This window comes from Lactuca sativa, chromosome 1 (assembly GCF_002870075.4).
Source record: "Lactuca sativa cultivar Salinas chromosome 1, Lsat_Salinas_v11, whole genome shotgun sequence".
Classification (NCBI taxonomy): Eukaryota; Viridiplantae; Streptophyta; class Magnoliopsida; order Asterales; family Asteraceae; genus Lactuca; species Lactuca sativa.
In genome coordinates this window covers 32,536,197-32,608,285 of record NC_056623.2, presented here as the reverse complement: position 1 = coordinate 32,608,285, position 72,089 = coordinate 32,536,197, and the positions used below count along the sequence as shown (strand labels likewise).

Sequence of the window (72,089 nt, the reverse complement as noted above, 5' to 3'; positions counted from 1 at the left end):
AGCGGACTTTCTCGTGTAACCACATGATTTGCATTCTTTCTCTGTTAATCCTAAAAAATAAATCAAATCCATGGATTCGGGCCAAATAGACACGAAAAAATGGTGTAAAATGCCAAAACTATATTAAATATGAAGAAATAAAGGAAGATAATATATATGAATATACAAGCATGAAGCCACATAAACACACATATATACAAAAAAAAAACACACATAAGTATATAGCATAAAAACAAGAATAGAAACATAGTGACACACATTCATTCTGAATCCATGGGATTACTTGAATATGTGAACAGAAGAACACAAGCCTAATAACTATTGTTATCAATTTTCTAGACAACAACTCGATCTCCGTTATCTCTATCGGTAGTAACATATGTATACCTAAATTTTCCATGACACAATAATTTTCCAATCAAAGATATATTGTAACATCCCAAAAATCATAGTAAAATTTTCATTTTTCCAAAAAAAACCTCAAGTCAATAATTATTTACAAAAACGTTGTTTCACAAGTATAGTTCGTAAAACAAAATATCCCAAAATCCTATAACATAAAATCCGAAGGATGTGCACGATCACGCATTTACTTTTCCCGATCATCTGAAGTACCTGAAACCATAACAAACAACTGTAAGCACAAAGCTTAGTGGGTTCTCCTAAAGTACCACCACACAAACAAATAACATATACACCAAGCATGCATACATGGTTTTTTACTCCTTGACCTCAACCCAAACATATAGGGTTTGTTGGTTTAAAACACATAGAAATAAGACATCAACCCAACCGTCTAGGGTTTGTTGGAACATGGCCTTAACCCAACAATCTAGGTTTGTTACTAAGTGGCCTCAACCTTATACCGTGTTTGTTGACCTCCAGTCTCAACCCAACCATACAGGGTTTGCTAGCACGTGGCGTCAACCCAACAATCCAGGTTTGTTGGAATATGGCCTAACCTTACCATACCGGGTTTGTTGACTGGCATCACAAAGTAGTACAGTCTCAACCTAACTACACTATGTCGACATCTCCAACATATAAACATATAGCCAATAAACAGATAAACATACAAATCACTACCGTATAGCAACATCCTAAATACTAGGATACATATCTAACATATAACTACAACATAGCAACATCCTATATACAATAATACATAACCTAGTGGGCCGACATTGGTGCCTTCAACTCACGAGTACAGTGAGGAAAACTCACCCGAATTGAAGAACCTTGCAGCGACAGACTTTGAGGACGAAGTCTGATTTAAGTTAGGGAGAATTGTAACATCCACATTTCAGGTATTCGTCTTTTCCCTCAAACTTTAAACTTTTTGCATTTTTGTAACATCCAGACTCTCAGGTATAATATTTATATATTAATTTTTGGGATTGAATGAGTGACTCGATGAGTTGTATGCCCGACTCGTCAAGTAGAGTCGGATTGGTCACGTGGGTTTAATGACCAACTCAACCAGTCAGAGAGCCGACTCGCCGATTTGGCGTTGTGTGAATCTTCGGGTTTGTGTCCTATTTAAAGGGCCTTAAGCCCTCATTTCCGCCTCACCAGCCACCCAACTCCCCTGTGTGAAACCTTAATCGCCTAGAGTGGGCTAAGAGAGAAAAGAGAGTTAATCTTGGGCATTTTTGTGATCTTTTGGAGGAGAAGTGAAGAGCATCAAGATTAGATCAAGAGGATGCTTTTAGACCTAGATATTTCTTAGTGTTTTGGTTCATTTGGAGGTTAAAAGATGCTAACTTGATTATTTCCTTATGAGATCTTGGTTTAGGGAGTTTTTAGGGTTTTCTCCCATCCATCTTGTGTCATTAAGTCATTTCAGCATGGCTTGAGGTTGAAACCTCAAATTTGGACTGTAGGGAGCTTTCTGAGTCCAAAGACTCAAGCTTTATTGAGTTGGAGGCAAGCTCTTGTGCATATAACCCTTGTTGGAGATTGTATTAGCATTTTGAGCCTAATATGCCATGCATGCACGTAAAGCTTGCAATTTACGTGATATTCGAGCCTTATGAAGATAGATCCAGAGTGTGGGGTATTAGTTTTTCCTTAAAACGTCTGAATGAGGATTCGACTTAGGGGGTGGCGAGTCGATGAGCTGACTTAACGAGTCGGTTGGAGTTTGTCCCGATGAGTCTGAACACGTTGTAACTCGACGAGTTGAGTTGGACTTTCATGAGGGTTATGAGGAACTGAAGGGACTCGACGAGTCACATAGATGCACTCGACGAGTTGGGTCAACATGGACTGTTGACTCGAGTGTTGACTTTAGGGTTTGATCAAACTTGAGGGATAGAGGTCATGAAGGGGTAAAATGGTCTTTTACCCATCCTAAGAGTTAAAGAAGGACTATCATGAGCTTATTTAGAGTTTTTATCTTTAAGAGTTAATTAGAGATGCTTATTACATGTAGGCGGATATTAGACCGTTCGAGTGGTATTCAGTTTCCTTGCTTGCTTACGAGGTGAGTCCTCTCACTATACTAACCTAGATTGGTAATCTTCGTGTGACCGGAGGGTCTTATGTGCTTATATTGAGTATAGTGATATCCCGCATTGTGTCTTTGTGATTTATGTTGTGTATTATTCTGAGCTTACTGAGTTAGGACCGGAGGGTCCACCCGAGTTGTAGGACCGGAGGGTTCCACTGAGACACATTGACCGGAGGGTCCTATTTGAGTATAGCCCTGAGAGGCTAATGAGTTATGTGTGGTATTTTGGGGAACTCACTAAGCTTCGTGTTTACCGTGTTATGTGTGATGTGTTTTAGGTACTTCTCAGGATCACGAGAAGGCGTCGTCTTGATTGTACACACGAGGCAGAGCTACAATTTGAGGATCCTAGATTGTGTTTAAAACATTTTATGAATATGTGTTTTAAAAACATTGTCATTTGGGGTTTTGTGAACTATGTTATGAGAATTACGTGATTTTTAAAAATGAAAAATTTGTTTGTAAATTTACGGTGTTACAATTTAGGTCCCTGACCAGTACGTTGGGTGTATGCTAGGAGTACGCCGAGCGTACTGGGTCGAAATTTTGTCGTGGAGGCATCCACATATGCTAGCCATATAGCTTCCTGGCACAAAGCCTAATTTTTAGGGTTTGAGTCCTATTTAAACATCTTAAGTTGCTCTTGGACCTTTATATGACCCGCCTCCACTTCTCCAAACCTTGAGATCGAAACCCTCATTTCCATTTGAGTGTTTTGAGCTTGGAAGTAACCTTTGAGTGTATTTTTGGTGATCTTGAAGGAAGAAGAGCTCTTCGAAGTTGCATTGGTGTAGTTGAAGCTTGTGGATCCAGAGCCATCATCAACTTGGAAAGCTTTCTGAGGTATAAAGCTTCCACCTTGATAAGTCCATTTGCTAGATCTAGTTTAGGGCTATGTTTTGGTATATGTTGGCCCCATGAGTCCTCCTTATGAGTTTGAGCCACTCCAGGAGCTAGGAATGCTAGATCTTAGCCTCCCTGATGTTCCTTATGCATAAAAATGCTATTATGATGTGTTATATTGGACCATGCATGAGTTAGGGCTCTTATTATGGGTCTTAATGGTCAAAAACGAGTATTGGGTCCCATTAAGTCATGCAAAACTGTAAAGTTGCCAATTTTACATTTTAAGACCTTAAAATGATGTGGATATGAAGTTTGGATGTTAAGAACTTAAGTGGTTAAGTCAAAAATTAAGGAATGGCCCTCTGGCTAGTACGTTGGGCGTACCAGGTCAAACTTCTGTTTTTCGAGTCAATGCTTGTACGCTACGCGTACGAGGAGTATGTAGGGCATACGTTGTGAAGTAGGATTTTATTGTTTTGGGCCCTTTTTGAACGTGGACTTCTTGTGGGATTTGGGCCTTAGCTGGATTTTGGGCCTTGTATCTGTTGGGCTATTGTTGGACCTTAGCTTTATGGGTTGGGCTATTTTTGGGCCTTGGGCCACTATAGAGTTATTAGGCCAAGCTAGTTGGGCCCAAAAAGGAAAAAGGTAAAATAGTCTTTTACCCTAGAGGTTGAAGATGATGAGTTAGGACCTCGATTATGGTTTATGACCTAATTATTAATTAGGGTATTATTTGATGATATTTAGTGCGGAGATTTCCCAGATCAGTAGTTCGAGCATTTATCTGGTTTTTTCAGCAGTTTGAGGTGAGTCTTCTCCCAATGTTAAGCAGGTCAAAGGCACCGATGTCGACCCATGGATTATGGTTAGTTGTATGCCAGCTATCAGTGTGACCCTCCATGTATGTATGTATTGTATGTATGTCGGGCGGGGTATGTTGGGTGTGTTGGGCGAGGCCCATCACATGATATAGACAGATCTGTTCCGAGCGGGGCTTGGAGCCAACATGGTCCTAATGCCAGGCAGTGCCTAATGGTTTTTTGCTATGTCCCATTGTATGTTTAATATGTATGGTATGAGGTATTTTGGGGAACTCAGTAAGCTTCATGCTTCCAATTTTCAGTTTATGTTTCAGGTACTTCCGGATTGATGGGGAAGAGCTCGGGGTGATCACATCACACACACCATGATTTCCGACTTATTTGACTTTAATGTATTGAGATGATTGATTGACATACTCTGATTTTCCTTTATGGTTTTTTGAACACGTTTGGTTGATGGTTTTATCATTATGAAAACAAAAATTTTTGGTTTTAAATTTTAGGATGTTACAAGCTTTCTCATGCTATCATACTCAGTACACATACACTCCTCATGACAATATCTAATGAACCCACGCCAACACGCACCCTCAAGTTAACCCATAACCAACGTTGGATCTACCACATTCCTTCTTCCTCAGAACCTTACCCAAAGGATGAAGTACCAGTAGATTTTGGACACATGGCATGTTTTGAGCGAGGGTGATGTAGCAAAAACGTGACTATGCGAATTTTCTCGATTTTTGTGCAAAAACTTCTAAAATCCATAACTTTCGCATACGAACTCCGTTTTTGACATTCTTTTTATGCACGTGTAGGTAAAGTTACGCTCTACAACTTTTGTTTAGACTTCGTCGTCTAATTTTGAATTTAATTTTTATAGTATTATTTTTAATAGAACGGGACAGGAAATCCGTTAAAAATTCATAACTTCTTCATCCGACGTCCGTTTTCGTCAGACTTTTTACCGTTGTATAAAAATCACTCAATCTAAAATTCGAGTTTTTAGCTGTCTACTGCTAAGCTGAAACTAAAAAGTAGTTTATCAAAAACTCACTTTTTACAACATTCGGCACCGTGCCGGTTTTGTCGCGAAACTTTGACAGGTCATAACTTCTTCGTTATAACTCGGATTTCGGTATTCTTTATATATCCGTAATCCTTGTCACGACCACTACAACTTTCTTAATAAATATCGGCTTGATCTAATATTTATTTTCGACGCTCATTTTATTCTTAATTAATTAACTCCTAGTAATTAAGCATAAAACACATAATATTCACATAATTCCTTTTCATTTATTCAAAATGAGTTACAAAGGTTAACCTAGACTATCACCTCAATATAAATGTCTAGGCTAGAAACACAAGTGTTACATGTATATAGTATGGCGCTAAGAAGACGAAGAATAAATTCGCAAGTAGATAGTCATCTAATCACCCACATCTTTGATATCAATGAATTCTCTTCACATTTTAGCAGCGGACTTTCTCGTGTAACCACATGATTTGCATTCTTTCTCTGTTAATCCTAAAAAATAAATCAAATCCATGGATTCGGGCCAAATAGACACGAAAAAATGGTGTAAAATGCCAAAACTATATTAAATATGAAGAAATAAAGGAAGATAATATATATGAATATACAAGCATGAAGCCACATAAACACACATATATACAAAAAAAAAAACACACATAAGTATATAGCATAAAAACAAGAATAGAAACATAGTGACACACATTCATTCTGAATCCATGGGATTACTTGAATATGTGAACAGAAGAACACAAGCCTAATAACTATTGTTATCAATTTTCTAGACAACAACTCGATCTCCGTTATCTCTATCGGTAGTAACATATGTATACCTAAATTTTCCATGACACAATAATTTTCCAATCAAAGATATATTGTAACATCCCAAAAATCATAGTAAAATTTTCATTTTTCCAAAAAAAACCTCAAGTCAATAATTATTTACAAAAACGTTGTTTCACAAGTATAGTTCGTAAAACAAAATATCCCAAAATCCTATAACATAAAATCCGAAGGATGTGCACGATCACGCATTTACTTTTCCCGATCATCTGAAGTACCTGAAACCATAACAAACAACTGTAAGCACAAAGCTTAGTGGGTTCTCCTAAAGTACCACCACACAAACAAATAACATATACACCAAGCATGCATACATGGTTTTTTACTCCTTGACCTCAACCCAAACATATAGGGTTTGTTGGTTTAAAACACATAGAAATAAGACATCAACCCAACCGTCTAGGGTTTGTTGGAACATGGCCTTAACCCAACAATCTAGGTTTGTTACTAAGTGGCCTCAACCTTATACCGTGTTTGTTGACCTCCAGTCTCAACCCAACCATACAGGGTTTGCTAGCACGTGGCGTCAACCCAACAATCCAGGTTTGTTGGAATATGGCCTAACCTTACCATACCGGGTTTGTTGACTGGCATCACAAAGTAGTACAGTCTCAACCTAACTACACTATGTCGACATCTCCAACATATAAACATATAGCCAATAAACAGATAAACATACAAATCACTACCGTATAGCAACATCCTAAATACTAGGATACATATCTAACATATAACTACAACATAGCAACATCCTATATACAATAATACATAACCTAGTGGGCCGACATTGGTGCCTTCAACTCACGAGTACAGTGAGGAAAACTCACCCGAATCGAAGAACCTTGCAGCGACAGACTTTGAGGACGAAGTCTGATTTAAGTTAGGGAGAATTGTAACATCCACATTTCAGGTATTCGTCTTTTCCCTCAAACTTTAAACTTTTTGCATTTTTGTAACATCCAGACTCTCAGGTATAATATTTATATATTAATTTTTGGGATTGAATGAGTGACTCGATGAGTTGTATGCCCGACTCGTCAAGTAGAGTCGGATTGGTCACGTGGGTTTAATGACCAACTCAACCAGTCAGAGAGCCGACTCGCCGATTTGGCGTTGTGTGAATCTTCGGGTTTGTGTCCTATTTAAAGGGCCTTAAGCCCTCATTTCCGCCTCACCAGCCACCCAACTCCCCTGTGTGAAACCTTAATCGCCTAGAGTGGGCTAAGAGAGAAAAGAGAGTTAATCTTGGGCATTTTTGTGATCTTTTGGAGGAGAAGTGAAGAGCATCAAGATTAGATCAAGAGGATGCTTTTAGACCTAGATATTTCTTAGTGTTTTGGTTCATTTGGAGGTTAAAAGATGCTAACTTGATTATTTCCTTATGAGATCTTGGTTTAGGGAGTTTTTAGGGTTTTCTCCCATCCATCTTGTGTCATTAAGTCATTTCAGCATGGCTTGAGGTTGAAACCTCAAATTTGGACTGTAGGGAGCTTTCTGAGTCCAAAGACTCAAGCTTTATTGAGTTGGAGGCAAGCTCTTGTGCATATAACCCTTGTTGGAGATTGTATTAGCATTTTGAGCCTAATATGCCATGCATGCACGTAAAGCTTGCAATTTACGTGATATTCGAGCCTTATGAAGATAGATCCAGAGTGTGGGGTATTAGTTTTTCCTTAAAACGTCTGAATGAGGATTCGACTTAGGGGGTGGCGAGTCGATGAGCTGACTTAACGAGTCGGTTGGAGTTTGTCCCGATGAGTCTGAACACGTTGTAACTCGACGAGTTGAGTTGGACTTTCATGAGGGTTATGAGGAACTGAAGGGACTCGACGAGTCACATAGATGCACTCGACGAGTTGGGTCAACATGGACTGTTGACTCGAGTGTTGACTTTAGGGTTTGATCAAACTTGAGGGATAGAGGTCATGAAGGGGTAAAATGGTCTTTTACCCATCCTAAGAGTTAAAGAAGGACTATCATGAGCTTATTTAGAGTTTTTATCTTTAAGAGTTAATTAGAGATGCTTATTACATGTAGGCGGATATTAGACCGTTCGAGTGGTATTCAGTTTCCTTGCTTGCTTACGAGGTGAGTCCTCTCACTATACTAACCTAGATTGGTAATCTTCGTGTGACCGGAGGGTCTTATGTGCTTATATTGAGTATAGTGATATCCCGCATTGTGTCTTTGTGATTTATGTTGTGTATTATTCTGAGCTTACTGAGTTAGGACCGGAGGGTCCACCCGAGTTGTAGGACCGGAGGGTTCCACTGAGACACATTGACCGGAGGGTCCTATTTGAGTATAGCCCTGAGAGGCTAATGAGTTATGTGTGGTATTTTGGGGAACTCACTAAGCTTCGTGTTTACCGTGTTATGTGTGATGTGTTTTAGGTACTTCTCAGGATCACGAGAAGGCGTCGTCTTGATTGTACACACGAGGCAGAGCTACAATTTGAGGATCCTAGATTGTGTTTAAAACATTTTATGAATATGTGTTTTAAAAACATTGTCATTTGGGGTTTTGTGAACTATGTTATGAGAATTACGTGATTTTTAAAAATGAAAAATTTGTTTGTAAATTTACGGTGTTACAATTTAGGTCCCTGACCAGTACGTTGGGTGTATGCTAGGAGTACGCCGAGCATACTGGGTCGAAATTTTGTCGTGGAGGCATCCACATATGCTAGCCATATAGCTTCCTGGCACAAAGCCTAATTTTTAGGGTTTGAGTCCTATTTAAACATCTTAAGTTGCTCTTGGACCTTTATATGACCCGCCTCCACTTCTCCAAACCTTGAGATCGAAACCCTCATTTCCATTTGAGTGTTTTGAGCTTGGAAGTAACCTTTGAGTGTATTTTTGGTGATCTTGAAGGAAGAAGAGCTCTTCGAAGTTGCATTGGTGTAGTTGAAGCTTGTGGATCCAGAGCCATCATCAACTTGGAAAGCTTTCTGAGGTATAAAGCTTCCACCTTGATAAGTCCATTTGCTAGATCTAGTTTAGGGCTATGTTTTGGTATATGTTGGCCCCATGAGTCCTCCTTATGAGTTTGAGCCACTCCAGGAGCTAGGAATGCTAGATCTTAGCCTCCCTGATGTTCCTTATGCATAAAAATGCTATTATGATGTGTTATATTGGACCATGCATGAGTTAGGGCTCTTATTATGGGTCTTAATGGTCAAAAACGAGTATTGGGTCCCATTAAGTCATGCAAAACTGTAAAGTTGCCAATTTTACATTTTAAGACCTTAAAATGATGTGGATATGAAGTTTGGATGTTAAGAACTTAAGTGGTTAAGTCAAAAATTAAGGAATGGCCCTCTGGCTAGTACGTTGGGCGTACCAGGTCAAACTTCTGTTTTTCGAGTCAATGCTTGTACGCTACGCGTACGAGGAGTATGTAGGGCATACGTTGTGAAGTAGGATTTTATTGTTTTGGGCCCTTTTTGAACGTGGACTTCTTGTGGGATTTGGGCCTTAGCTGGATTTTGGGCCTTGTATCTGTTGGGCTATTGTTGGACCTTAGCTTTATGGGTTGGGCTATTTTTGGGCCTTGGGCCACTATAGAGTTATTAGGCCAAGCTAGTTGGGCCCAAAAAGGAAAAAGGTAAAATAGTCTTTTACCCTAGAGGTTGAAGATGATGAGTTAGGACCTCGATTATGGTTTATGACCTAATTATTAATTAGGGTATTATTTGATGATATTTAGTGCGGAGATTTCCCAGATCAGTAGTTCGAGCATTTATCTGGTTTTTTCAGCAGTTTGAGGTGAGTCTTCTCCCAATGTTAAGCAGGTCAAAGGCACCGATGTCGACCCATGGATTATGGTTAGTTGTATGCCAGCTATCAGTGTGACCCTCCATGTATGTATGTATTGTATGTATGTCGGGCGGGGTATGTTGGGTGTGTTGGGCGAGGCCCATCACATGATATAGACAGATCTGTTCCGAGCGGGGCTTGGAGCCAACATGGTCCTAATGCCAGGCAGTGCCTAATGGTTTTTTGCTATGTCCCATTGTATGTTTAATATGTATGGTATGAGGTATTTTGGGGAACTCAGTAAGCTTCATGCTTCCAATTTTCAGTTTATGTTTCAGGTACTTCCGGATTGATGGGGAAGAGCTCGGGGTGATCACATCACACACACCATGATTTCCGACTTATTTGACTTTAATGTATTGAGATGATTGATTGACATACTCTGATTTTCCTTTATGGTTTTTTGAACACGTTTGGTTGATGGTTTTATCATTATGAAAACAAAAATTTTTGGTTTTAAATTTTAGGATGTTACAAGCTTTCTCATGCTATCATACTCAGTACACATACACTCCTCATGACAATATCTAATGAACCCACGCCAACACGCACCCTCAAGTTAACCCATAACCAACGTTGGATCTACCACATTCCTTCTTCCTCAGAACCTTACCCAAAGGATGAAGTACCAGTAGATCTAACGAGATGACAAACCTAAACCGTTAACTGAATATCCTCATGAACGACCGAAAGAAGATCGCATACCTCGATTGAAACTAAACAGATCCTACCAACACGTAACTAGCTCGATAAAGCTTCCAAGGTTATCCATAAATGATATTAAAACCCTGGTCAGATTAATCCAAAACACCAACCCTTCCATCATGACATGTTAAAATTTAATTCTATGCAAATCCAAAGCCACAACTGAAAAATGGAACCACACTGCCCCATAATCTAAACCTTCAATAACCAAGGACATCTACCAAAATCGAGCCGAACTTGAAGATAGGTTGACGCATCCATTGAACCTCAACTGATACAACTCAAAAATTCTGAATAATGTCCGCTACTGATGATGAACGAAATGACCAAAGGTCGAGGATGCATTAACAACTAACCCAATGATCCAATACACTACTGAATCAAAACCCACATGGAAGTAAATATACTCAACTCTAAAGATGATTTACTGATTGACAACTACCCAGCCTAGACTATAAATAGCAATCTATATAACGAGCAGAAAAATCCCTCAATAACCGATACTCAACTTGAGTGACTCAACCACCTCTTGATCTTTTCATTGACATTACTGATAGGAACCACTGGCTACAATGAGTTCCTTGTCTAACATCTTCCTTCCACGAAGACCACTCATACATTCTTGAGCACATACATCTGATTGCATTTTGCTTTGCACTCTCGTCTCGACCAAATCTTGAACCAAACTCTCGTATAACCGAATCGCAGGTTCCTGTGACCCATTATTCTGAACTCAACCTCGAACAGATCAATGATTCTTCACGCAGTCTACTCAGTACTCCCCCACTTAGGGTTTGAACTATCATCAACTGACATTGCAACAACCAAATACTCAACCGGCTCAACCAGATACGTACCATCTTTGCCTCTTGGAATGTATATCAAAACGCAAGATGATTCCCCTATATAAATACTAACCAACCTCAAAGAGATTTCGAATCTCAGATGGAGACCCCGAAATTTTTCCCATCATAACTGCCCCTAACACCAAGAATATGATGCAGATGCACAAGCAATAATTCTGATAGTCCATTCATTGCACCGATTCTCTATCTAGAAACAAATGGATTACCATACACCTTGTCCACAAATCCCCAACCATCAATTTATCGTGATAATCATTCATAAATACAAGAGGCATCATTCTCATAGTCGGGTTACATTAAAGACAACAAAACTTGTCATTCCCAATTTACTTCCCTGATCACCTTAAACAATCAACTAGCACCTGACCTGACTAAATTTAAAGAAATAAAACTCTTGATCTCTTCTCAAAGTAGGGGGAGCAAAAACCGAAAACCTGCAAAAAAAAAACCGAAAAACCGAAACCGAAGGTAAAACCAATGATGCGGTTTTAAATTTTCAAAAAACCTCAATTTTACGGTGCCGTGTGGTTTTATACTGTGTAACCGCACCAAATAACCGAAACCGCACCGCAATATATAATAACTTCTTATATTATAAATATATGTTATATAATAATTTAAAGAGGATAGACGTAACAAAACAGAAAAGTGGAATAAAGCTTTTTGTGTGATACTGTGATGTTAATTTTAAGTATCAACGAAACTCAAGTTTCAATTCCCACATCGCCAAATGGGAAGAAAGCAAAGAAAGGTGAAAGCCTATATAAGGGAAAATGAGTTAGGAGGGTAACTACCTCTTATCCGTGTTCACATATTGGCAACTTCTTATTTTTTGTACATAAGAAAGCAACTAACTTGTTTTAACTGTGTAACATCCCAAAAATCATGACCAAAAATTTCATTTTTAATTTAATACTAAAACCATAATTGTCAAACCATTAATTTAATACTCCGGCATCGGGCCCTGCCCGACATCAGGCCCCGCCTGGCATCGAGCCCCGCTCGGTATACAAATCTGTCTTTCTTAGGTCACACATAAAGAAACATACTCTACTGTATCCCTGTCCTAAGAAACATACTCTGCTAATAATGAGATACGAAACTTTGTCCGTACTCACCTAGTTCCAGCCAGGGCTTCAATAGTGCAAGGTGAGTCTCATCACTGTGTGAATGTGTCTAAGGCCACAATACCAGCCCATGTAGTCTATGAGTAGCAAGACCTGGGTGTTAGCCCTAGGCATTGTATGCTAGTATGTTATTCTAGACCAAGGTCCGATGTCGGGCGGGTGCCCGAGGAATGTTTGCATGTTAGATTAAACTTGTTGTCTGTGTGATACTTGTATGTGCCTGGTAGGGAGGTGAGTGTGGGCGAGGTCCCGTATCTCATCACTAGCTGAGTACAGACGATGTTCCGTATCTCATTATTAGCAGAGTATGTTTCTTAGGACAGGGATACAGTAGAGTATGTTTATTTATGTGTTAGCATGTTATTTGATTGTATCTGTTTAGCAGGCGGGGCTCGGAGACAGGCGGGGCCTAAGAGAGACAAATTTGTATATCGAGCGGGGCTCGATGCCAGACGGGGCCTGATGTCGGGTGGGGCCCGATGCCGGAGTATTAAATTAATGGTTTGACAATTATGGTTTTAGTATTAAATTAAAAGCAAAATTTTTGGTTATGATTTTTGGGATGTTACACAGTTAAAACAAGTTAGTTGCTTTCTTATGTACAAAAAGCAAAAAGTTGCTAATATGTGAACACGGATAAGAGGTGGTTACCCTCCTAAGTCATTTTCCCCCTATATAACAAAGGCAATACATCGTTAACGAGATATGTGGGATACATTTTGCAAAGTCTTATAGTTAATTCCTTTTCTTTTATGAATGAATGGAGTTTGGCAAACTATTTTAGTCGGGTATAATCCTTTTTGTGCTCTACAGCTTAGTAAGTTAATTTGATAAAAAAAAATGGTTTTAGGCTTAAAACAAAAAGGTTTTATTATTATTTTTGTTTTAAAAAGTCCCTAGTTTTGAAAACGTGGATGGCAACACAAATATGAAAATAAAAGAAAGTCAATAAAATTCTAAAAATAAAGGAAAGTCAATCAAAAAATGTGTTTCGGACGTGAAAAAAAACCTAACCACCATTTTATTTTGGTTAAAACCCGAAACCGTACCAATACAAACCGAAACCGCATGAAAAAACCGTAAAACCAAACCGAGATAAAAATCGCAGCTATAGGTTTTACGTATATAGAAACCGCACCTATCGGTTTGCGGTTCGGTTTGGTCCAAAAACTGCACCATACTCACCCTATCTCAAAGCATCCATACCATAAGAAGTTTCTTGTGCATTCCCACATTGCCATACTTGTCGCCAAAAAATCGCAACCATCTAGCCCTATGCCAGGTCTACATCCCAACTTTGAAAATCTCATGTATGCTCTCTTTTTTCTCCGAATACGGAAAGATGGAAGAACGTAACTCTCATCGAAGATAGTGACATACCAATCTGCCTACCAATCACTCAGCCTCTGGTTGCAATCCTCGAGTTGATAATCACAATCGCTTCCTTCTTGAGTCCTACGACTCAACCAGAACTACCTCAAGCAAGGCCCTCGATACCTCAAAATCAACTAGCTCACCTAGGTCTGCACCATTCAAATCTGAACTGACATTGCCACTAAGGCCCAAACAATCAGCATGCCCATCCTCAACCTGAACAACCATAACCGATAAACCGACTAAAACATAAACACATTGTAATGAACCAAGGTTCCAAACCATACAATCTAGTGATCTACCCTCAATCATCTCCTTAGAATCCCTGAAATTTTCCTCAATTCAAGGACGAATCATATGCTTTCAGTAGTACGGGCCTAATACTACCTTCCTCACCTATCCGTACTTTCCTTAAGAATCGTTTCAGATCCTCTAAGTAACTATTCATGTCTACTATCGTACGATCCACTCACATATACCCACTCTCAAACAAATATACACCACTAAACAACGCACCCATTCCTCTAAGGCATTTCTTAGGCTCTCATAGGATTCCCACCTCACCATGCTATCAACTGTTGAAGAACCCCTATTAATATCAACTAACTACTTCATGAATACAATTACATGCAACAAAACTTCAATAATCTTTCGAATAAAAGACCCAAACCTACAACGGTTAGAATCAAACGAGAGTTATGTAATAGGGCCAAATCAATCCTTTTAAAATTATCTACCATTTGCAGCATGTAACTTAACATATGCATTTAAAAGTTAGCTCACATCAATATAGGTCCCACAAAGCACAAAGCAAGTAGCATTCGGGCAGTAACACTCTATAGGCCACAAAACATTAGAAGGCATACTCCAACTAACTTGCTTCTGCGATGCTAGGAACTTCTACCAACATTGTTGGTTGCCTCATACATGCAAATTGTACACCAGATGGGATCACATAGACTGTCGAATGAATGATTCTACCCTAAGCCTACAACCATACAAGGAACATGAAATAAGGACAAATCATTCCTTCTAGGGATATATGATCCTAACCATATACAATTTTAAAGCATACACTTAACAATCAATTCCACCAACATAGATTCCAAATCTAACATAGCATCCAATTCCTCATAAGCTAAAAGGCATCATAAATCAGGCCATTTTATCCAACATTTGAAATCCATACTAGCATGCAGTTCCAAAAGCTCAATCAACAAGCATATAAACACATCTCTCCTAGCATTCTATCATGAAAATCCTAAGAGAGTCCTTAACCCTAATCTATCATGCAATTCTCATAAACTTATACCAAAACAGTAAGCATAGCACATGTATGGGTATTTTAAGAAATACTTACTTGATCTCGGTTGATTGCATGTATCACACCCCTTTTTATTAAAAACCTTTTTGGAAAATTCATTTTCTTTTGAAAGATTTTATTAACTCCTCGGTTTGAGTTCAGACATACCCGAGAGTGTGCCTAAATCCCTCAAACTAAGGCTAGGGACGACTCAAGCCGATTTGAGGCCCCAGGCAAAATAAAAAGAGGAGGCCATTTTTTGCCTTTACCTACAAAGACTGAATACCAAAAGTTTTTTTTATTTCTAAAATAATATAAGTAGATACATAAAAATGGGCTCCAAAAATTGAAGGCCCTGGGCCATCGTCCATGCTGCCCTACCCTCTGATACGACCATGACCAAGGCTTTGATATCAACTTGTAACGTCCCAAAAATACTGAGTAAAAATTTCATTTCAAATAATTTGAAGCCATTCATTCATTGCTCCAAAATACGATTAGAGTCAAACTATTCTCAAAACATTAGAGTAATTTGTAAACATTCAGTGCAGAATAAAACTCTAGGGGATGCAGTACGATCAGGTCGGGCCCTTCCTTTTGAAATTGGAAGTACCTGAAATCATAAACATAAATTGTCAGCACATAACTTAATGAGTTCCCCAAATTACCACATACAACATACATATATAAATATAATAACAAGTGGTTGTGTCGGGTCCATATCAACCTTGAGTCCATAATGACTCCATGTAACATCATGTAGTTGTGTCTGGTCCGTATTAACCCCAATATCCATAATGACTCTGATCCCAGATTGGATATATGCATACAATATATAATCATACTAGTAATAGTCACAAATACATCAAGCACATACAAGCATACCGGTACGTGTCACAAAGACCACTACTATCCTATAACATAATCTAGTGGGCCGACATTGGTGCCTTCAACCCACAAGTACAGTGAGGAGACTCACCTTACAGTTTGAAAGAAAAGTTGCATTAATCACTGCTCCAAAAGCTATCTTTACCGATCACCTATACAATTAACAAGGACCCAAATCTCAAACTACTATTCAAATTACCCACATGCCATTAGGTCAAACTTGGTCAAATTCCTGGTCAAAGTCAAAAAGTTAAAAAGTCAAAGGAGGTCAACACAAACTGGGTACGCCCAACATACTCAGTCACTACGCTCAGCGTAGTAGATCCTTTCCTGATTACAGGAATCCATCCTGGTACGCTCAACATACTACCAGGTACGCCTAACGTACTCGACTACTTCCATTTTCCTTTATTAAGTGCTTATTTCATTAAGATCTCATGTCCAAAGCTCAAATCAAGTCCCAAATAACATTTTTAAGTCATAATGTTTCCAACTTTATGACTTTCCATGGCTAGAAGGAGTCCACACACCAAAATCCTAACTTAATACACAAATTAAAGGACTCTTGCATGGAGGGAAAAAAGAGACCAAGATCATATTTTTATGACTCAAAACACCTTAAAACGTCTGAAAGGAGAACTCATTTGGATTAGAGTAAGCCATACTCATGAATACCAAGATTATGGGACCAAAAATCTTATAAAACACAAAACTAGCTAGATCTAACAAATGCATCATCAAGGTTAAAGCGTTATACCTTCTGGAGTTGAGAAAAGCAATGTAGGCTCTGGATCCATAAGCTAGATCTTCAATAGTCAGCAAGCTTGAACTTCTCTTTCCTCCAAAATGCACCTATAACACATAAAAAGGCTCAAGATTTTCTCTAAAGGGCTAGGGTTTCGAGTTGGGGTTTTAAGAGGGTGGAGTCTGATGTTAGGAAGGAATCTAATGGATTTGAGTGTAACATTTGTGATTTAGGGGTATGTTCCTTTTAACCCCTATGTTTAAATTCTTTTCATTATTGGTCTCTACCCTAGTATGTTAGGCATACTCTATGAGTACGCTGAGCGTACTGGCTCAAAGCTTGGACGCGGAGGAACCCACGTACGATGGGAACACGTGGGAGTATGTTAAGCGTATGCTAATTGCTAAGCCGAGCCAAACACTAATTTTTAGGGTTTGTACCCTATTTAAGAAACTTATGTTGCCTTGGGTGCATTTTATGGTCAGCATCCACTCCTCCACACCCTACTAACGAAACCTTAATCTTCATTGCGTGCTTGTGAGCCTTTGTGTGATTTTTGTAGTGTTTTTGGACCCTTTGAAGAAAGTGAAGCTTGGTGGACTTGGATTCGACCCACTAAACATAGTGAGAAAACTCACCTCAAGCTGCAGAATCTCTTTGATAAAAATCTTAGTATGTTGGTTCGGAAAATCCCCGCACTAACTTATCATCAAATAAATATCCAATTAATAATTGGATCTTGACCCATAATCAAATATCTATGTTACTTGTCCAATATCTAGGGTAAAAGACCATTTACCCTTTTTCTTACTTGGCCCAAAACCAAGGCCCAACCCATTTGCTCAAAAGGCCCAAATTCCTAAATGGCATCACAAGGCACACTAAGGCCCAACTTCCAAATTGGTCCCACAAATCATCATGGACCTAATCCCAAGAAAGTCCATAGTCCATCCATGGCCCATAGTCATAAGTCCAATGGACCAGAAAGACCCAAACCCTAAAAGCCCAAAATATGGCCCAAACCGATAAAGTCAAACTGAAGGTCCATTTGCTGAGTACGCATGGTGTACTCAACTCGTACGCTTAACGTACTCCTTCTGGGGCCAGTGTGCGCAGGGTACCAGCTGGGTACAAAAAAAAAAACTTTAAGCATTAGTCACAACAAAAAAAAGTTGAGTGTTAAACCTATAAAGATAAAAAGTCATAAAGTGGTAAGCCCAATTTTTTTATAGTTTTTATATTTTTTATTTTAATTTTAATTTTTACAAAAAACAATTGAGGGTGGAATCGGATCGGACCCCAATTTTACGATCCTATCTACGATTCTACCCCACATGTGATTTGTATATGTTTCGTTTTTCATACCTAGGATCATAGATCCTACAATCCTACGATCAAGATCGTGATTTTGACAACGTTGCTTTTAACTTTTAACAACTACTTTCTTATCAATTAACATCAATAATAGTTAAAATGATGATAAGACTTTATATTACTACAATAGTTTTTATTTTACAGATAATAACTCTTTTAACAACATATATTTATTAATATTCTTTTTATGCAATATATTTATTCACACACAACGCACGAACATTCACATAGTATATTCAATCAAGCGTACATTAAAAATACCTTTTATGTTTATAAGTAAAACTATGTTGAGCATTAAATGTTATTATGTAAGTGGTAAGATGAAGATACAATTCATGAACAATGACTTTGCAACTTGTACTTGAATGTTTAAGTTCTAATTTATAACATTTATTTATATTGGCTAAATGCATTCATTGCTAGTGATATCTCTTTGGTAGACTTAGCATTTTTTGTCACTACAATAACAAATCTTATTTAAACAAAGTTGTTGCTTCTTATCACACCAACAATATTTTGTACAATCAGCGGCGAGCTTGCAATGATAACCAACAGCTAAAGGCCCACTTGGGGGATTTAGGGTGTCTTTTGGCCTGGATAGAAATCTTGAAAAACCTAATCATAATAAAAAATTATATAAATACAAAGATTCGGGAAATGATAGATCTATCTATGATTTCAAATTAAAAGAGTAGCCGGTTTCGAACCTGATCCGGATACATAGACTATGAGTAGGAAGCATATCAAGATAACCTTCATCGTTTTTCAGATGTTGTAAAATCACTTGGAACTACAGTTCGTTTCACCATGGGTTCAGTATTTATAGAAACACGGTATATTCTAGGTAGGAGGTAAGAATAACTATAAATTGCATCATTAATTATCATATAATTATTACATATTTACAAAATTTATAGAAATAATGTGGATGATTGCCATTAAATTGTAGTTCTATCTCCCCACCTTAATTCATGATGTTGACTCATTTATTGCTTGTAAATTGTTTTGTTTTGTTTTTTAGTTATAAAAGTTAGGGTTATCAAATATGTACCACGGAGAACCAACCAACATGCTACCAACCGAACCAAGAAAGTAGGCTACCAATATGTTTGGTATTCAACATGTTTGGTTGGTAGTATCTTACCAATTCAGTAATCATAGAATGGTAATTGTACAAAATTTAAAACACATTGATTGTGGCATCCTTTATTTTTAGAACCAAATAAAACTTTTTTCTTTATGTTTTTAAATACAATGTTGTCTTTGTTGCATAAAATCCCATTTTAGTAAAACATTTTGAGATAAAAGATTGTTTCAAAATATCAAAACACTACAGATGTTATAATTAATATCCACCATAAGGTACAACGTAAATCCATAAAGTCATGAATACTATTATGGGCTTGTCTCTTATTCACTCTTGGTATTGTTTTTAGTTTTTAAGAGTCTTAGTGTCGCTACATCTGATGCATATAAATTGTGTTAGTCAGGTTGAGAAACCTAGTGAGACACATAGAGTTTTCAAGTCCATCATATTTTTAATGATAAATAATCATATACAATAATCTTGCAAAACAACCGTTATCGGGCAATATAGATAATTAATCCAACATATATATATATATATATATATATATATATATATATATATATATATATATATATATATATATATATATATATATAAGAACATCGACCCATATATACCCAGTCCAACTAATTCATACAAATCCTAATTAAACGATCATCTGGAAGAATTGCCTTACCTGATGAATCGTTTGAGCAACTGATTGAATACACAGCTACATGAGTCACTGGCCAGTGTAAGTCATTTCTAAGAAACCAATGTTTATAGTATTTGATAATTATGGTATCCTATTTTATCTATACCCATGTGTTACAAATCCACACTAGCAACATAATTTACAAAACCGTCTAAAAAGTCAAGTGTTGTCATCTTACTCTAGGAGATGACTAGACATACCTAACTGTAACACCCGCAGATTCGGGCTAGTCAATTTAGAGACAATAAGCGTCAAAAAATGAATTTTTGATAGAATATTATTTAGAATAAATAATCATAACTAAGTTATAGTATATGCCCCAAGGGTTCCGCACATATAAAGATTGTTGAAATCCAAGTTATAACGAAATGACATGTCAAAGTTTTTCGTCAAAACCGACATGACACCGAGAATCATAAATATTGAGTCTGCGATAAAATAATTTTTTTGCCTTAGAGATCTAAACAAAAGTCGTAGTATATGTTAAACCGAGAACGTACATAAAAAGAACGTCCAAATCTGACTTCGTATGAGGAAGTTATGATTTTTCTAAGATTTAGCATGACAGTGCACAACCCAGAAATTGAATTTTAGATCGATCGGTTTTTAGCTTACACAACCTAAATGAGAATTGGAGATCTCATTAATAAGAGCTCAACGATATAAAGACAGTCAAAAACGGACGTCGGATGACAAAGTTATGAATTTTTAATGGAATTTTACTTTCTAAGTCTGTTAAAATATAACTTTATAAATAAATTCAAAATTAGCAGACGGAAAAAAGTTGTAGATCCCGTCGATACCTACACGTGGATATAAAGAACATCAAAAACGGATCTCGTATGCAAAAGTTAGATAATTACTTTCTGGAGTAATCAACGAGCGACATGTGGCGCGATCTAAGCCACTACTTCCTAACCACGGCTTGGCACCAGATGATGACACCTAGCCACGAACGCCCAACTTTCAATAAGGGAACACCCTGCATTCAATCCAGCCTCAACCTATAAATAGAGGCACAAATCACCCTAAAAACTCACACCTTCACCCTTCTTTCTCTCTTAAACTTCTCTCTTAACCCCTCCTAACCCGGAGTGCCAGAAGGCTCCGAGAAGAAGAGATTTCGGCTCGGAAGTTCTACCTCCACAGAGCCCGGTTCCTAGCCAAAACTCCTAGTATAGCTTATATTTAAGTTCAATATCGTTATTATGAACTTATATACTATATATATATATATATATATATATATATATATATATATATATATATATATATATATATATATATATATATTATAAAATATAATATACAAAGTGTTAGTAGAATATCTTTTGACTACTCGCGGTACGGGGAATTTGGTTTGAAGGGCCGCATACGGTTGTTGGATTTCAAAACAGCTTAAATGCCAAAATGGTCCTACCCTCTGGTGTTTCATGTCTGGCCCCTGTCTATACATAGTAGTTGAAAATTACTGTTTAACACTTATATATATATATATATATATATATATATATATATATATATATATATATATATATATATATATATATATTATAAAATATAATATACAAAGTGTTGGTAGAATATCTTTTGACTACTCGCGGTACGGGGAATTTGGTTTGAAGGGCCGCATACGGTTGTTGGATTTCAGAACAGCTTAAATGCCAAAATGGTCCTACCCTCTGGTGTTTCATGTCTAGCCCCTGTCTATACATAGTAGTTGAAAATTACTGTTTAACACTTATAAAACAATATCGCTCGTAGACCTTGAGTTAATTAAGTCGCAATAAATATTAGACTAAAACTTAGCAATATAATGTTAGGTTTCGTCGAAGGAAAAGACGATTGGTAGAAGCAAAGCGTTGTCCGAATTTCGAGTCATCAGTTTAAAGAGTGCATAGTTACTTTCATCTTACACATAGATATGAAGTATTTAATATAAATTACGTGCTATATATGCATATTATTTGTGTTCCTGATATCTTTGCTGGATGAACAAAATATACATTTTTTATTCGATTTAAACTATATACATATTTAATACCTATAATTATTATGGGTAAAGATGGGTAGATGAAATATGAGATGAGAGATGAAAGATGATATAGATAATGAGAGGTGAAATATGATGAGAAACGATGACCCAAGTGATGGCCCAGTCATCTAGCTCAGTATAGATGACAACCACAGACTATTCTAGATAGTTCGATGGAACATTAGTAAGCTCGCAATCTGTAGGTGTTGTGAACGATATGTTCATCAAATGTAATATAAAAAACCAAGCGATGACCCAACTTTACGTGTTAAGACACCATTTAGGATCAGATCTGAGAGTTTGGCTTAGTGGCTTAACCGATTAAGTGCTTAATGGGATGCGTTGGTCATTTGTGGAGTACGCGGGGTGTACTCATCTCATACGCTGCACGTACTGGCCCTGGAGGAGTACGTTGAGTGTAAGTCTGAGTACGCCGAGCATACTCATAAGTTTGACTTTTGTTAACTTTTGTGTTTTGGGCCATATTTAAACTTTTAGGATTTGGGCCTTATTGGGCCAATAATCTTTTGACCTTGGGGCATTATAAGGCTTTAGGCCTTCTTGGATTAGGCTCATGATGGGTTTTGGGCCTAATTAAGGTGTTGGGCTATATTGGGCTTTTTGGTGCTATTGGATTGGGCCTCGGGTTTTGGGCCATGTGAGGAAAGTGTAAAATGGAATTTTACCATGAGTGTTGGACAATCGGACTAGGATTCCATCTACGAGATATGGACCAATTATTAATTGGGTATTATTTGATGATGCTAGTGTAGAGATTTTCCGGATCAGCATTCCGAGCTTTTATTTGAGATATTCAACAGCTTGAAGTGAGTTTCCACATTGTGGTTGACGGGTCAAAGGCACCACTTTCGGTTCATGATTTGTTATGGATATGATGCTAGTTGTCTGTGTGACTCTTGAATGTGTTGTATGTGATATGTATATGGGGAGGGGCTCGATGCCAAGCGAGGCCAGATGAATGTATTATATGCAATTTGTCTTAGTGATGCCAGGCTGGTCCTGATGGATGTAATGAGGCGGGGGCCCATCTCATGATATTGATAGATCTGTTCCGAGCGAGACTCGATGTCGGGTTGGGCCCAATGTCGAACGGTTCCCGAGGTGTGTTGGGCAAGGGCCCATTGTATGTTAAATATGTATGGTATGTGGTGTTTTGGGGAACTGACTAAGCTTCGTGCTTATGGTTAAGTTTATCTTTCAAACACTTTCAGATCAAAGGGGAAGAGCTCAGGATGATCGCATCACACACACCACATCTTTCCGCATTTTATTTGACTCTGATGTTTTGATCGTACTTTGATTCTATTATGGTTTTATAAACATGTTTCCAATGATGGTTTTATTATTCTAAAAATTGAAAATTTTGGTCTTAATTTTTGGGATGTTACATAGAGTCCTTAAATAGAGCTCAAAACCATGAAAATAGGGTTTTATGTAATGCCCGTATATCCGGGCTAGTTAATTTAGAGACAATGAGCATCAAAAATGAGTTTTTTTATGGAAGATTAATTAGAAGGAATAATCTTAACCAAGTGGTAGTATATGTTATAAGGGTTTCGTACATATAAAGAACGTCGAAATCCGAGTTATAACGAAGGAGTTATGACATGTCAAAGTTTCGCGACGGAACCGGCACAACACGGGGAAGCGTAAATAGTGAATCTATGATAAAACGACTTTTAGCCTTAGAGATCTAAACAAAAGTCATAGAATATGTTAAACCGAGAGCGTCTATGAAAAGAACGCCCAAATCTGACTTCGTATGAGGAAGTTATGATTTTTCAAAGTTTCGGCTTAACAGTGTATAGCCCGGAGTTCGAATATTAGATCGAGCAATTTCTAGCCGACACAACCTAAATGAGAATCGAATATCTCATTAATAGTAGCGTAACGGTAAAAAGACAAACGAAAACGGACGTCAGATGAAGAAGTTAAGGATTTTTAACGGACCAATCTTGTCCCGGCCTATTAAAAATATAAATAACGTCAAAAACGGAGCTCGTATGCAAAAGTTATGATTTTTAGAAGTCGGAAAGTGAATTTGCAAAATCTGATGCGAAATTAATGATGTGGCATGATCTCTTAAGCCCCCTAAGATCCCTTAATTCATTATCTCTCTAGTTTCTTTCTCTCTCTAAGATCCCTTAAGCCCCCTAAAGTATAGTTAAACCCCATAGCACCCAAAGAAAGCCCCGAGGCTCCCGGAGTCCCGAGAAAAAGGGTCTTTCGGTTCGGAAACATTGCTCCAAGCGAGGCCCACTTTTCTATAAAACCTGCTATAAGTGAGCTATGACTACGCAATTTTTAATATAACTTTTAATTAATTATAGTAACATTATTAGGACCTTAACATAATTATTTGGGCTACTATTATGAGTTATATAAGAGTGTTGTTTAACGTTTATATAATAATAATAATGGCTAGACTATTAATTAGTCCCGGTAAATATTAGACTGAACCCTAGTGGCAATGATACTAGGTTTTGTCGAAGGAAATTGTTTTAAGAGTAACGAAGCACTGTCTGAGTTCGGAATCACCACCTTACCATGTGAGTGCATAGTTACTTTCATCTTACACATAGATACGAAGTATTTTATATAAATTACATGCTATCTGTGCATATTATCTGTATACTTGCTATCTATGTTGGATGAACGATTTTATACATGTTTTAAATGATTTAAACTATATATGTATTTTATATCTACAAAATATGTTGGGTAAAACATCGATAGATGAATGATGAGGGATGAAGGCTGAAATAAAGGAACATTAGTAGTATGGACCTAGTGCCCTATAGGTAAACATTGGCAGTAATTGACCTAGTACCCTATAGATGAGCACTGGCAGCTGCGCCAAAATCTATAGATGTTTTAGATCTACGATAAACATCCTAGCGGCTACGCTCTAAGGATAGTATCGGCAACTGTGCCTAATAGAGAACATTATAACCATGACAGTAGCATATAAAGGACAATACCATCAGAAGCGCCCTATATAGAGGATGTCACAATTCTGGCAGGTGCACCTAAGTGATAATATTAGCATCTGTGCTTGACAACTGTGTCATTGGCAATGATGGACATCATTCCGTTTCCTTATGATGATACTTAGGAATGAATGAACGAGTAGTAGCTGATTTTTAGAGTAAATCATTAAAAAGATAATGGGGATGGGTAATTGAGTTGATTGTTTGATGTTTAAAAATAATAATTGTATTATTGTGGGTTGAAAACCCTATTTCCTCATCAGGTTTTACAGTCTGACCCACTCAGTTTATTTGTATCACAAGTGCCTATATGAACTTACATTACACTGAGGGATTAAGGAGATATAAATCACTAGTGATAATGAATATAAGTTCTGTTTATGTTTATGTTTTTGTATTGACGATGGCATCCCAAATGTTTTAAAATGAACAAAAATACTTTTCTTCGGAAATGCTTTGATAACGTATTTATCATGTTTTACTGGGAACAAATTCCGCAACATTTTCATTAAAAGAGGTACTCTGGTTTTATAAAGCATAAACAAAATCAGTATTTTATGTCCGTGAAAATGGGGATGTCACATTTTAACACTGGACAATACGCCTAACTTACCTTAAGTTATGCTCACCGTAACGACCTAAATATGCGTCCCTTCAGCCTAGTACGCCCAATGTACTAGCTAGTGTACGCCAACATACTGACAGACTCCCTTTTTCCAACTTAACTTTAAACAGTTATAACTTCTTCGTTTCAACTCCATTTTCGATGACATTTATATCCACGGAAACGTATCGACGAGCTCTATAATTCTGTCTTGATACTTATGACTAAAAACATCTCGAACTAAAATCCTTAATTTATGCAAGAAGTCTGAAACATAACCTTTCCCATTTTACCCCTCAACTTCCATCGAATAATCCAAGGTTTAAATCACTTGTCCAACATCATACACCTCCAATAGAGACTAAACTTCATTCCATTGAATCCCAAGGCCTCCATTTGATCCATTTATTGGCCACAATCCTGAAATAAGAACTTCTCGAAACTTGATGTTACAAGAAGGCACCTTACCTGATGGATATCAGAAATAAAAGTGATGGACGTGATGGACGGCAACGTTGACAACAAGGCGGGGGTTCAAATACACCTCTGGTTGTATATGTTGATCGTAGGTGCCAAAAAAACAATGAGACTCTTCAAAACTACTCTTCTTTATTACGTTGTACCCTAAATCCTCTTGATATTGATAGAAAACAGAAGCCATTGGATAGGGTTACTGCATCAGATGGAAAATAAAGGTCGATTTAGCGGCAGTTGATTGAAAATTAAGTGTGGATGTGAAGAATAAGTAGAGTGTCATTTATGGCCTCGATTTTGGTCAATTATTGTTACCTAAATTAAAGGGTATTGATTAAATGCAATTAATTAATTTAATTAGCAAATTACCATGATGCCCTTATCTATATATTTAAAATGATTGGTTGAGAATGAGTAACATAATAACATAATACTTGTTGGTAACATATGATCCTAATTCTCTCTCTCTCGCTCTCTCTCTCTTTCTATATATATATATATATATATATATATATATATATATATATATATATATATATATAAATATATATATATATATATATATATATATATATATATATATATATATATATATATATATATATATATATATATATATATAAGGTTAAAGACCTGTGGAAACCACAAGTTTATAAAAAAACTTAATTTTATAGCCACAAAATTACATGTGACAAATGAATGACAGTGTGACATATGGTAAAAAAAAGATTTTTATTTATTAGAATAGATTTGAGATTATTTACATTTTCTCATAATATATGTCAATAAAATAAAGTTTTTAAGTTTAGATATAATAATAAAATAAATATTCTAAATAATTGTATAGGTGGTTTTTGAATATATTAGGAAATCTCGTTGGATTTTGTATATATATATATTAGGAAATCTCATAACTTAATTCAAAATTCAAAATTGAAATTTAATATATATCTTGATTTATTTGAATTAATAGAAAAAAAATATGTAAGGCTGCCACGTGTCAACATGAGAACAAAAGATAAATGACATGTGACACAACTTTTATATATATATATATATATATATATATATATATATATATATATATATATATATATATATATAGAGAGAGAGAGAGAGAGAGAGAGAGAGAGAGTTAGGTTCATATGTTTTCAATAAGTATTTGTATATCTCTCACAACTAGGGCTGTAAACGAACCGAACGAACACGAACAAAGGCTTGTTCATGTTTGTTCGTTTAAGTTAGCCGAACAATCGAACGAACACGAACGGATAAACAAACAGAGTTTTCTTGTTCATGTTCGTTCGTTTAACAAATTGTCTTGTTCATGTTTGTTCGTTTATGTTCGTGAACATGCTAAACGAACATAAACGAACAAAGATAAACAAACACAATTGAACATATATGAACATAAACGAACTATAATATAGTAATGTAATAACAAAAACAATTGAAAATATATGAACATAAAAAACTTAAGCGAACGAACATAAACAAACAGCATAAACAAACGTTCACGAACGTAAATAAACGAACGAGACCATTGTGCATGTTCGTTCATTTAACTAAACGAACGAGAATTTTTGTTCACGTTCATTCATTTATTAAATAAACGAACATAAACGAACTTCCCGCCGAACAGTGCACGAACGGTTCACCGAACGTTCAGTTCGTTTACAGCCCTACTAATAACCAATCAAAATTAAACAAAAATAAATTCAATAACAAATAATAAAAAAGGTATAATAGTAATCTTGACTACACTAATTATTGTAATTATTTAAAACACTTAATATCCTTTAAATCAAGGAAATTAGTTTTTAATCTCTACAAAAACACCCATCGACCTCTTTGTCATCATCCAGTGGCTTCATTCTTTCCCCACCTCCGATGCCCTCTTCTTTTATTCCCCACCATTGACGCCACCCTCTCCAATTCAAGATTTCAACACTAATCCAAGCTTCTATCGAGGTCCACCTTCTTAATTTCTTAGATTTAACGGAAGGCCCTAACTCTCCCTGCTTTGCGATTTTTCGATTCACTTGCTAGGTAATTATTTTATAGTTTCTAGGGTTGTAATTTCCTTCGTCGTCTATAATTATAAAATATTTTTTTAATTAATTTCTTGCCTACGCATTCACTATCGTCGTCCACTGGAAAAGAAATCCAAAACAATAAAGGATCAACTAATATTATTTAAATGACGTCAAACCATTTTTGGTTGAAGGTTCATTTCCATTCATAAAAGTTTGTTGCCTCATCGTTGATTATTTCTTCACTAGTTGTGAAACTCGTATATTATACGGGTTAATTAAAACATAATGTTAAACAGAAGCGATTAAATGAAAAGTTTATTTGAATTTGAAATATGAAATAAGTAAAAATTATGAAAAAAAAATATGCAAAAAATAAATTAATTAAAATTATGTATTTAATTGTTAGACCCGTGTACTAAACGATTTATTATAATAAAATGTTAAATACAAATTTTTAAAGTGTAAATTTATTTGAAATTAAAATTTGAATTGAAATTTAAAATTTGAAATTAATAGTTATTATAATAGGTTTAATTTATAGAAACTAAATTAATAATATAATAGAAATGAATAATGAAGTAATTGACAAGTGAAAAATAAATATATTTCAAAATTATGACAAAATGACATGTGGCCAAATAAATGAGAGAATGACAAGTGGCAATAACATTTTCATTTATTAGGGTAGATTGTATGCTTAATATCTATATACATGTGCTATATCTACAATATGCACCTTTTTTTGCTTCTTCTCCATGCATTTTATTTTATTAAATTAATCATTTAATAAAGAATTGCCTTGATCTTTAATCAACTTTAATTTTGATTTTACATATATTGTGAATATATTATGAGTAACTAAACCCTATAACTTTTGATGTTTTGTTTCTTTGGGTTTTTACAATTAAGATATTTGTGATCGATATCATGTCTTTGATTGTTTTGATTCATTCGTCTTTAGTATATAATAATTTGACTTTATTCTTAATTCAACTACTTTTGTTGTTGTAGACGATTTCATTTTTTCTAATTAAGTTAAAAAAAATTATTCCATTCGAGTTAATGAAAGGGGTATGTGTGTAAGTGTGTTCACAATGTCTAAAGCTAAAAAATCGTGAATTGATTTTTTGTATAATTTTTTATTTTTCTTAGCCTCTTCACCAATTTACCGTTTATATATCTTCATTGAATTTTTTTGTTTAATGGATTATGAAACTAATTTTGATTACAAGTTTCTCACATAATGTTATCATCATATAGTTCGATTTGATGGTAATCGATTATATAGAATGAACCATTCCGACAGAATATTCACAGTTTTTATTTTCTACTACATTCTTGTAGACTTTATGGTCTCTACTACATTTTATCAGAATTTATAGTTTTTATTTTCTACTACATTCTATCAGACTTTAAACCTCTACTACATTCTGTCATAATTTATAATTTTTATTCTCTTATAATGCACTGAATTTTTTAATATTTGAATGTTGATTATGTTTTCTTATTTATTCTAAAACTTTCAAAAACAGGTAAGCTTCATTATTTATTCTTCTCTTATTATTGATTGGTTTGATTTCTTTGGAAAAAAGAAAGATGTTTTCTTGGTTTGATGTTTTAATTGGATGATAATAAAACATGTCTTCCAAGTGTTTGATATAATGTCAAAAAGAGAAGGTTTTGATGTAAATGAAGTAATTTTGATATGTTGAACTATTTGGAAAGATTATGTGAGAATCTAAGGTAATTTTGATATGTTAAACTATTTGGGATGATAATGAAACATGCCTTACATGTTCTTTTTTTTTTTCTCTTTTTATAATTTAATCAATTTGATACGTTTTAGATTCAAAATAAAGCAAATATAAACTAATTATCAACATTTAAATATATTAGGAAGATCATTATATTATGTTTTTGCTAAAATAGATATTTTTATTTGTGGCTTACGTGAGTACTTGGGATGAGATAAGAACATATAAATGAAAATTATGTGATTGAAAGCCAAATAAATGTTGTATCCCTTTTCCACCCATTTTTATTCTTTATTGAAGACATCATTCTTTAAAAATATACTATTATTGACTTGATCTTGTTATTTAAAGCCAAATAAATGTTGTAACTCTCTTCCACTATTTTTTTCCATTTTTTTTCTATAGAATATATTTGAATAAATATAACAAAAATTATAACTAGGGAAACTTAATTTTTATTGTTTTTTTTTTTTTGAATTTTGAGATTTGGAAGATATCAAACATGATTATATGTAGGAGTCAGTTAGATCTGATCGTGAATGATCATCATTTTCCCTAATAAATCAATTTTTTTTTATCAAATGCCATTCTCTCTTTTATTTCGATACATTTCATTTTCTAACATTTTTAAATAAATATTTTTCCATTTTTCATTTTTTTTCTTTTATTAATTAACATATGACATTTACACCTTAATTAATAATTTCCTTAATTGAAAATAATCAATAAATTATAATATTACTACTTATATATTGTATTTAATATGTTTCTTTTAAAATTCAAATTAAATTTTATATTTTAAATTTAAAACTTCAAATTTAAATAAATTTTAGTTTAAACTTTCATATTTAATTTTTTTGTTCTACTCAACCCGTATAGTATACAGATCTCACAACTAGTTATGAAATATTGACGAAACTTGATAACAATATTAATAATAATTGAACTTATTATTTGCAACTTGTCAACGTTTAATCCTCAATATTAATCAATAATTGTTTGCTTATGTGAAAACGTTTTGGATATTTGGTCATAAATATTATCTATCCACTTGTTTGTTTGGCATTGCTAAATAATTCGTTATTAGTTCATAATATTGATTATCAAATTGTTCAAATATCAAGTATGAATTTCAACACCCCTTCATTGTATCCGTGCATTGATAGGAAGTCGCAGTAGTCGGCTAGAAAACTTATTTTTTAATCTTAATATATATATATATATATATATATATATATATATATATATATATATATATATATATATATATATATATATATATATATATATATATCCTAATTCTAATAAATAAGTAGAACTCTGTCACGTGTCACTCTCTAAAGACCCCCAAAATCGAGTTTTCCCGCTCATTTATTCATCTATATTTACGTAAATGCCATTGAATCCGGAAATTGAATCAAAGTTCAAACTGATGCAATAAATCCGGAAATTTTAGCTGTCAACTACATTCAAAATATTCAAGCATTAGTTTTAAATGAATAAATATTATGGAAATAATTTGAAAAAATATGTTAATCAATAATCAGATTTGTAATTCACGATTAAATTTGAAAGTTTGTTTATTTTGATTGCAAATTAAATATATTGCAATCATTAAATCCCTAAAAATCTGCAGTATTTTTTCAGCAAACGTAAATATCATTTATACGATTATTTTATTTTTACCATTCTGCTCCATAACAATTCTGCTCCATAGAAACCACAGCAAACGTATTCTTCTTCATTCTTTGTGATTCTGCAACGCTTCAAGAATTAAATATCAGGTTAGTGTATTCAAAAATCAGAATTACAAATATTTCTATTCCCTTCATGTTCTTATTTATCGGTATCTATCACGTTCTCATTGTATGATTTCTATTCTTCTTCTTCTTTTTTGTAATTCTTCTTAATCGTCTACTTCTTCTACCTTTTCAGTTTAAAAGACGAAAAACTAATGAACATTACAAGTTCATTTTCTTTAAAAAAAATTAAAAATAGTCTTTTTCAGATGTGCACAGTAACTTTTGTTTTGATGGTATGAAATTTTAAAATTTGTTTGTATTTATCTAAATACAATCTCAAAAAAAATATTGAATTTAAAAATTTATGAGTTTATTAAGTCAGTTGTTATTGTCATGTGTTGATTTTTATTTTTTCTGTTTTACTCATTGTTATGTTATCTGTTAGTGTTAGTATGTTGCAGAGGCATTTTCGGTATAATTGTCGTTTTCATGTTTATTTTATATTTGTGTTCCATCTTATTATATAAACTTTTATTCAATCTAAAACATTATTTCATATGAATTATTTGTTTTTGTTTGTATTCCATTTTATTATAAAATGAATTATTGGATTTAAAAATTTATGAGTACATTAAGTCAGTTGTTATTGTCATGTGTTGATTTTTAATTTTCTGTTTTACTTATTGGTTAGGATGTTCTGTACATTCTAAAAGGTTGCTAATTTTCCTTACAATTCTATAATGATTAAATTTCTTGCAGAAAATGGAAATAGGAAATAAGGTTTACCTAAATAACATTGACCAGATAGATGAAAAATCGCATATCAAGGTTCGGGTGCTTAAAATTTGGAACTTTGTCAGAAATAATAAAGTTTGTTCGATTGAAATGATCATCATGGACGAGGAGGTTTGTTGTATTTGATATATTTTTTATTCATCATTCAATATTAGACATGTTTCATGAACATAATAATTTTTAATTTTTTTTAAACAGGGTACACAATACCAAGCTCGTGTCTTCAATCAGAATTTCTCCAGATTTCGTCATCTTTTAAAGGAAGATGAAAGTTATATAGTTATAAAACCCAATATGGCTGTTGTTACTAATGGTTTTAGTTATACAGTTCATAAACAGACCTTAACTTTGGATTGGAAAAGCATCCTAAAAAATGTGATGATTTCTCGGGTCCGGTCAATGGATTTATGTTTGTTGACTTTAATTCTATCATAGAACAAACATGCCCAAGAGACACATTCTTTGGTTAGTCATAAAATATCAATAAAATCATTTTTTTTATCATTTGTTTTTTTGGTTATATATTTTATTATTTAAATATTACGATTTTAATTCAATAGTTTATGTTGTGTTATCTGTTGTGTAGATGTTATTGGACATATCGTGTCATTTAGGCCTCTTGAAACTTCAAATCCAGTACCATCCAAGCATTATATAAAACTCACTCTTAGCAACCTAGAGTGAGATTATATTTTATTATTTATTTATTATTTATTATTTATTATCTTTAATTAATCACAAATTAATATTAATATACTATTTTATGGTTTATTTAGTTCTGTACATCTGAAGGTTACTATTTTTGGAAGTCAAACATATCAAATTTCAGAATACCTAAAAAATAACCCGACGGTTGATTTTGTTGTTATCATGATGCAGTTTTTGAAGCAAAACATTTGGAATGGTTTGTATTCAGTCTTTATATATAGATGTTTATAATTACTGTTTTTATATAATTTTTATTAATTGGATATACATTTTTTACAGGTCTTGGTGAAGCTAAAAGTCATTTTGAAGTAACGAAATTGTTCATAAATTCTGACATTTATGAAATAAATGAGTTTAAAAATAAGTTAGTTTCCAATTGTTTTTTATTTTTTATAATGTATTTTAACTTAAAAAAACACAAAACCTAATATTCATGAATATAAATTAAACATCACAGGTTGAAATGTCATGACAATTTCGGTATAACTGAAAAAAGCATAACTATACTTCAAAGCTACTCTTCTTCATATACAGATGACTTTAAGGGCAATTTTCCATTAAAAACAGTCTGTGAGATCACCGAACCAATTAAGGTATATTGCATTATTTGATATGTTTTACATTTTATTTTTTCATAATTTATTTTAATAAGTTTTACATTTGATATGATACAAGAAATGAAGTTTTTATTAGTTGCTTCCATTGTTAATATAAGGCAGAATCTACCATGGTATTATGAAGCATGCAAAAAATGTGGAAAAAAAATAATCCCTGTTCCCAAAGCCAATCATTCGTATACCAACCCTGAGGGAATTTCAGAAACTATGGTTGTCGAGTGTACAAATGCACAATGCAAAAAATCTGAATTTCAGTTAGTTATAAAGTATACACATATTTATTTATATTAATTTTGTCAATCTTAAAACAACACTAACAATGACATAATTTTTTTTGTTTTAGGTTTATAATTCCAATCAACGTACAAGATTGTATTGGAACCATTGGATTGACTCTTTTTTATAGGGAAGCAAGGAGGTTGTTAAATATAAGTTCCTACGAGTTGAAAAAGATACATGATGCGGTATATTATTCGTACCTTTAAAATCAGAAAACATTTACTTTATTTTTTTAATTTATTAAAATATATCTTACAGGCCGGAGACAGTGATGCCCTATTTCCAATGCAACTTAACGTGTTGAAAAACCGCAAGTTTGGTTTTGTTGTAGATATTACAGAATACAATGTCAACAACTATAATAACATATATGTAACAGCCCGGAATTCGAGATATTGCTATAATTATGATTTTGGGTGTTTTAAGAGGGGACTCGGCGAGTTGGAGCTCAGACTCGCCGAGTAGGATCGCAGATCTGGTCGCGGGTTCGCGACTGGACTCGACGAGTCCGGACATGGACTCGGCGAGTCCACGCTGTTTAGCGAAACCCTAACCGTCCAGGTTTGGGGACATATATAAGGGGCCTTATGGCCGTCATTGTTCACCCTAGTCCTGTGAATGAAGCCCTAATCCGATTGTGAGCATCTGGAGCAAGGTAGAAGACCATTGTTGATTTTGGAAGTGTTGTTTTGCAAGGAAGAGGAGGCTTGGTTAAGGGAACAACAAGAGAAGCCACATTCTGAGGATTGGGGGCACAGAGAGCACGTTATTCAGGTAATATTTCGAGTTGCATTCTTCTATGTTGATGTGTATATGGATTTAGGGTTTATTGAACCCTTTTGTGGCTAGATTGAGTGTTTCCTTGGTCCCCCATGCGATTGGAACCTGATATTGGGACCCTTGGAAGTCCAGAATGTCCCATGCCTGAGCATTTCGGGAATCAATGGAGGTTTTGGATTGGAATCCTTATGCCTTAGGTCAAAATGCAAATTATGAGTCATGGAGTGTATTATGAGCACCGAAATGAGGACCTTACGTGATGAATCAGTCTAGGAAGGCCAGACCTATGAATGGTCGGAGCAGTTCTGACCTTAGAAAGCAGTTTGAGCGGTTGCATGGCATGGACTCGCCGAGTCCGATGAACAGACTCGGCGAGTAGCTTGAAGATTAACTGGGACTCGTCGAGTTGTTCTTCAGACTCGGCGAGTTGAGTCGGGGTGGCCCCGCGATTCTTCCAGGAGGAACTCGTCGAGTCAAGGGGGATACTCGACGTGTAGAAAGGGAATCTAAGAGAATCGGTGAGTTGAGGGCGAGTGGACTCAGAGTTGTTGAACTCGGCGAGTCTTGGGGTGACTCGGCGAGTTAGATCGCGGATTGGGTGAAGTTCTGAGTATGGGGACTCGGCGAGTCATAGGGTCAGTCAGGGGTTGACTTTGACCTTGTCTTTGACCAAGGATTGACCAGTGGTTCCAGGGGTATTTTGGTAATTGTTGTTTATTGTTTGAGTTCAGTGCATTGGTGGCTGTCCAGAGGTGGAGATCGTATCAGTGATCGGAGCAGCTTGAGCTATCTGTTCAGTCGGCAGTTCGAGGTGAGTTATCCTCACTATATCGCTAGGGTTTATGGCACCAAGGCCGACCCTTTTATCGGATGGAAATCCGGGTAGTTGTCATTACATGTTATGGGCCGGAAGGCATTGCTATGTGGACCGGAAGGTCATGGCCTGGAAAGGCGTATGTATGCATTTAGTATGTTGACTGATTCGTAGGGCAATGTTATGCTAGTGACCGGCTAGACCGGTATCTTGTTTCGAGTAATGCTATGATATGTGATTTGTTGATCGATTGTTGTCTGTGAACTGTTATATGAATATGTGTTATGATTGCTAGATCTGGGGTGTGACCCGATATGTAGGGTCGTCCTATGATTTGTTATGTTATGTATGCATTTTATGCTATGGGCCGGAAGGCAATATGTTATGGGCCGGAAGGCAATATGTTGTGTTATGGACCAGAAGGTCGGCGTGGGTAGGACCGGAAGGTTTACCCAGCAGGGACGGAAGTCCCCTGAGACACATGGACCGGAAGGTCGTGGCCTGGAAGGGCGTATATGTGGTTGGTATTTTGGGGGTATCTCACTAAGCTTTTGGGCTTACAGTTGTGGTTTTATGTTTCAGGTTCTCAAGAGTCTGTGGCAAGGCAAAGGCGTGATCGTACCGTTCCTCGCGTTGATGTTTTATGATATGAACCTGGGAAAATACTCTGTTAAATAATGTATTGAAAACCTTTTGTAACAACGTTATTAAAATGAGTGGTTTTTGAAAAGTTTTAATTGTTTTGAAAATTTGGACGTTACAAGTTGGTATCACAATATTGTCCGCTTTGGGCCACTCGGCACGAGGACTTCCCAGGGGGTCACCCATCCTGGTACTACTCCTACCCGAGCACGCTTAACTGCAGAGTTCTTATGGGATCTGCTGCCCTCACATCTTTAAAACGCGTTGATGTTTTATGATATGAACCTGGGAAAATACTCTGTTAAATAATGTATTGAAAACCTTTTGTAACAACGTTATTAAAATGAGTGGTTTTTGAAAAGTTTTAATTGTTTTGAAATTTTGGACGTTACAAGTTGGTATCAGAGCCTTGGTTTGAGTGAATTGGGGGAAACATTCGTGTGACTCCAGTCTCAAATCGAGGAGGATTTAAAAAGAGAAATTAAAATGGTTTTCAAATTTAGTAAAAGGAGGACGCGGAGGTACGATCAGCCGGAGCCAGTAAGTAACCCCAAGATACCATACATGATATTTGTTTTATTGAGCTTGATAGAATAGCATGCTAGAGTTAGGCTAGGGATCTTCAGGAATTCATGATAATGTTGCCTGATTTGTGATGCCTGTAGCCTAGGGTCCCTTATGGGATATTCTCAGTGTTCCTCTAGTGGTGAGGGTTGATAGTTGTTATGCATGTTCTCTAGGGTATTGTGGTAGTACTTCATACAAATATGGGTAGGTGTGGAAGGTAGTATGGGCCCGTACTACTGAAAGCACAGGACCCATACGCGTATCAGGGAAACCATGATCTCTAGGGTAGGGTTGCGAGAGTTGGATCCCAGGATTGTGGGAAGTGTCTGAGATTGGTATGGTGTCTTCGGTATGGAGATTTCGAGGCATGATGATAGTGGATCCGGATCAGGTCGGGAGCTGGAGAGCGAGTTCCGGGTGGATCGGTGCCGTCTGAGGTTATCGATCAGACGAGCACGAGCGAGTTGGATGCGAGGATTCGCAAGATCCTGCGTGATGGGGTTGCTGCATTGTTCCGGGCTGAGTTGCCGGAATTGTTTGGGTCGATCAAGACCGCCATGATTGAGTATTTGATGAGTGCTATGCGGCTCTCGCAGAGACGGCTGCCGCGGCGGCTACAACGGCTGTAGCAGCGGCAAGGGGAGGAGCTAGTCGGGGTTTTCAGTATCGGGACTTCTATTATACGAAGCCTCCCACATTCGATGGAGTTCAGGACCCGATTGTTGCCATGAGATAGTTATCAGAAGTGGAGGGGTGTTTCTCCACGAGCTTATGCCCTGCTGATCAGAGGGTGAGGTGTGCTCTGGACCTATTGGGGCTCGGGGCGAAGGATTGGTGGAGATTGACCACGGGGTCATATTCCGACGCGCAAAGGGCTGCAGTTTCACGGGATCAGTTCAGAGAGATGTTCAGTACTCGCTATGTTCCGCGAGATGAGAGGGAGAGATTGGCTCGGGAGTTCCTTGAGCTGAAGCAGGATTCGGAGTCGGTGATTGAGATCACCAGGATGTTTATTGAGAGGGCGATGTTTTGCCCTGAGTTCACTTCGGAGCAGGCTCAGATGTCCCGATATCTGAATATGCTCAAGGGGGGATATCAGACAGTTCGTGTCTGCGCAGAGGTGCGAGACCTTGTTGGAGTTGTAGGAGGCCGCCATGCGGCGTGAGTTAGAGGTTGAGTTGCAGTTGCGTGAACTGAGGCAGGCTCCGATGCAGTCGCAGCCAGCGCTGAAACGGTCCAGTACCGTTGATGTTAGAGTGGGGGATCGGAGCGGCCACACTTGTGGGAAGTGTGGGAGGGGTCACACCGGAGTTTGCTGGTCCGGTGGTGCATGCCGCAAGTGCGGAAAGGAGGGGCACTATGCGCGGGATTGTCGGCAGTCAGTGCCGATTCGGGGTTTGAGGATTTGCTATCATTGTCGGCAGGTTGGACATTGAGGGTCAACTGTCCACAGCTTTCTGCAGGACCGGTGCAGGCTCTAGCACCGGCCGCCTTGAGGAGTTCAGGAGGGGGACAGGATGGAGCGGAGCCCCAAGGGCTCAGGGTCGTGCTTATCAGCTTGCGGCAGAGGGAGTCGGAGCAGTGCCGGAGGCAGCTGCGGGTATGATGCTTTCTCGATGTCTTGATTATATTGCGTTGATTGTGGCGTATTGTTTGTGCTGGTATCTTGTGTGGATTTCGATGCGGTATTCGTTGTTTCGCGGGTTTGGCATGGTTATGGATTGGTGCTTCAGGTTTTCGCTTTGGCATTCGTTGTTCCCTGATGGTTTGGTATGGTTATAGTTTGGTGTTTTGGTGCCGGTATTCTTGTGCGGTTTTCGATGCGGCATTCATCCTTTTGCAGGTTGTGGGTTTGGTTATGGGTTATTGTTTGGGAATTCCGTTGGTTATCATTCGTGAGGGTTGATAGGGGAGATGCGGCACTGGGTTGAATGTCGGGTAACATCTGTGGTCGTGGAGTGGATAATTGAAAGACCGGATTCTTTTGAGCGGATTGATCAGGGAGGAGATGTGTTTTGCTGAGGGTTGCTTATGCTTGTGGGAAGCAGTCAGTGTGTAAGTGTTCTCTTTGTGCGGGGTTGTTCTGGAAGGTCGTTAATGGCGATCGGTGGCTGTTAGTCAGTGCTTTAAGTGGGGGAGAATTGGAGAATTCTCCGGGAGATCGATGAGTATGTGAGGGTGCTTAGCTGTTGGGATTCAGCAGTGTTCTGTCAGCTCAGAGTATAGGCCGACGAGAGCGAGTGTCGGGTATGCGGGGCGGGATACAGACCTAGGGCGTTTGATTGTGGAGGCCTGGGAGCAGGCCGGGATCAAGTTTGAGTAAGTAACCGGGGTTATGTGATCAGAGTATTTGTATGCTTGATGTACGTGATGGGTTGTACTGCATTAATCCCACGGGATTTATGTTGTGCATGTTTCTAGAGTTGGAACCGGAAGGTTCCCAGAGTTAGAACCTGAGGGTTCACAGAGTTTGGGTGTACGGACCCACCGAGATATAACCTTGAGTGGCTAGTGTATGTTATGAGAGTCGGTCCAGTCATGCTGGGGACTCTGATGGTATTGTTAGATCAGTTTGAGATTTCGGATTTTGTATGTTGCAGTGTGATCACATTGGAAGGTCTGGCCCCGGGTTAGTGATTTTGTTTAGTTGAAGTAGTGATTTGGGGAGTGGAGAGAGTGCATGGGCTTGAGAGCCCCTGCAATGAGAGCCAGAGTATGTGAATAGCGGTTACGCAAAAAGGGTGGTGTCGCTTGGGGCGAGCACCGTGGCACCGGTTGGAGTGGCATTACGGCCAAGAGGGTTCCTTGGAAAAGGAAAAGAGAAAGGTGTGTAACTCCGAAAGGGAGTGCAAGTCACGAAAGTGAAAGCTGCAGAGCAGAGTTATGGTTAGAGTATTTCGAGTATGGTTTTGAGCATCGTGTTCGCGGCAGTGAAGTAGGAACTCATCCGGTTTGGGATGTCTGTTGAGGCTCAGAAAGGATGCAGGGGGAGAGAGAATCTTAAATTCTCAGTGTGATTCTGATCAGGGTATAGGGTGGATATTAGTGGTTCATCCTGGGAGATGTTTGAGGATATCATCAGTGTATCGGGTCTTCCAACCTGTGGGTGTTGGGGGCTAGTTCAGCAGGTGTATGTGATTGCAAGAGGAGAACTCGTGAGAGTTGCTCTGAGAGTGAGAATGGGTCTCTCAGTCGGTCCGGAATGGACAAAGTGGGCTTTGTATCGGGGATCCGGTGGTTCATGGTTTCCTAACCCTTATGGGTCGAGTGATCGTTGAGATTTAGAGCAGAGTTGCATCTTGGGTAATTCTCAGTTACAGAGAGTGTTGGACAGTACATAGATCGTGCTTCAGTCGACAGAGCAGATTCAGCAGATTAGACAGAGGTTATTGACCGCCCAGAGCCGACAGGAAAGTTATGCAGACAGACGCCGGTCCGAGCTTGAGTTTCAGGTCGGCGACTTCGTACTCCTGAAGGTCTCTCCTTGGAAAGGAGTGATTCGATTCAGGAAGAGGGGCAAGTTGGGGCCCCGGTATATTGGGCCTTTTCATGTGATTGCGGGGGTAGGCCGGGTGGCCTACCGTTTGGAGTTGCCAGCGGATTTGAGACAAATCCACGACATTTTTCATGTGTCGCAATTGAGAAAGTATATAGCCGATGAGTCGGCAGTGGTCCCATTAGAAGACATTCAGGTGGATGCGAGCCTGAATTATGCCGAGAGACCAGTGGTCATCAAAGATCGGAAGATCGAGGTTCTGAGGAATGAGGAGATACCTCTGGTGTTAGTTCAGTGGCAGCACCGGAGGGGATCGGAAATCACCTGGGAGCCGGAGCGTGAGATGTGGGAGCAGCATCCGGAGCTATTTTCAGAGTGAGACTTCGAGGGCGAAGTCTAGTCCTAGTGGGGGAGAGTTGTAACAGCCCGGAATTTGAGATATTGCTATAATTATGATTTTAGGTGTTTTAAGAGGGGACTCGGCGAGTTGGAGCTCAGACTCGCCGAGTAGGATCGCAAATCTGGTCGTGGGTTCGCGACTGGACTCGACGAGTCCGGACATGGACTCGGCGAGTCCACGTTGTTTAGCGAAACCCTAACCGTCCAGGTTTGGGGACATATATAAGGGGCCTTATGGCCGTCATTGTTCACCCTAGTCCTGTGAATGAAGCCCTAATCCGATTGTGAGCATCTGGAGCAAGGTAGAAGACCATTGTTGATTTTGGAAGTGTTGTTTTGCAAGGAAGAGGAGGCTTGGTTAAGGGAACAACAAGAGAAGCCACATTCTGAGGATTGGGGGCACAGAGAGCACGTTATTCAGGTAATATTTTGAGTTGCATTCTTCTATGTTGATGTGTATATGGATTTAGGGTTTATTGAACCCTTTTGTGGCTAGATTGAGTATTTCCTTGGTCCCCCATGCGACTGGAACCTGATATTGGGACCCTTGGAAATCCAGAATGTCCCATGCCTGAGCATTTCGGGAATCAATGGAGGTTTTGGATTGGAATCCTTATGCCTTAGGTCAAAATGCAAATTATGAGTCATGGAGTGTATTATGAGCACCGAAATGAGGACCTTACGTGATGAATCAGTCTAGGAAGGCCAGACCTATGAATGGTCGGAGCAGTTCTGACCTTAGAAAGCAGTTTGAGCGGTTGCATGGCATGGACTCGCCGAGTCCGATGAACAGACTCGGCGAGTAGCTTGAAGATTAACTGGGACTCGTCGAGTTGTTCTTCAGACTCGGCGAGTTGAGTCGGGGTGGCCCCGCGATTCTTCCAGGAGGAACTTGTCGAGTCAAGGGGGATACTCGACGTGTAGAAAGGGAATCTAAGAGAATCGGTGAGTTGAGGGCAAGTGGACTCAGAGTTGTTGAACTCGGCGAGTCTTGGGGTGACTCGGCGAGTTAGATCGCGGATTGGGTGAAGTTCTGAGTATGGGGACTCGGCGAGTCATAGGGTTGACTCGGCGAGTAGGGTCAGTCAGGGGTTGACTTTGACCTTGTCTTTGACCAAGGATTGACCAGTGGTTCCAGGGGTATTTTGGTAATTGTTGTTTATTGTTTGAGTTCAGTGCATTGGTGCCTGTCCAGAGGTGGAGATCGTATCAGTGATCGGAGCAGCTTGAGCTATCTGTTCAGTCGGCAGTTCGAGGTGAGTTATCCTCACTATATCGCTAGGGTTTATGGCACCAAGGCCGACCCTTTTATCGGATGGAAATCCGGGTAGTTGTCATTACATGTTATGGGCCGGAAGGCATTGCTATGTGGACCGGAAGGTCATGGCCTGGAAAGGCGTATGTATGCATTTAGTATGTTGACTGATTCGTAGGGCAATGTTATGCTAGTGACCGGCTAGACCGGTATCTTGTTTCGAGTAATGCTATGATATGTGATTTGTTGATCGATTGTTGTCTGTGAACTGTTATATGAATATGTGTTATGATTGCTAGATCTGGGGTGTGACCCGATATGTAGGGTCGTCCTATGATTTGTTATGTTATGTATGCATTTTATGCTATGGGCCGGAAGGCAATATGTTATGGGCCGGAAGGCAATATGTTGTGTTATGGACCGGAAGGTCGGCGTGGGTAGGACCGGAAGGTTTACCCAGCAGGGACGGAAGTCCCCTAAGACACATGGACCGGAAGGTCGTGGCCTGGAAGGGCGTATATGTGGTTGGTATTTTGGGGGTATCTCACCAAGCTTTCGGGCTTACAGTTGTGGTTTTATGTTTCAGGTTCTCAAGAGTCTGTGGCAAGGCAAAGACGTGATCGTACCGTTCCTCGCGTTGATGTTTTATGATATGAACCTGGGAAAATACTCTGTTAAATAATGTATTGAAAACCTTTTGTAACAACGTTATTAAAATGAGTGGTTTTTGAAAAGTTTTAATTGTTTTGAAATTTTGGACGTTACAATATACACAGTTCTCAAAGTTACAGAAGATATGTCTATTGTTTCTGAATTGGAAAGTAAAATAGAACTTATGGTATGCAATCTTTTATTGTTGAAAATTTACAATTCTTTACTGCTAAAGTACATAACGATTAACATATTTCCATTTTATTTTTTAGAGTATTCAATCTGTCTCCTTAAATCAAGTTGCTTTGGAATCCGATGATGTTGTACAGCCTGTTCAAAAGGTTTTTCATTTTATTTTATAAACTTTTAATTATATTAGTTATTTTTTTAGGAATTAAACAGTTATTATTTTTTTTTTAAAATTAGGATGTGATCTCACAAACAGACGAAAGTTTTACACCCTCAACAGTTGATAAGTCAACCGCAACAAGTCCAAGCAAAATATCAGGTGATTTGAAGCGCAACCTCCAAGAAATTTATGATGTTGATTCTGGAGATGATTTAAGTTCAACTAAGGCTAAAAGAAAGTCAACCGCAGAGGAAACCCCACTCTTGATTCCAAAAATGGAAAAGTGAGTTGCTATTGGTTATAAGACACATTTAATATATTTTGATCATTTGTTTTGGTTATAAAGATATTTTGATTGCTTGGTATGAATTTTATATTGGGGTATTTAGGAGTGAAATATTATTGGTTTTGAATATTTTTGGATACTTTTATTGTTTTAAAGTGGACAAGTTAGTTGATTTTGGTTATAACTCAAATAAAATATATTTTGAAGTTTATTTGCTTGTACATATTTTTTGAATTTTTTCTTAATATTTTAAATTTTTGGCCGATATTGCCTATGGGGTTATTATTGTTCAAATGTTACAGCTCATCCAGGTTGTTAATTAGTATAAGGTTTTTATGATTTTTTGGCTACCCCTTTTAGTTAAAAACTATAATGCCTTTGTTGTCTCTTCCTTTAAGCATAATGCTATTGTTTATTTTCCCCTTTGAAGTGTATTGCTATTCGTATCTACTGGTGTAGTAGTATGTTTTATTTTAATATTCAATTTTTGTTTTGTAAATACTTTTTATTTACACTCTTAATTAGCAAATATTGGTTCTTTTATTTAAAAAGTAAAATAAATGAAGTCTAATATGTTATTTCTAGATAAAATTACTATTTTACCCATTTTACCCCTATTATACTTATAAAAGTTTACCTTATTATACAAATGAAAATTGTTTTACATTTGGATTATATTGTTATAACTTGGTATATTTATGAAACTACAATTTTGTGATAATAATAAATGAAATTAGGATGCTATAATAAGTACAAGTAAAAAGAATGCAAAAGTCTTTTTGAGTCAACAAATAAGACAGCAAAAGTCATTTTCATAAAACATGTTAATAGTGTTGACGAATCCTAGAAAAATCAACTTCAATTCATCAAGCACGCAATAAGCTAATTTAAATTATTTTATTTGTTTTTATAACACTAAATTCTAAACACATTAAAGATAAAGATAAGTACATAAATTGGTTGAATAATTTGAAAACATCTCTCCAGAAAGAAAGGTCATGACATTTCAATATCAAATAAGTACATTGTTATCATCCTATGCATCTTAGTGGAACAAATGGAACGATCTAAATCCTATTAAAAATGAACTATTAAATTAATATACATATTGCCATATAAGACTTTAGGCTATTTTCCATGCCTGTATTTTATCCTTTTTGAAGAAACTAATAAAGCTATCTCGAGCTTGATACTTTGATACTTTTACAGGTGAAATTATATTGTGATTGAGGGTGCTTAATTTGTGCTTTATCTAATTTGTATTAAAAAAATGAAAACTTTGTTGGTATTCCTCTTAAACTAAAAAAAACTACTCAATAGTCAATACTACAACATTTTACTTTCATTCGTTTCCCTTTAACCAGTAAATATCATTATTGTGTTATTTTTTAGAATGGAATATTCCCTTTAACGGTTGTTTACTTGATAATTTTTTTCATCATATTGATGAATCCTACTTTTTTTTCATTTTAAACCATTTAAATCTTATGCTTATACCATTGTACTTTAAAATGTTTTTTGGTTTAATATTAATGGAACATTCCTTTAATGACAATGTACTTTCATTAGTTTCTATGTAACCTCTAAATATCATAAACTAGAGGGGGAGCCCCCGCGATGCGGGGGTCGGATGAAACGTTTTTGGTTTGTTGTTTTCTCTATGTTGAGGAGATAAAACAGATGCAAATGTGAATACATACATAATTGGTGTTTCTTATCTATATTTATGTTGAAGAGAGTTAGTAATGTGACAAAATTTTGACTTTATGTTGAAAAGCAAAAGGTACGGTTTAGTACCTGACAACGGAATAGACAATTTCCAGGAGAATAAAACTTCATAAACGTGCTTCACATGTGGTTTATTGTGTGTGTGCATTACGGTTTATATATGGAATGACAAAATAGACATAAACGATAGATTATATTTCTTAGAGGTGAATACAAGGCTGAACCATGGATCTGTTCATAAGCATAGCATCAAAAGAGAAAACGATTTAAAGAGACCATGGATAATAAGATGACAAAAGAGTTGGTGATTTTTTTGTTTTTGATCAGTCCATGTATGGCTGATCATCTTCTGGAAGTGTTTTGAGTAGTTTCCTGAGCTCCTGGATGGTCGTTTCAGTTTCCTTCTTTAGACTGTAAATCGCCATGATTCTTTTTGATGCCACGTACATACTGTTGTTGATGGGTTCCTTCATATCTAGGTAGTTGGTGTACTTTGGTCGGCGGCTCATGTTCTCCAGCAGTTCGTTCTTCATCTCTTGGTTGAAGTAGAAATCGCTTTCGAGGTTTGTTAAAGCGGCTAGTTCTTCCTCCACCTGGCCAATCAGCATATGAATGATGCTTTCCATTTCAGCCGGTTTTATTTTGTGGGAGTGGTTTTGGCTTTTGGTTTTCCGATGGGTAGTATGATTGGATGTGGTATGTAGATGTTATGGGGTTTGTGATTTATAGGGAAGGTCGAAGTTGTTGAGTGGTGTAGAGGGGTATTAAATTCGATGCGAAAGGGCGAAGGGTTCTTGGTGTACGTAACCGGCTGCAATCGATTGGTATGTCCTATCGTTGTAGGTGATGTAAGCCTATTTAGGATTGACGTGAGTGTTTAGATGTAGGAATGGTGATGTTTATCCGTTACATAATCAAAATTTTTTGTTAATTAAGAAAATTGAAAAGAAGATAACGCACAATTTGGTTATCGGAAAAATGGTCTAACTAATTTTTATATGATATATACAAAGCTGTTGTAATCGATGGCTTCTTTATAAACAGGAACCCATAAAATGACACCATGTTCTTTTGTAACCTCTTCATGTTTTGCTATGTTTAAAAGTGGAAGATGTAAGTTAAGTTTTAAAATGTAGTGACCATTTATGTAATCTAGATACAAGATTTGAATAATTACATTTAATAGAAATCAACTTCTATGTGTTCTGTTCTTATTGTCTATTACTTATAATATTTATGTTGATTATTTTAAACATGGAACATTTATGTCTATTATTTAGAATAACTATTATTTTTCTCACGATAAATATGTTATTTTTAATAAATAATCAATAACCAATTGTAAACAAAATTTATATCTTTGATTCTCTTCAATTAATTCATACATTTTTGTAATGGTTGCAGTATATTTACTTATCTTCTATAAATAACCTATATTCAATTTACTATTTCCTAATATTTTATACTCCCTTTTTAGATGAAATTCGAATATTAAACTAATTTTTAGTTGTAATCTTTTAAATTCCAAAAAATCAGGAACAAAATTTTATCTAATAAAGCTCCAACAACAATAAAATCATAAAATCGTAATCTTTTTCCAATATATATATATATATATATATATATATATATATATATATATATATATATATATATATATATAACTTTACCTCAAAACGTGAAATCCAAAATTTTGAAACTCCTCATTCGTCTTCTTAATGTTCAATTGCTTCTGAGATTTTTTTTCATTAAGCTTACATCAAACTGCTTCATTAAAGTTCTAATCCTCATTCCAGTTCTACCTGCAAGATTTCCATATCCATATGTTAGGTTAGTATTATGAGTTTAGATCACTTTGTTTTCTCTATGAATTTATGGTTGAAATTTACAACAATAATCAATATGCTGGAATAGATGTTTTTCTAATTGTAAAAAAATAAGCGGGAATAGATGTTTAAGATCAATAAGCAATTTATAATCATCACGATTTTCGTGTATCACACAATTTTACCTTCATTGATTCCATGGAGATCTAGGGTTTTAACCCCTGATATGATCCGAACCCACGATTGGTTTAAATTGGGGAAACAGCAAATTTAAATCGAATAAACCCTAGGTTGGAAATGAGGATGATGAGTCATGATGCTCATCAGGAAAATAATTGATTGTGGCACAGCAAGAAGGAGAGTCTACCTTCGGATCGTATTTTTCAATCCTGACGGAGACCAAATCGGACGATTACACGGTATCGTAGATCTCCATTATTTAAAGTCTCTTTTACACAATATAAACAAATATATAATTTCTATTTTATACTATTTAATATTTTAAAAATCTTCAATTGACTAATTTGTTTAAAATATATTATAAAAGAGTAAATTAATATTTGCAAATTTTGTTACACATTTTAATAAACAAATTAATAAAGGTAACTTTTTAAATACATTTACTTTATTATCATTATTTATTTAATTCTAACTAACTTCAATTGTATTATATAAACATATTATGTACATAATTTCACATTTCATATCCTAACCTATGTTTTATTATGCAGAAAACAACAGTACCATGTACCACATGCAGGCCAGAGAGAAAAGAAGACAAAGAAAAATATATTTGAAAAATAAAAGATCGAAGAAAATAAAAACAACATCGAACGTTCCAAGTACATCATTACAGTATTTGTTCAAAAATACTGTTATATTGTTCTATACATATATTTACAAGTTTTATAATTTATTTCTATTTGCAGATCAATCAATCAACATTGTTCGTCAAACTCAAAATGTTAATACATTTACAACACCTCTAAAGCATAACACAACCATACAATACTGCCCTTCCTTTACAGATGTTAGAACTCCATTTTCTAACATTACAAATGTTATAAATCCGTTATCTAACAATAGAAATGGTAATTATTTATGGTTTTTAAAATATACTATTATCCATTATGTATATAATCGGGATATATATATATATATATATATATATATATATATATATATATATATAATTATTTATTTATTTAATATATAAATTTTTTTTGGTCAGATATCATAAGTTTCGATAAATATACCACTTCCAAGTTAGCAAACAAAAGACAGTACCATGTACTTTCAAATGAAATGACATCAAAAAATGCATCCACAGTAACAACTTCTTCATCATCAATCAAGTTAAATCCAGGATGTCATAAATTAAGAACGAAGACAAGACATTTATCCCTTATCCCATTGATTGATCTGACAGAAGATGTAGAAAAATACATCAAGTGAACAATGAAAATCTTATAGTTGGTATCTCAAATGGTAATCAAAAAATAATATTCATTTTACATTTCAAATACTATGTTGTATATAATTATAAAATTCATTGATATTTTATTCAACGCTTTTATTTGACAGAATATTTGGATCATGGTGATCAAGTTGTTGTATGTCAAACATGTCGTGCAAAGTTATGGAGAAATGAATCCATTAGAGGTAAAGAAAAGGGAAACACGGATTATTCATTATGTTGTGGTTACGGCAAAGTTCAACTTCCAGATTTAAAGAATGCACCCCCGACTTATGAAAGAATGTTCCGAAATATGGACTCAAAAAGCAAACATTTCATGAAAAACATTCGACGTTACAATTCAATGTTTTCTTTCACGTCAATGGGTGGTAAAATTGATTCTTCAATCAATAGAGGAAACGCTCCATACATTTTCAGATTGGGTGGTCAAAATTATCATAGTATTGGAAGTCTTTTGCCAGCAAAAGGATCGGAACCAAAATTCTCTCAGTTATACATTTATGACACTGACAACGAAATTACAAATAGACAAAGATGTTTTTGGTATTTTCTCAAACTTCTTATTCATAATTTAGTATTATTATTAATATATATATATATATATATATATATATATATATATATATATATATATATATATATATATATATATATTACTAATATTATTTATAAATATATTTGTTTTAGTGGTGAAAAGGATCAATCAACATCAACTGATAGTGATATTATTGAAGATATTAAGGTGATGTTGGATTCAAATAATGTGTTGGTTAGATCTTATAGGATGGTAAGAGATGCTTTTCAGAAAAATCCAGAAGTTGATATGAAATTACGACTTATTGGGAGAAGGGAGCAAGATGGAAGAACATATAACCTACCGACTGCTTCTGGGGTTGCTGCTTTAATAATTGGTGACATTTCGGATTCAATCGAGAAGAGGGATATCGTCGTTCAAACAAAAAATGGTTGTCTACAACGTATCAGTGAATTGCATCCTTCGTATCTTTCTCTCCAATATCCATTGCTATTTCCATATGGGGATGATGGTTATAGTGTTGACATTCTTCATAGAGGTGTGTCATTTACGAACAACAGCAAGCGTGCGAAATGTACAATGAGAGAATATTTCGCTTATAGGATTCAAGACAGAGATCATTCGTTTTCTCTCATACTTAATTCAAGAAGGTTGTTTCAACAATTTCTGGTAGATGCCTACACTATGATGGAAACGGAGAGAATGTACTACATACGTAGGCAACAACATGTTCTTAGATGTGATTCTTATGAAAATTTACGTAACCAAAAAGCTCAAGGAACGACTGATATCTCGAATGTCGGCCAACGTGTCATATTACCTTCATCCTTTACCGGAGGTGCACGTTATATGCTGCAAAACTATTTGGATGCCATGTCACTATGCAAATGGTTTGGATATCCTGATTTCTTCATAACCTTTACGTGTAATCCCAAATGGCCTGAGATTAAAAGGTTTCTTAAGGATACTTCACTTCAACCAGAAGACATGCCTGATATACTATGTAGGTTGTTCAAGATCAAGCTTGATGCATTCATTAAAGACTTGAGGGATAATCAAATTTTCGGCAAAGTTCAAGCATGTAATTAAAACAATATTTTTAAATTTTTTATAAAACATTGATCTTATTATTATATTTTAAATATGTTTTAATATCTAATCACATTTTACTTTTTTTTGGCAAATTCTTTTACAGATGTTTATACAATTGAATTCCAAAAAAGAGGTTTGCCGCATAGTCATATATGTCTATTCATGCATTCTGACAACAAGCTACCAACTGTTGAAATTATCGATCCGATAATTTCAGCAGAGATACCAGACAGAATCGAAGATCCTGAATTGTATTCACTTGTAAATGAGTTTATGGTTCATGGTCCATGTGGAGCTGAAAATATGAATTGTCCATGCATGGTGGATAAAAAGTGCTCTAAAAACTTTCCAAAACAATTCAGTAATCATTCGTCTGTAGATCAGAATGGTTTTCCGTTATATAGGCGAAGAAACGATGGTCATTTTGTAGAAAAATCAGGTGTAAGGTTGGATAATAGAAATGTTGTTCCATACAACAAATATCTATTGAAAAGATATCAGGCACATATTAATATTGAATGGTGCAATCAGGGATCTTCTATAAAGTATTTGTTTAAATACATAAATAAGGGTCCTGATAGAGCTACAGTTGCTGTTGTACCAACCAACAATGAATGTGAAAATAATGATGCGGTCAATGAAATAGCTGAATATTACGATTGTAGATATTTATCATCATGTGAAGCATCATGGCGAATTTTTACATATGATGTTCATTGCAGATATCCTTCTGTTGTCAGACTGCCTTTTCATCTTCCTAATTAACAACAGATTGTATATGGTGAAGACGATGATATTGATGATGTTCTTGACAAACCTTCTGTTGCGGCTTCAAAGTTCACAGCTTGGATGGAATGTAATGCAATCGACAGTGAAGCACGAAAACTCACATATGTTGAATTCCCTACAAAGTTTGTTTGGATATTAAATGGTCGGTTTTGGAAGCGAAGGAAAGTAGGAAAAGCCATCGATAGAATTCCTTCTGTTTCACCTAAACTAGGTGAGGCATATTTCTGAAGGATTCTTTTAAATAAAGTAAAAGGACCAACATCATTTGATGATATTCGCACGGTAAATGGTCAAACACATTCTTCTTTTAGAGATGCTTGTTATGCACTCGGGCTATTAGATGATGACAAGGAATACATTGATGCAATTAAAGAAGCAAGTCATTATGGATCTGGTTTTTATCTACGCTTTTTATTTGCTACATTGTTGATGTGTAATAGTATGTCAAAACCAGAGGTCGTTTGGGAAAATACATGAGAATATTTGGCAGATGGAATTCTATATAGACAACGACAAAGATTTAAGTCTGCAGGTATAACATTTTTTCTTATTTTTTTTAAATTAATTTATTTTTATTATTCAACAACCATTAAATCATTATTAATAAAATTATTAAATATCGACGACAAATTTTATTAATTATTTAATATTTTCGTGCAGAATTGTCACTCGGAGTAGATGAACTTAAGAACTTAACTTTGTTCGAAATACAACAAATTTTACTTCGAAACAACTCTACACTCAAAAACTTCAAAAACATGCCATACCCAGATGTTGAATCCGTTTCTTCTTCAAACAATCGGCTTATCACCGAGGAGCTAGATTACGACGTTCCCGTGATAAAGAATGACTATGATCGTATGTTTCTTGCATTAACAAATGAGCAACGTAATATTTTCCTAAACATCATGAGTGCTATTCAAGAAAATAAAGGAGGTGTCTTCTTTGTTTACGGTTATGGTGGAACGGGTAAAACTTTTTTATGGAAAACAATATCTGCAGCAATTAGATCTGAAGGAAATATTGTATTAAATGTTGCTTCAAGCGGTATTGCTTCCTTATTATTGTCTGGTGGTAGAACAGCACACTCTCGATTTATAATTCCATTTGAGCTTACAGATGATTCTTTTTGTAACATAAATCCAGACGGTGAGTTGGCAAGCTTAATAAGAAAAACCTCTTTAATAATTTGGGATGAAGCACCTATGGTCCATAAGCATGCATTTGAAGCTTTAGATCAAACTTTTAAGGATTTACTAAGGTGCGTAAATTCAACAATCTCAAATATTCCATTTGGAGGGAAAGTTATTGTCTTTGGAGGAGATTTTAGACAGATTCTACCTGTTGTTCCGGGTGGCAGTAGACAGAACATTGTAAATGCTTCTTTGAGTTCTTCATATTTATGGGAACATTGCAAAGTCCATAGATTAACAAAAAACATGAGGCTAACTGTTGGAAGGGATCAATCAGATATAGGAAAAATAAGAGATTTTGCAAATTGGTTGTTGGATATAGGAGAAGGAAAACTTGGTGGTCCGAACGACGGTGAAACGATTATCGATATTCCGGATGATATTCTCATTAACGATTCACATGATCCTATAGGTTCCTTAATTGAGTTTTTTATATCCTTCAATTTTAGAGAACTATAGCGATATAAATTATTTCCAAGAAAGAGCGATACTTGCTCCGAAAAATGAAGTTGTCCAGGAAATAAACGACCGTTTGCTTAAGAAGTTTCCAGGAGATGAAGTTGAATATTTAAGTTCAGACAGCATATGTGAATCCGAATTTCTCCATGATCAATTTGATGCAAATCTATACTCTCCTGATGTATTAAATGGTCTCAAAGTATCCGGTTTACCAAATCATAAGTTAGTTTTAAAAATTGGTGTTCCTGAGAAATATTGATCAGAAAAACGGCTTATGTAATGGCACAAGACTACAGGTGTTATCATTGGGTAAACGTGTTATTGAGGCACGTATAATAACTGGAACTAATATTGGAAATCAGACTTTTATTCCAAGAATGTCTTTAACTCCATCAGAAAAAAAGATTCCCTTCAAATTCACAAGAAGACAGTTTCCTTTGGCCGTATGTTTTGCAATGACTATTAATAAAAGTCAAGGACAATCGTTATCAAAGGTTGGTTTGTTTCTGAAAGATCCAGTTTTTTCACATGGACAATTGTATGTTGCCTTATCTAGAGTTTAGAGCAGAGAGTGATTAAAATTATTAATTTTAGATAAAGATGGCAAACTCACAAATAAAACTTTCAATGTTGTTTATAAGGAAGTTTTTCGAAATTTGTAGCCAACTTTTTTGTAACGTCGTTTTATTCAATTTTAGCAAATCACACTTAATCCATCATATTACTGTATTTTTTTATAATTACATATTGTTGTATTTTATGTTAATTTCATTACACACATTGGTAATGCATCATCTGCATATGTCCAACAAGAATCATGCATAAAAAAAAAAAAGAATTTTCAAAAATCTTCATTCCGAATTAAATACTTCTCATTTACTTTGTAATTAAATACTTACAAATTAAAAAATTTATTGAAATATTCAATATTACAATTTATAAGTTATAAGAATTATTGAAATATTATTTTATTAAATAATTAATTTTTAAATTTAATTTAGAAATAGCATCCGTGGTTTCACGGGTTTTAACCTAGTATATATATAGTTAAAGAATCCTATGTGACTAAAGGAAGAAACACATCCCGATCGATTAGTTAAAAAGATCAATAGTCGAAATTGCAAAACGGTTTTGATGATTGTAAATGGTTCCAAAACTGTTAGACTTATATAGAACAAATTTATTTAACTTCTCCATAAGGAAAATTATATTGATTCCCACTTTATCATTCTATTTTTGTCCTCCAACCTATTCGTTGATTGTCAAATGTAATTTAATAATTCTATTTTCTCCTCTTGTATTTTTATTGAGACTTGTCATACTCCAATGAGTAGGAAGATTTTGTAGAAAGATATTTAACTTCTCATTTTATAATTTGATTTTCAAAATTCATGATCAATTTTCTTGGTTCTAATTAGTTTCATGTTCATATTGTCTGTATTGTAAGTTAGCGTTTGATAAGGGTGCAAACGAGCCGAGCCCGAGCTTAGTGAAGCTCGGATCGGGCTCGTTTAAGTTATATGAGGCTCGAGCTCGAGCTCGGCTCGATTCAAGCTTCTTGTATTGAGCTCGGCTCGAGCTCGTAAATAGTTATAAAAGCTTGACTCAGGCTCGGGCTCGACTCGTTTTTTGTCTGACATACCTAAATAAGCTTAAGCTTGGCTCGAGCTCGTTAAGAAGTTCGTTTACTAATACCCTAAATCTCTAATCCCCAAATATGTTTTTATTTTAATATATAAAAATAATGATAAATTATATTACATAAAGGTTAGTTTAGGGCCGCGAGCCTAATCGAGCTTAGTGTCATAGGCTTGAGCTCGAACTCGTTTAATAAATGAGCTTAATATTAAGCTCGAGCTCGGCTCGAGGTCGTTTAAAATCGGTTTCGAGTCGAGCTTTTAACGATCTGATCCCAAATAGCTTACGAGTAGCTTGGCTCGTTTGCACCCTTAGCGTTTGACAAATGAAATTGAATGAGACGAGACAAAACAATATTTTTTAGATGAGCATGGAATGGACAAGAACTAAGGGAAAATACAATGTAGACATTATTTGGGGTTGAATTCCAAAATATAGACACAAAAAATTGAATTTACGGGTATAGATATGGATTCCGCGGAGGTAGCTTTGCGGAATCCATTGTAGCTCCGCGGAATGGCAAAATCGTAAATAAATGAGGGAATAAAAAAACTCAAGATCAATTCTGCGGAGCTCCACGAAGGTAGCTCCGAGGAATGGATCTTCAGGTTTTTTTTTCAAATCGATTCTTCGGGGTTTATATTCATTCCCCAACTAATTATTTTCAAGAAAAGATTATGATAGTATGAATTTTTATTGACAATTTTTGGAATGAATGTGAGGTGGAAAAAAATGGTCTTTTAATTGGAGATCTTTATATAAAAGAATCATTGGAGGGAAAAAAATTCTTTCTGAAGATCCATTCCTCGGAGCTACCTCCGCGGAATCCACTATAGCTCCACGGAATGGATCTTGAGTTTTTTTATTCCCTCATTTATTTACGATTTTGCCATTCCGCAGAGCTACAGTGGATTACGCGGAGCTCCGCGGAATTACCTCCGTGGAATGCATGTCTATACCCGGAAATTCAATTTTTTGTGTCTATATTTTGGAATTAAACCACAAATAATGCCTATGCCAGCTATTTTCACAAGAACTAAAGTTGTGTTTAGCGTGTTAACTGAAAACTAAATAGTAGCTGAAAAGTGAAAAGTTAGTTGATGGTAAAAAATTTAGTTGACAGCTAATAAAAAAGGGTGTTTGGTAAAAATCAGCTGATATGCTAGCTGGAAGATATAAAATTACATAAAATGGAAATTTCCAAAATAAGTTTTTTTATAATTAATTAAAGGTATATTTGGAAAGTTTGTAAAAAAACTCCTAAAAATATAATTTAAAATTTAGCTTATAAGCTAGCTTTTTGGCTTAGCAAACACAACAACCCAAAAAAAGTTTGAAAAATAAACTAATTTTTCAGTTAGTTATGAGGCCAAAGGCATCCTAAATAAGTTGTTGACGAAGTCACTGAGACAATTTGTTAAAAATAAGTCTCAACCAAAAAGATGGAAGTGAATACAACAAATATATCCTACTTTCAGTTTGACAAACTTCCCGAATTATCATCGACTCAAAGTCTAAAACTTATGCAAATGTTTTTCGTTATCAAAAGCTTTCATGATAACTATCTTAATTCTTCGTGTATCTTATATACAATGAATGATATTGTAAAAACGTTGAACATTGTTTAATGTTTTTTTTTTGAAATTGTTCAACTTTTCAAATTTTAATTCTGTTAGCATTAAGGGTAGTTTCAGTATTTCAAGTATTAATCTTCTTTTCTGCGATTAATCTTCATCATCATTGCTAATGGCTGACTCATCTTCAACTGTTAATGATTCATCTGTTCCTAATAATTCAAGTCCCTTTTTCATTGCTTCTTCAGATACTCCCAATTCAATCCTTGTTTCCACAGTCTTTAATGGTGTTGGCTTCAATTCGTGGAAGAGATCTATGATTTTATCTCTTTCTGCTAAAAACAAATTAGGTTTTGTTGATGGATCAATCGCTAAACCAGATTTCAATTCTTCTTCATTTTCTTTGTGGTTTCGTGCAAATTCGATGGTCATCAGTTGGATCTTAAATTCTCTTTCCAAAACCATCACTGATAGTGTTCTTTTCTTTGAATCTGCTTCTGAAATTTGGAACGAATTAATTCAACGCTATGAACAATCCAGTGGAGCTCAGTTGTACCAAATCCAACAACAACTCTACTCATTATCCCAAGGCTCTGACGATTTCTCTACCTATTTCACTAAAATCACAAAGATCTGGGATGAATTAAGGATTCTACAAGATCTTCCTTCTTGTTCGTGTGGTACTGCTGCTCGAATTCAAAAATTTCTTGACGACCAGCGTTTGATACAACTTCTGATGGGTTTAAATGATACATATAAAGTTGTGAGGGGTCAATTGCTCATGATGAAGCCATTACCATCTGTATCTACTGCATATTCCATCCTTCTTCAAGAAGAACAACAGAGAGGTATTACTAATTCTCCTTCTATCCATTCGGATGCGATTGCTATGCAAGCTTCATATGATAATTCTTCCAAAAAGACTCTCACATGTAATCATTGCAAGAAATCGGGACATACCAAAGCACAATGTTACAGGTTAAATGGTTTTCCGCCTAATTTCAAATTCACAAAAGGGAAAAGAGATGATATCAAGTCTACTGCACAGAATGTCACCACTCAATCTACCTCTCCCATTACTGTTGATCAGTACAATCAATTGCTTCAATTACTCACTGTTCACAATTTCAGTCCATCTTCTTCATCAACTCAAGCCAACACTTCCATTAGTGAAGGGGCTATGAACAATGAAGGTATTTTTTCTTTTGAACATTTTGTTTCTAATGTTCAAAAATCCTCACATTTATTACATGAATATTTTTCATGGATAATCGATTCTGGTGCTACTGATCACATGTGCTCCAATAAATCTTTGTTTCTTACTCTTCGAAAGCTTCATCACCCTCATTTCATTGGTCTTCCTAATGGTCATAAAACCTCTATTGATTCTTATGGTGACATACAAATACATGATTCAATTTTGCTTCGAAATGTATTGTATGTACCATGTTTCAAATACAACCTTGTTTCTGTTCCCAAATTAGCTTCTCAACTACAAACGTTTGTTCTATTTACTGATCAGTCTTGCTTCATGCAGGACCCTTTATTGAAGAGTAAGATTGCTCTTGGTATATTGGGACATCGAGTTAATGATCTCTATGTTTTCGATCATAGATCTATTAGAACAAGTCTTTCTTTCAATTGTTCTGTTTTCCAATTTCCAATAATTGCCAATTGTTATAATGTTAAACACATTTCCAATGTATCTGTTTGGCATAATAGATTGGGGCATGCCTCTGTTGAAACACTCAAACATCTTAATGTCATTCCATCAAATACTAATAGTACTAGTATTTTCCCTTGTTCAATTTGTTCTCAATCAAAACAACATCATTTACCATTTGTGCATAGTCAAACTGTTTCCAATGCTTCTTTTGATCTAATACATATTGATGTATGGGGGCCATATAAACATCTTTCATATGATGGTTACAAATACTTTCTTACAATAGTTGATGATTGTACTCGACACACATGGATTTATTTGATGAGTAATAAAGGATGTGCAATGTCCTTAATCAAGGCCTTTGTAAATCTCATTAAAACTCAATTTTCAAAGACCATCAAAGTTATAAGAAGTGATAATGCCTTTGAATTGGGGGAAAGCTTTGAAGGACAAGATTTTTTTAGAGAACATGGGATTTTACATCAGAAATCAACTCCAAATACCCCTCAACAAAATGGCATAGTTGAGAGGAAACACAAACACATATTGGAGACAGCAAGAACTTTGTTTTTTCAATCTGGATTGGGTGTTGCTTATTGGTCTAGTTGTGTTCAAACAGTTGTTCATTTAATAAATCGCATGCCTAGCAAAGTTATCAAGTTTAAATCACCATTCGAAGCTCTTTATAATGTCAAACCTGATATTTCACAGCTCAAAGCGTTTGGTTGTTTGTGTTATACAAGCACAACTCATGTTGGAAGGGACAAATTCATGCCCAGGTCTCAAGCATGTGTTTTTGTTGGATACCCACTTGGTCAAAAAGCGTATAAAGTGTTAAACATCTCTACAAAACAGATTTTTGTTACAAGAGATGTCAAGTTTTATGAAAGTATTTTCCCTTTACATGCTCTTTCTCCCATACCACATGAACCAAATCTCACTTCGTATCTTCCTAAATCTGTTGTAGATGAATCTACTACTTTGAATCCTGAAGAGATTTCTCCAACCATAGTCTCTCCAAGTGCTAGTCATAATCAACCACTTGATCCACCCATACGACGAACAATCAGACCAAGACAACCTCCATCATATCTTCAAGATTATATCTGCAATCATGTTGATGTTACATCTTCTAATGATACATGTAATCACACGATTACCAACATGTGCATTCTTCCTCTTTCTTCCAATCATTCTTTTTGTTCTCAAGCTTCTTCCCAAAATACCCTTTCTCATATTTCTCATATCGAGCCTGCATTCTATCATCAAGCTAAGCGTAACACTAATTGGGAAGATGCAATGGAAAAAGAGTTAAAAGCTTTAAAAGATAACAACACATGGACTCTTGTTAAACTACCTAAAGGCAAGAAATCAATCTCATGTAGATGGGTGTATAAAATAAAGCTCAAAGCTGATGGTTCTATTGAGAGGTATAAGGCACGCTTGGTAGCCAAAGGATTTACTCAAAAAGAAGCGGTTGACTACCATGAAACTTTTTCACCAGTGGTGAAATTTAATACCATTAGATGTATTGTTTCTGTAGCAGTGAAAAATTGATGGAAAATTCAGCAATTTGATGTAAATAATGCATTTCTGCATGGTCATTTGCACGAAGATGTTTACATGAAAGTGCCTCCTGGATTAACAGTTGATTCACCCTCATTGGTTTGTAAACTTAACAAATCTTTGTATGGTTTGAAACAGGCCTCACGGCAATGGTATGAAAAATTGGCAACTGCTTTACAATCAAGAGGTTATCTCCATTCTCCAAATGATTATTCCTTGTTCTTAAAAAATGGCAATTCAGTCGTTATCATTGTTGTATATGTGGATGATATTCTGATCACAGGGGATAATCTTGTTGAAATCACGTCACTCAAAGAGTTTTTAAATGATACATTCCAAATCAAGGATTTGGGACAAATAGGGTATTTTTTGGGGCTAGAATTCAATGAGACAAATGGAGGAATGGTTATTCATCAACAAAAGTATATTCGTGAACTTCTTGCTTTGTATTCTATGGATCAGTTACCTTCAACCTCAACTCCTTTACCTGCTAAAGTTTCACTTTTACCTGACATGGGCACTCCTTTAACTGATCCAACAACATACAGACAGTTAATTGGGAAGTTAAATTTTCTTTTACATACAAGGCCAGACTTATCTTTTGCTGTGCAACATTTAAGTCAATTCAATCAAAGACCATGTCAAGATCACTACAAGGCAGCTTTACATGTACTTCAATATCTTAAAGGCACACCTTCCTAAGGATTATTCTTCAATAATGATAAAAATTTCAAATTGGAAGCCTATTGTGACAGTGATTGGGCAGCCTGTCCAATAACTAGAAGACCATTCAGTGGATTTTTTATCTTATTTGGAGGAAGTCCTATATCATGGAAGTCTAAAAAACAACTCACTGTATCACTTTCTTCAGCTGAAGCTGAATATAGATCCATGAGACGAGTCTGTGCAGAACTTGCTTGGCTAAGTAGAGTATTTGAAGAATTACAAGTCATCAATATTACTCCTATACCCTTGAAGTGTGACAAGCTTGCAGCTATATATATTGCCAAAAACCCCGTGTTTCATGAAAGAACAAAACACATTGAAGTGGATTGTCATTATGTGCGAGAAAAGCTACAAAATGGCCTAATTGTTTTGTCTCATGTCCCTACTAATCAACAGTTAGCTGATGTATTCACTAAATCTTTGCCAGGATCTAAACACCGAGAAGCAGTTCACAATCTGGGTCTTATTTCATATCCTCCAGATTGAGGGGGGGTGTTAGCATTAAGGGTAGTTTCGGTATTTCAAGTATTAATCTGTTATTTTGAGTTGTTAGAGTTTGTTAATGAGTTGTTAGCATGCTATATATTCTCGATGTACATATTGTAATTAGTTAATCAAGAAATAAATAACAGTTCAGTTCATTTTTTCTCTCTCAAAGCTTCATACTTAACAAATTCAAGGAATGATTAGTCAACAAATTTCTCGAGAATCGGTACGCAAATTACCACTCTTCTTTTTCCCGCGATAAAAAAATTCTCCTTTTGTTAATTTATTCTCTATAAGTTGATGAGGGTATATAATGTTGTTTAATTATTTAATTTTTTGAATTTCCTTAGCAAACGACAGATTGATGATGGCAATTTTAAACAAAAATAAGATTGACACCTCTGTACATTTCCAAATAAATAACAAAAAAGAAACAAATGTACTTATACTTACGATCCAAATCGTTTTAACTCTTCTTTTTTTCTTAATTTTGTAGCTATTTTTCATAATATTTGTTCTGATTTGTTAAATTATTGGCGAGTTAGATTAAGTAGTGGATAAGCCATTTTCTTGATATAGTAACAAGTCATGTCATCACTTTTTTTTTTTTTTTTGACCTCCACAAAATTGTAACTTAGTTGAGAGTTTTTTAGATAAAAAATTAAATTCGATAAGTTTGTTTTAACATACAAAACATGGAGATTTTTTGAACAATTTAAAACTATGTTGGGATTGTAGCTTATTTTCCCGTCAAGAAACGGTAGACTCATGCAAGGTCACGTGAGTTTATGAACTGCTAGATATTCTAATCACAATTTTTCCATTTATATCACGAAATTGCCCCCCCTACGGCCTACACTTCTTCTATAAATCTGACTTTCATCTCTGAGTATCGCACTAAAGTCTAAAAATGACGATTTCTTCAACCCCACATTTCGTCATATTTCCGTTCATGTCTCAAGGCCATACCATCCCCCTCCTCTACCTTTCCCGCATCCTCTCCGACCGCCATATCTCCGTCACCTTAATTACCACCCCCGCCAACTACTCCACCATTCGAGCCACCGTCAAGAACGACTCCATCTCCATCATAGAAATCCCCTTCCCGGATAACATTGTCGGTGTCCCTCCCGGAGTAGAAGTTACCGACAAACTACCGTCTATGTCTTCTTTCATTAGTTTCGTGGAAGCGACAGAAAAACTCCAGCCTAGATTTGAAGAAGTCATCCGGAATCTGCCGCCGGTCACCTGCATAATCTCCGATGGGTTTCTAATGTGGACACAAGACTCCGCCGATAAGCTAGGCATCCCCCGATTAGTTTTCTACGGAATCAACAACTTTTCCACGGCCATGTGTAATATCATGGCCAAGTTCAAGCCACATGCAGCTGTTAGTTCCGATGACGAGCCGTTTCCGGTTCCAAACTTCCCTCGACTCAAGTTAACAAAGAACGACTTTGAACCACCGTTTAACGAGCTCAACCCAAAAGGTCCAGCGCTGGAGTTTATCCTTAGGCAGCATGAGTCTATGGCCAAGAGCCATGGCATGGTGGTTAACAGCTTTTACGAGCTCGAACCAGAGTTCGTTGATTACTGGAACCAAAATTACGCACCTAAACCGTGGTGTGTGGGACCTCTATGTGTAGCCAAGCCACCCGGAACGGAAATGTTCGTGGAAAAGCCAACTTGGGTCCAGTGGCTCGACGCGAAACTCACAGCAAACGAACCGGTGTTATACGTGTCATTTGGCTCACAGGCGGAGGCCACGCCGGAGCAGTTACGTGAGGTGGCTGTTGGGTTAGAACGGTCGAACGTAAGCTTCATGTGGGTGATAAAATCGAAGCAGTTGATGTTGATCGAAGATGGGTTCGAGGAGAGGGTGAAGGGGAGGGGGAAGGTGGTGACGGAATGGGTGGACCAGGTGGAGATTTTGAATCATGAAATCGTTCATGGTTTTTTGAGTCATTGTGGGTGGAACTCGATGTTGGAGAGCATGTGTGCAGGTGTGGCGGTGTTGGCAATGCCGATGATAGCGGAACAGCACCTGAATGCGAGGATGGTGGTGGAGGAGATTGGGATGGGGCTACGAGCGTGGCCAAGGGGGATGGTGGCGCGTGGGATTGTGGGGGCGGAGGAGGTGGAGAGGAAGGTGGTGGAATTGATGGAAGGGGAGGGTGGTAGAAGGGTGAGGAAGAGGGTGAAGGAGGTGAAGGAAAGTGCTTATGATGCAATGAAAGAAGGAGGATCATCATGGCGAACATTAGACTCGTTGATCAGTCACGTTTGTGGACATATGCATTCGACGATTTAGAAGTGTTTGGACTTTTGTTTTCACAACGATTATTGAAATATAAATAGTAGTATATGGAGCTATATAATTTCATATTATATATATATATATATATATATATATATATATATATATATATATATATATATATATATATATATATATATATATGCTTCTATTATATTATTTACCAGAAACTTATATATTATACGAGTTTATTAAAGAAAGTTTTGGTAATCATAAAAACCATGTTCATAAAAAAAAAATAAGTAACAATTGAGTATGTAACTTTTTAGTAAACCGCATGGATTATTTATATAATTTGTCTTAATTACTCTATATTGATAAAATTAATTAATATTAGTTTACAAATGAAATATACTATCTACATTAATTTATATATATATATATATATATATATATATATATATATATATATATATATATATATATATATATATATATATATATTAATATTAATTAATATATCAATAAAAAGAAATATTTAAAAATAGAAAGTTATTATATACATTTATTAACATATTTATAAAATTAATTAATATGAAGTGGTATTTAATGGGTGAGATTTGAATAAAAAACAAAAGAACTATAAAAATAACAAGTAAATATTAAATAATTTAAAAAAAAAAACTAGAAAATGACAAATATCAAAATAAAAAAAAAAACATATGGTAAACTCATTCTTATTTATTATGATAGATTGCATAATTAATGCTGGTAATCACTAAATATTTTCAACTACCTAAAGCTACTTAGTTATAGTCCTTTAAGAATAGAAAAATAATGATAAAGTCTTACATCATAAAGTCCAACACAGTGAAACTCATTTTAGGATATTTTTTCAAATTTTCTCTAATGTCTTTTGCATGGTTTAATATAAGTTGATGGCACATGTCACACTTACGACACGTGTCGTTTTATTTAAATTGCTGAGTTTGATAATGTCATATGGTATTGGGACACGCCAAACAACTTCCTTACTACCATTTTCTTCCGCCCACCACCATTTTATTTCACACCATTAATTGTGTATTTGCAACGAGAAGAAGTAAAGAGAGGAAGTGAGGAGGAGAGAGGATCTAAGAAAAATGAGGATCACAAAGGGAAAAAAATGGATTCGCTTTGGTATTTCGTGGTAGTGGCGAGTTTGGAAGGTATATAATCCTTTCTAATAAATGAAAACAATTTTGCCACTTGTCAATTTCTCATGAGTTTTGACACTTGTTATTTTGTGATATTTTTGAAATAAATATTATTTACTTGTCAATTTCTAATTTGTTTTAAATTTTAAAATTAAATTAATATACTTATACAAAGTATTAAATATAATATATATGAAAATAAATTGCAATGAATTCATTTATTCTTTTCTTATTTTAAAGTTTTATATTAAAAAATATTTACTATTTATACTTTAGTGTTTAATCTTTTTTTTTTAAATTAACTCGTATAATATACAGGTCTCACACCTAGTGTATATATATATATATATATATATATATATATATATATATATATATATATATATATATATATATATATATATATATATATATATATATATATATATATATATATATATATATATATATATATATATATACATACTAGTTAAGGTCCGGATCAAATCACGTTTGATTTAAAATTCTTATATAATTGTATCGATGAGATTGAAAGAAGCAACAATTAGTTTTTTTTTTTTATTTCTTTTCCTCTTTTATCTAATTTTAAATGTACGAACTAAATGAATTCAACTTTGGGCTAATGAAATACAACATATAAGCTTTTAATTGGAGATTTATATTTACATATTTAAATCAAACAATTTATAGTACGTCACTAAAAAAATTTAAGTAAATGAATTTAACTTCGAGCTAATGAACTATAAAATATAAGCTTTTAATTCGAAATTTATATTATATATCTAAACAAAACAATTTATAGGTCATTACAAAAAAATTAAGGTAGTTCACATATGATTTTTATATATTTGCTGCAACCAATATTTAAGATTTAGGTGGGTGATCAAGTGACCCACCTTGTTACTACATGAATTCGCCAATCCGTGTTATACACCACACTAAAGTGCAATCGTGACTCTAGGTAATCACCATGAAACTTTCAGACTGATGTGCAATATGCACCGTGGTTGCCCTTCACTATTGCACCGTGGTTGCCCTTCACCAACTCATCTCTAATGTCATGTATACCCATGGCTCGACACTCATGAAACCACTATTAGTCTATTAGGTCATACGTCTATAGGTAGGATGAGCTTTTTTTATTGTTAATTTTATTTTATTTTATATTTTTTGGAATTGAAGGTTCAAATATCGTTTTGGACATAAATACAATTAAAGATTAGATTAAAATGTATGTTTTTTATTTTTAAAAATTTCATGAAAACTCATGAAACCCGAGTTTTTGACCAAAAATAGGGTTATTAAGAAAAATATTTATCAATATAGTATATTGAAAAATATTTACCAAAGTATGTGTTTTTCTTATTTTTCATATACTTTTCAGTTTTTCTTATTATTATTTTTTATTTTAAATTCGACAAAAATACTCTCGCATCTCTCGTCTCTTCCTTTATATCTCTTGTCGCGCCATATTTCATAGCTTCTCATTTTTCCATGGAGGTATGAAATCACCATCATCATGTTTTTTGTGTTGCACACAAAAGAAATTCTTCAGAACATCAACAATTTAAATTTAAAACACTATCATCTTTAACAGGTCTTCGATTTATTATGGATGGTTGAAAATATCACATGAAATACAAATCCAAAAAAAAATTGTAGTAACCTCTTTAGTACACACATGAGGTCGTAACTGCAACACATTTTTGAATAAAATTTATATTGGATTGTTGAAACAATTACATACTAGTAGGCATTGATAACAATAAAACAATAACAGAAAAAGAAGATGATAGATCTAATTAACAAGGATGCAAGATGTCGGTGGTAGTTGTGGCTGTGGCTGTGGAAGTAAGATTATCGTGGATTTAATTCATAAGGTTTGGTGATGAAGAAATTCTTACGGTACCACCTATTGCGTTTGGCGGTTTGATAATAGCACATGCCCTATTTACACTCATTCTAAGGCTGGAGGGTATGTATATCACGACAATGGTCGTGGTTTCCTCCACAACCTTCATATCCTTCCACCTCACCACAATCTCTTTTCATAATGGTGTTGTTGTACTTGCAACGAGAAAAAGAGAAAGAAAGACGGAGGAACAAAGAAGAAAGAGAAAGACCGAGGAAAAGAGAAAAAGAAAAATTATTGGTTGTGATCTCTTGTGGTATATATCACATGAGGCCACGATCATGGCTTTAGATCAATCCTATCAGTTTTTGGGATGGTGTGCACGGCGGTTCTGTAACGCCCGTAGATTCGGGCTAGTCAAATTAGAGACGATAAGCATCAAAAATGACTTTTTGATGGAAGATTATTTAGAAGGATTAATCTTAACCAAGTTGTAGTATGTGTCACAAGGTTTCCGTGCATATAAAGAACGCCAAAATCCGAGTTATAACGAAGAAGTTATGCCTTGTCGAAGTTTCGCGACAGAACCGGCACGACCCAGCGCGACCCAGCGCGACGTAAATAGTGAATTTAAGGTAGATAGATATCTATCCTTAGTGATCTAAATGAGAATTGAAGATCTCATCTATAGTAGTGCAACGACGGAAAAGACGGACGAAAACGGAGTTCAGATGAAGGAGTTATGAATTTCGAACGGAGTTTTCCTGTCCCGGCCTACTAAAGATAATATATAAATAATATATTTATAATATATTAAAAATAAAGTCAAAATTATCCAATGGAGTCTAAACGAGGGTTGTAGAGCATAATCTAACCTTTGCGTCGATATAAAGAACGTTGAAAACGGAGTTCGTATGCGAAAGTTATGAATTTCTGAAGTTCGGGGCGCGAAACCCCAAAACTGTCAGAGACCACGACGTGGCAAGTCTCCTGACACCTCCGGGAGTCCCCCAGATGCAACTTCCAATGACGTATGCAGTGACGACCAAGCCCCCGACGTGGAAAAAGGGTGTCACGACGTGTCAAGGGCCAAATTTGCCCTATAAATAGATTTGAAGGGCCAGCCGACTATGGTTGCTCCATCCCTTCTCTCCCACTCCCGATACACCCTCTAAGCCCTATTTTAACCCCCCGAAGCCCCGGTATCAACCTCGAGACCCGAAGCAAGTTCCGAAACTCGAAGATCCCGAGAAGAAAAGAGTTTCTGAGCCGAAGCTCTGCCCGCGAGAAACCCGGTGTATGAAGTGATCCCGGTTTCACCGAAGAATATCTACTTGAAGAGTCGTAGTGATGTCCGATCATCTTCTGACCAAGTGAGTGTATAATCCATTTGTAACGACCGAAAAATACAACTAATTTAAATTTTTTCAAAAACATCTCGATTTCATTAAATCTTTACAAAAAGGTTTTCAATACAAAACATTTAACGTGTTCCCAGAATCACAATACTACGAAATCATGAGAGCGGTACGATCACGCATTTGCCTTGCCACAGTCTCCTGAAGAACCTGAAAAACATGAAACCACAACTGTAAGCCCGAAAGCTTAGTGAGATATCCTGAAACATCCCAAAATTTAAGACCAAAAATTTCTTTTTAATAAAACATTACTTTTAACAAAACATCATTCCAAAGCATAATCTGAGTATAAGTTTTCAAAACACATGTTTATTATCAGAGTAAACATTCCCAGGCTGACTACTCTATGGTGTGTGCCATGCGATCACCCCGAGCTCCTCCCTCCGCTACCGGAAGTACCTGAAAGCAAAACTGAAAACCGTAAGCACAAAGCTTAGTGAGTTCCCCACCTTACCACATACCATGCAAAATCACATACTGCACATACTGGGCCACGCCCGCTATCCTGGGCCTCGCCCGCTATAACGGCCCCGCCGCTCCAGGCCCCGCCTGGCTTCGAGCCCCGCTCGGATACAGATCTGTTTCACTTAGGCCTCGCCTGTCACACGACCTCGCCCACTAACATATAATAGCACATAAACATATCGTAATACATTACATAAGCTAAACATATACTAACAACTCTTGTTTTAAGGCCTCGCCTATCTCTGGGCCCCGCCCGAGTCCTGCTACTGATGAGTCATGGAACCTCGTCCATACTCCTGCTGATAGTGAGGTACGGGCCCAGCCCACCCTCACTCCTTTCCTAACTTGGGCCTCGCCCCTGCTCTGCTGCTACTGAGATGTGGAACACCGTCCACACTCTGCTATTGGTGAGATACGGGACCTCGCCCTCACTCACCCCCTACCAGGCACATACAAGTATCACACAGACAACAAGTATAAACTATCACATAAACCGCTCCTTGGGCACCCGCCCTCTGTCATTGGACCTCGTCCAAATTTCATACTAGCATACTGTGCCTAGGGCTAACCCCCGGGTCTTCTACTCATAACTACATGGGCCGGCATTGTGGCCGTAGACCCATTCATACAAAGGGAAACTCACCTGATACTGCTGAACTGCTGCTGCTAACCCCTTTGATCGCTAACTCCGAACTGCTGCTCCGCTAGCTCCCCGAGCTACCAATAACAACCTCACACTTAGTCTAACTGACCTCCAAAGGTCAACCAAGTCAACTCTGGTCAAAGTCAATGTCCTGGTCAAAGTCAACCTTCTAGGTCAACTCTACTCGCCGAGTCACCCTACTGACTCGCCGATTTCATAAGTCCAGAGTCCTTCCACTCGCGACTCTACTCGTCGAGCCAGCCCCTGACTCGCCGAGTCTATTAATTCCCGATTCCTATCCTGTCCAACTCACTGAGTCCTGGCTCGACTCGCTGACCCGAGTCTTAACTCGAAGGGTTTGGGATCACTCGACCTGACTCGCCGAGTCTAAGAACAGACTCGCCGAGCACACGGCAATCTTCATCCAACTCGCCGAGTTGTTCATCCAACTCGCCGAGTTCATGCCTATCTTCATCCGACTCGACGAGCTGCTCATCCCACTCGTCGAGTTCCTCCTCATCTTCAAGCTACTCGCCGAGTCCACTAAGATCCACTTACATGCAGAGGACTTCCGAATCATGCATGAGCTCCAAACTGTAGATCTACCCTCCCCAAGCCTATTTCCCACGTAAAGTTGCAAACTTTACGTGTAGAGAGGGAGATCTAGGCAAAATACACCCATAGCTAGGGTTTAGGACCAAGAGACTCCAATTTCCACCCAATGGCTGATACTTTATGGGATTCCATACCAAAAAAAGCATGGATCTGAGGTAGCAACCTTAGATCTGGACCTCAAGCTCAAGATTGGTCTTAAACATGGCTTAAAAGCCCCAAAACTCATAACCATGGAAAATCTGGAGGAGAGAAACGACTTAATACCTTCCAATGCTCTGAAATGCTCCCCAAACTTCGGATCCAAGACCACTCCTTGATGCTTCAAAGATTCCCACTCCTTCTTCTTCCTTAAAACCACTCAAAAATGGCTAAAAGCTTGAATGAACACAATGGGGGCTTAAGGTGCGGCGTTCTGGGTGTGAGAGGCTGTAAAGGAGCCCTAGGAAGAAGATTGAGATGCTTAAATAGGCTCCAAGCCCTGGATTTAGGGTTTTCCTCGCACAGACCAGACTCGCCGAGTCCACTTGGCCGACTCGTCGAGTTGGTCACTTTCTTATCGACCCGGATCCCGCTCCGACTCGCCGAGTCCTTCCTTGGACTCGTCGAGTCCCTCTTAAATTTAGGGTTTTCTTTACTTTCTTGGCTTTCAAAATCCTGGGTGTTACAACTCTCCCCCACTTAAACTGAACTTCGTCCTCGAAGTTTACCATGGCCCACCGCCTGCGATCTGCCTCCAATACCCAACACCAGCCGCCTACCTGCGCTGGTCTTCCACCGAATACTGCACTGAACCCGTAGAGGTTCTCCACTTCTTTCCTTGCGCAAATCCCTTGCCTTCCCAAGGCAAAGCCTCATAACCGACTTTCCTTTGACACTGTGAAGGTCCTATCCTTCACTAACTCCATCACCTCCCTGCTATTCCCAGAACGGGTCATCACCGTCAGCACTCACTGACACTCCTTCCTGACAACACTTGGTGTCGAGCACCCCTCGACTCAACTAACTGAACTCCACCATACGCTGCATACTCGCACAGCCACCGACTGGCAATTCAGCTATTCCTCGACTGACTTCCTGATAACTGGGACCGCCCTGGTCCCTACCATCCTATCAATGACTGGATTACCGGTTCCCACCGGTAGCTAGTCCCAACACCATCCCTGATCGCTCTCAGCGACTTCCAAAGAAACCTCGACCATCTATAACTGCTCAATCAATCCTGCCATCCAAGCACTACAAACCTGGGATCCCCGATCCCCTAACTTGACACTAAGATCCCGACCAGGTCCCACCTGCGCTGCTAAAACTCACGGGCCTCGCCCTCGGGTCTCACCCAACCATACTACTGAGCAACCCTGCTCCCAGGTCTCATCTACACTGCCAATCTCATACGGGCCTCGCCCACGGGTCTCACCCAACTATATCCTGGAGCGGCCTCTCCCAAGGTCTCACCTCTCTAGAGCTATACAGGCAACTCCTTACTACTCTCATCCACCACCCATTCCTGATCCCTACCTGATCACTAGGAGATAAGGGCATCGCCCCGACTCCGCTAACGAAACTACTAAGGAATGCTACAGCTTACCCGTAGTCTTACATCGCCAACCATTGCCGACTGCTAGTGAATGCTACGGCTGCCCCGTAGTCTTACAACACTTCCTACCACTGACTGCTAATACGAAGGTACCCACGTGCCATCAGCTTCTCAAGATCCTTATTCCGACTCCCGCGAGTCCTTCAGGCGATCCACAACCTGAATTCTCAACCATAACCAACCATTACCATCCCACGCGCTAGCTGATATGGAGTTTCTCAAACTCCCAACCCTGAAATCCACAATCCATCAAACGTTAAACTACTTCTCTTCCCTCTCGGAGGTCACGTACTCGCTCTGGGTCTGCGTGCTCCTCTCTGGGCACACCCGGAGGATTCTCCCCCACTTCGATCCTGCTTACCCCTTGCTACTCAATACTCAAAGAGATTCCGATCTTTGCTACCATTCCATAACCCATCTACTGAGGAACCCAAGCCCGCCATAGCTAGGGATTTAGCCAATCCATCACAATCACTGCACCACTCTGATCTAGCGAAACGTACCAAATCCCTCCCAAGCATGCTACAGTTACTGCATCCTTCGAAACCTTCTTCAATAGAGCACATCCCCCTAACTACCATACAAATATCCAAGGTATGCAGATGGCATATAACTCGATCACAATCAACCAATCAAAATAAAATACTCATACCGATAATGATGCAGAACCATAACAATGAAATCCTGCACAAAATAAAAGAACTGAGAATGGAAATTGCATACCTGCAACGTCCGGCGATGCTCGCGTCTCCAAGGTCGTCATCTGAAAAGCCCTGCTCCCTGCTGCAGGTGCCTCTACCCGGCCCTGACGGCCATCTGTGATCCTCAAAGTTGGAGGGACGGGTGCCATCACCCGTCCTGCTGAAGACAAACTGGGGCACTGGGCCTTCTTGTGGCCCCGCTGGTTGCAATGAAAACATATCATGTCAAATCCCTGCGTGGCGGTAACAGTACAATCCCTGCTAAAATGACCAGTCCGACCGCACTTGAAGCAGCCAGACTCACCACCGCTACCACTCCTGCACGCGCCCCCGTGCGCCCTGCCACACTTTCCGCACCGACTGCGGTCCTGATGATCCCTCGATCTCGAATCCGATCCCTTGGGCCTTTTGCCCGAACCCGCTGATACCTGAACCTCATCCGGCTTCCTCTTCCGGATCTGCTCCAAATCAATTTCCCTTTCCCTAGCCCGAGAAATCATATCTTCCAGCGTCTTACAGCTGGACTTGCTCACGAACTCCCTGATGTCGTCCCTCAACATCTCATGGTACCGAGCCTTCTTCATCTCCTCATCCGCTACATACTTCGGTACAAGAAGAGCCCTCTCCCTGAACTTGGCGGTGATCTCCGCCACAGTCTCAGTAGTCTGTGTCAAATCCTGAAACTCTCGTGCCAGCTGTTGCACCTCAATAATCGGCGAAAACTCCGCCCTGAACCTGGCCGAGAAATCGCTCCAAGTCATCGTGTCCAACGCGGCATCATCCCCCAAAGCATGACCAATCTCCTCCCACCAATCCCTCGCTCTGTCCTTCAGAAGACAGGAGGCGAGTCTAACCTTGTCCCCCTCGGGACACTTACTCGTACGAAAAGCGTTGGCAACATCAGCCAACCATTTGCTGCTAGCAATGGGGTCCCTAGCCCCATGATAATCTGATGCCCCGCAGGCTCTGAACTCTCGAAATGTCAAGGTACGCGCTCCCATCAATGCCATCATCTCAGTACGGAAGGCTCCCAACCTCTCCTCCAAGATCTCTAGTATGCCCTCCTTGACCGTGCCAAAGATCACAGGAGTCTGAGCTAGAATACTGCGTGTAACCTCAGCTGATATCAACTCTCTCATCCGCTCCTCGAGATGCTCGGCCCCTGAACCCGAGCCTGATCCCTCTCCGGTGCCTGATCCGCCCGCTGGTCTCTCTCGCAATGTCACCATGCTGAAAAAATATACCACAACC

General features: G+C 36.7%; 4 protein-coding genes across 4 annotated transcripts; all 4 read left to right on the top strand.

Moving 5' to 3' along the window:
* Positions 1 to 32,466: 32,466 nt before the first annotated feature.
* Positions 32,467 to 43,343, top strand: LOC128127068 (uncharacterized). The gene is made up of 12 exons (XM_052765343.1): positions 32,467 to 32,610; positions 32,698 to 32,812; positions 33,086 to 33,179; positions 33,276 to 33,403; positions 33,487 to 33,571; positions 33,665 to 33,800; positions 33,891 to 34,078; positions 34,168 to 34,288; positions 34,362 to 34,422; positions 42,833 to 42,894; positions 42,980 to 43,048; positions 43,134 to 43,343. The coding sequence occupies exons 1-12, from the start codon at positions 32,467 to 32,469 to the stop codon at positions 43,341 to 43,343; spliced, it is 1,413 nt and encodes a 470-aa protein (XP_052621303.1).
* A 2,401-nt stretch (positions 43,344 to 45,744) lies between these two features.
* Positions 45,745 to 52,700, top strand: LOC111898559 (uncharacterized). The gene is made up of 11 exons (XM_052765342.1): positions 45,745 to 45,766; positions 47,826 to 47,987; positions 48,128 to 48,251; positions 48,326 to 48,384; positions 48,481 to 48,916; positions 49,061 to 49,989; positions 50,104 to 50,711; positions 50,772 to 50,911; positions 51,020 to 51,183; positions 51,450 to 52,334; positions 52,432 to 52,700. The coding sequence occupies exons 1-11, from the start codon at positions 45,745 to 45,747 to the stop codon at positions 52,698 to 52,700; spliced, it is 3,798 nt and encodes a 1,265-aa protein (XP_052621302.1).
* Positions 52,701 to 55,552: 2,852 nt separating this feature from the next.
* Positions 55,553 to 57,461, top strand: LOC111913535 (uncharacterized). The gene is made up of 2 exons (XM_023909244.2): positions 55,553 to 56,846; positions 57,191 to 57,461. The coding sequence occupies exons 1-2, from the start codon at positions 55,826 to 55,828 to the stop codon at positions 57,208 to 57,210; spliced, it is 1,041 nt and encodes a 346-aa protein (XP_023765012.1). The 5' UTR covers positions 55,553 to 55,825; the 3' UTR covers positions 57,211 to 57,461.
* Positions 57,462 to 60,975: 3,514 nt separating this feature from the next.
* Positions 60,976 to 62,462, top strand: LOC111913534 (UDP-glycosyltransferase 90A1). The gene has a single exon (XM_023909243.3). It carries the CDS (start codon positions 61,008 to 61,010, stop codon positions 62,406 to 62,408), a length of 1,401 nt encoding a protein of 466 aa, XP_023765011.1. The 5' UTR covers positions 60,976 to 61,007; the 3' UTR covers positions 62,409 to 62,462.
* The last annotated feature ends 9,627 nt before the right edge of the window (positions 62,463 to 72,089 follow it).

Excerpts from the sequence above, each read along its gene's own strand:
- LOC128127068 (XM_052765343.1), top strand. The coding sequence starts at position 32,467 with ATGGAAATAGGAAATAAGGTTTACCTAAATAACATTGACCAGATAGAT. Across the intron at positions 33,180-33,275 it reads CTCACTCTTAGCAACCTAGA|TTCTGTACATCTGAAGGTTA; the intron begins GTGAGATTATAT and ends TGGTTTATTTAG. Across the intron at positions 34,423-42,832 it reads GTTGAAAAACCGCAAGTTTG|TTCTCAAAGTTACAGAAGAT; the intron begins GTTTTGTTGTAG and ends CAATATACACAG.
- LOC111898559 (XM_052765342.1), top strand. The coding sequence starts at position 45,745 with ATGGGTAGTATGATTGGATGTG. Across the intron at positions 48,252-48,325 it reads ACTTCTTCATCATCAATCAA|AAGATGTAGAAAAATACATC; the intron begins GTTAAATCCAGG and ends TTGATCTGACAG. Across the intron at positions 48,917-49,060 it reads AATAGACAAAGATGTTTTTG|TGGTGAAAAGGATCAATCAA; the intron begins GTATTTTCTCAA and ends TATTTGTTTTAG.
- LOC111913535 (XM_023909244.2), top strand. The coding sequence starts at position 55,826 with ATGGCTGACTCATCTTCAACTGTTAATGATTCATCTGTTCCTAATAAT. Across the intron at positions 56,847-57,190 it reads AGGGGCTATGAACAATGAAG|GACCCTTTATTGAAGAGTAA; the intron begins GTATTTTTTCTT and ends TGCTTCATGCAG.
- LOC111913534 (XM_023909243.3), top strand. The coding sequence starts at position 61,008 with ATGACGATTTCTTCAACCCCACATTTCGTCATATTTCCGTTCATGTCT.